Source organism: Nelumbo lutea, chromosome 1 (genome assembly GCF_056320005.1).
Source record: "Nelumbo lutea isolate HS-2025 chromosome 1, American lotus-T2T, whole genome shotgun sequence".
Lineage (NCBI taxonomy): Eukaryota > Viridiplantae > Streptophyta > Magnoliopsida > Proteales > Nelumbonaceae > Nelumbo > Nelumbo lutea.
In genome coordinates this window covers 80,286,692-80,358,780 of record NC_142684.1, presented here as the reverse complement: position 1 = coordinate 80,358,780, position 72,089 = coordinate 80,286,692, and the positions used below count along the sequence as shown (strand labels likewise).

The following is a 72,089-nucleotide window of genomic DNA, read 5'->3' as shown; positions in this document are numbered from 1 at the left end:
TTTTATTATGATTATTCAATTGTACTAGAAAGGTACACTGATGCAAGTTGGACTATCGGTAATAGAGATAACAAGTCCACATTTGGATTGATTTTTGTCCTTAGTGGGGGTGCGATCTCTTGGGCATCTAAGAGACAAATTTGTATATCTCACTTGACTATGGAATCCGAATTCATAGCCTTAGCGGCTGCCTGGAAACGAGGCTGAATGAACTAAAAATTTATTATTGGATATAAAACTTTGGCCTAATCCTATGCCTCCAATTTCCATTTACTGTGATAGTGAGACAACTCTGTCAAGAGGCTACAGTGGTACCTACAATGGTAAGTCAAGACATATAAGTCTGAGACATGAATTTGTTAGGCAACTGATTCAAGGTGCATTCTCTTACTAAGGGTTTGGCTAGAGAATTGGTAAGAATGACAACTAAAGCGATGGGATTAAAACCTTTTACTTAGTCACCTGTAATGGTAACCCAACTTGAACTAAAAAACCATCAGTACTAGGTTTAATGGGTAACAACAAGCTACAACAATGTGACTGTTAGCACTGACATTGATAAATTTTCCATCACAACATAAACAGTGTTATCCGTCATGATGAGAGGTTGAGTTAAACTCTTAATGAAGTTCTGAAATGTGTCAAATAACAGAACACATAGTGGAACTTCACCTATGTGAATATAGAAGTGGTGCCGCTTCTCATGAGAGTTTGGGTTTGCTCTCAAGATTGTTCATGAAACCAGGAAAGAAGCACATGGCCATAACAGTGTTGAGCAAAACTTGAAACTCTTGCAGAGACTAAACATTTTTGTATGTATGGTGTCTCTGGTTTGTCTTGAGAGTAATTGGTTTAATGTCTTACTATCAATAACTTTGACAAAGCTATGAGATATCTATACTAACAAAAGGTTTAAGTTGATAAACACATTTTGTATGCATAACTGTGTCATAGTAGTTTGGATTGAGAGAGAACTATGTAATTGATCAATCAATGTGGAGGATTATTGGATTTTAATCTCATAAGAGATTAAATCCAATAGGTTTGATTGACCAATTATATGAGAAATTGCACCTGCACACTTGATTGAAAAATTAGTTTTTCTCTTACAAAACCCAATTTTGAACTTGTCCCACATTGGAAAATTATAAGCTTTGCTTTCAGTATTTTAATAGGAGCTGATTTACACTCCTTATAGATAGTAGAGGAGAGTATGGGGGTTTGATACCGCACACACGCGTGCACGCGTTGTGTGGCACACATCCACGTGGCTCGCGAAGGGCGGCTTTGGTTTTGGTGCAATGCTGACCGTTGATCACCATTGATGAGATCAACGGTCATGATTCGATCGGGTGTGATCAAGAGGCACAATTCAAAGTTAACAGTCATTAACTGTTAACTACTTTTTACATTGTGACGTTCAAGGTGCCTTCTCTGAACCAACACCTACCTTTTCTTCATACATCTTCATAAACTATTTAAGGAACATGAATCAGACTTCAAAAATACACAATTTTCAAAATTCACTTTCTCTCTCTCTCTCTCTCTCTCAATCTAGTCTACGACAGTCTCAAAGAAGGTTTCTTCGAAGATTCTTCAACTTTGCTAGTTGCAGATTCCCAGCCAAGGCTCTATTGTATCTTGGGAACAGACTCAGTGAAACTGAGTGGGGGCAAATAATGTTCTAAAGACAGTGTCTTCAGACACACCTCAAAGCTTCTCCTCCAAAGTTACAGTGACCCCATTTTCCAACATATTCATGTAGAAATATTTCCTATATGGGCACAAGACTCTACTCACATCATTCACACAGTAATCTTTTACGTCGTGCATTGGGAATATCTTCATACTTAAGGCCGTGTTTGGCTGCAGTGCACTTTTATTTGTACTAGTACAAATGTATGGGAGTACAAATGAAAATAAATGCAAAATTTTGTTTAATTTTGTTTTCGATTTTACTTTATTCTGCTTTAGGTCTTATTTTACTTCATTTGTACTGCAACCAAACAAAATAAGATAAATTTTGAAACAAAAATAAATCAAAATTTATACCCCAAAACATTTAAAATACCATAATTTTGCATCAATGCAAATAAAATTGCATTGCAACCAAACACAACCTAAATGTTTTTTTTTAATAAAGAGATATTCTTAATGCAAGGCTGCAAGGGACTGTACGAACGGCATAAATACAGTATTGTGAACACTGAAGCCGATCTCCAACACGCCTATTTTCCTTAAACCGGCGCTGACAACATGTGTGTGGCCAAATCATATATATCATTGCCCATTAGCCCATTACAGAGAGAAGCAAAAATCATATATTTGATCTTTGGTGATGTGATGTAGGGCAGCCTTGTATTAGCATTTCACATTTGACAAAGACGTAACCCATTTCAAGCTTGAAGCCCTGATGCATGGCCAAGGCCAATCAATCCAATATGCCATACATATATATTACTGAGTACGTGACTCGTACTCCAAATAATTGCTTGCTGGGCTACTGGGCTTGATGAGTCATAAGTCTATCACTATGAGCACACATAAACAGATCCAGCGCCCCCTGGAGATCAGCCATGTGCTACAGTGCTCAGCAAGTGACACTACTTACGGATCCACCGCTTGGAGCCCAGGGAACAATGGAACATGGAGATAAACCAGATAGGGATACCGCATCTCTCACGCCATTAACGAACCAGTGAAGCTGGGACCTGCCTCTGCCTGATTCTGAAGTCAATTAATGCTCTCTTCTAGTTCTAGTTCATTCTCCTGGAAAGGACACTCTAATTACCACATTCATTCGTTTTCCTTCACCGAAAAGCCAAGTTCGAAGTTTGAACCGAGTGTCCGAGCCCAATACTTGAAAACTGGCCAAAAACAGGTCCCCTAACCTTTTCAAACAGAGGACACACACAAGTGGCTTCCATCACACAACTTACAAAAGTGGAAACTGTACTGCTATAATTCTCTTGTGGTTGTTGTCAGTCAGGGTTCACGAGAACCAGAATTCAAGATCAACACCAAAAATATCTCCAGGGTGGATGATCAAAATGGATAAACCACAGCCACAAACACACACACCCCTGGCCCCCTCCATTCTATTCTTAATTCTCTCAACTTCCACTTATCACGACCACATGTAATCCTTTTTTTTATGTTTCGTTGCTTCCTTTGTTAGACATATATAGCTTATTTAAATATTCCCTCTCATTTCTAAAACTAAAATATATTTGTTGAAAGCATTTAGCCGTTACCATTGATGGGAAAAAAAAAATAAAGATAAAAAAAATGCCCTTCCCACCATAGAGAGAAGGAGAGAGGAGGAGTGGGCAGTGGCCAGACTGGTTAAGTTATCAGCATTGGAGAAGAAGAAAGAGATAAAGAGGAGGAAGGAAGAAAAAGAATAGAGTTTCAGTGACCTTGGCTCTAGTGTCTCAAAATCTGCTTCGGTTAAAGCACATGGGACTATGGGAGTGCAGAATATTTGTTGACACAATGAACCATTGTCTTTGATCGCCGGTTCTTTTCCCAGGCAGCAGAAACAAAACAAAAGAATAAAGAAACAAAAGCTTTGGAAATGTGCCTGCTATGAAGATGTTTTTTTTTTCCTATTTACAACATCTCCATTTTTATACTCCAAGGCTTTTATTATCACATATTTTGAACTCTGTATTTTACGATGAGGAAGATGAACAAAGAGATAGAAAGGGGAGAAGAGAACCAGAGAATTATAAGAAAAGATACAAAGAAATAAGAGGAGGAAGAAAAAAGATAGGAGGGAATGAAGAAGGGCAACCTCCATGAGATGGGGTTTTGGTTCCATAGTTCAAAGAAGGGTATTTTCACCAGTGGAAAGGCAAACGTGGGATTATAACATGTAAGATGCCCGTAATATCATGTGTAAATAGCCCTAAACATTTCTCTAACAAGGGAGTTGGGATCACCTATCAACAAAAAACGTTCCAAAACTCTCCAATGCCCCCACAGGACATCCCCACCTTGTATTGAGAACATCTCCCGATAATAAGTATGGAGATGATGAGGCATCATCGGGAGATGTTCCCAATACAAGGTGGGGATGTGCTGTGGGGCATTGTGGGGTGCCCCCTTGTGGGACACAGATGTGAATTCGATTTGACACCACACATCACCGTAAAAATAGAACCCGCCATGTATGAGATGTGCAGTGTCAGATAATGTTGGGAGGGTATTGGAATGTTTTTTGTTGACAAGAGATCGAAGGCAAAGTAGGCCATTAAGTGTGCCTGGCCCTGAATCTATTAAAATACTGCTAAGAATTACAATCAGGGCATAAATCTATAAGGCATTGCTTGGTTCGTGGAATAAGGGTTTGGAATTGGAGCCGGTATGGGCTATTCCAATTCCAATTGTTTGGTTGGGCAGATCAGAATCCCATTCCCATTCCTGCTAGAATGCCATTCCTCTATTTGAGGGAATGGCCATTCCCTACCCCTCCCTTGGGAATGAAATCTCATTCCTGCTTATTACAATTCTCATTCCCATTCATGTCTTGAACCAAACAGACTATAAGATTAGACCATTTTGATTTCAATTCCAAAGGATTCCCATTTTGATTTCCAACTGCAAATCAAACAGACCGTAAATATACATTCTAAGAATAGTAAGAAGGCGTTTGATAAATCTAAACATTTGGATCTGAAAAGTTAAAAAGATATTAGAAGTGTCTTAAATCTGAAAAGAGGCATAGATGCTTTTCTACTTTTTAGAGGATTTGAATCTGTGTTTGTTTGTATTGGATCAACCCTTTACCATCGGAAATTTACTAATTTTACTATTTTATGCCTAAAACATACTATTTGGAAATGTTGAGTTCAATTTGCATTATCTTATACAAAATAATTTTCAACCCCAAAATAATATTGAAACAATACAAATAAAAAATAATAAATTAATAATTACTAATTAATAAATAAAACTATTAAAATTAAAAAAATAATGACTATAAAAATATTCAAATAATTAATAATTTACTAATTAATAATTTACACAAATAAAAATTAAAATAATTTTTAAAAATTAATGAAATAATTAAAAATTACTAGTTAATATAAATAATTAATAACTAATAAATAACATAAATAAATTTAATAAAAATATTTAAAATAATTAATAAAATTATTATTATTATTATTCACTGAACCAGCATTGCTGCATGTTGCAACGGTGGTGGTAGTGGTGTGAAGACAGGAGAGAGAGAGAGAGAGAGAATGAGAGAGATAGAGAGAGAGAGAGAGAACCGGGAAGACAAGGGGAGAGAGAAAGAGAGAGAGAGAGAGAACCGGGAAGACAAGGGGAGAGAGAAAGAGAGAGAGAGCTACTACTGCAACTTGCAGCGATAGTGGCAGGAAGATAGGGTGGAGAGAGAGAGAGAGAGAGAGAGAGAACTGCTGTTGCAAGTTGCAGCAGCAGTGGAAGGAAGTAGGAAGACAAAGAGATAGAGAGAGCCGCAGTTGCAGCGGTGATGAGACCAAAACAAACCCTAATTTTATCCCCTAATATTCACTCTTTTACATTTATTTAGCACTTAAATGGACTCATTACTCTTGTATTTCGATTTAGGGCAATAAAGAAGGCAATTGGAAGAAAACAGGGCAAATCGGGTGATTTTGCATAGTTTCGGTGACAGTCAGTAATCTGGGCCTAACTCTCAATTCCGGACACCGAATTAGACAATTAAAGAAGCATTAGAAAGATGAAAGGAAGGCCCACAACTTTTGTGTTTTGGGTTTTGACAGATTCGGCTCGCATCAAGTACGAAAATGAGCCCGAAGTCGGAGCAAGTTCTCAGCCAGGCCCATTTCACAACTTAAGCCAACTCGCAGAAGTACCTTGAAGCAGCCCAAGTTTTAAAGCAACCCAACTCGAACTCAAGAGTTAAGAGTCCGAATTTCGAATGTAATCTCCAAGGAGAGAGTTTTATCAGATCTAAATTCTTGAATGTAATCCTAGAAAGATAAGAAGATTGAGATTAGAGCATTAGATAAGAGATAGGATAGGATTAGTTCAAAGAAGATAAGATCAAGACTCCCTAAGGATAAGATGATCTCCTAGAAGGAGTTGGAAAACAGCCCTCTCCTTTGGATATATAAAGAGGGAGGCGAACCAGCTCTAGAAATCACTCAATCATCCAGCAATCAAGCATCAAGCAACTCAAGAAGATCAGTTCGGCCATGGAGAAGCAAAGCATGGAGATTGCGCAGATCATGAGCAGCGAAACTTCTTTTTCTGGTTCAAGGGGGGAGGTTCGATTGTTTCATTGTGAGGTTCTGTAGTTAATTTATTTTCTTGCTTTTAATTCAAGTATTCATTGATTCTTGTGCATATTTTTATTGGATGTTAATGTTAATTAGTCTGACAAACTGAATTAATGTTGATTTTCCTACTGCTATCCATGATTTCGGTGATCCGTAATTGTCACAAATAATGGTACAAGTAACAATTAGGTTGATATCCTTTTGGGTCAATTGTTCGTGACAGCCTTTGACCAATGTTTTAACATGGTTCAACCTAAAAGAATCGATGGAACAAAATTCAGTAATTGCAGCTATCTCAATTATTGTTATTTTGGTTTAACTGTTTTCACAAATCTTAATGCTATCATTGTTTAACATGGAACGCTATCGTACCCAGTTGAGTGATGATAAGTGTTGATCGAATGTTGGGTTTGGTCAACTGAATTAGGAAAACACAAGGTTTATTATGGCTATCCTAATAAATCTAAGGTTAAATGCTTGAATTGCAAGAATGCTGAATTGTACATAGGATCGATGGCCAATCGATTCAACCTGAACCCTTGAACCAAAATTCGGTAAGACTGATTTTCTCTTGTTTGTTTAGTTTGTTATTCTTTTAATTTTAGTTATTTAATTTTCCCACACAATTACTTTACCCATTCGGCTAAGAGATTATTGATTTGCTCCCTGTGGGATTCGACCTAGAACCACTTTTACTGCAAATATTTTATTGTGGGACTAGTACTAATTTTGAGGGCTTCGACAAACCCGTCAAGCGGTAGTGGTAGATAGATAGGGGAGAGAGAGAGAGAGAGAGAGAGAGAGAGAGAGAAACCAAACGAGTCTGAGAGCACGAGAAGATAGGGGTAGCACATGTCATTTTCAAAATAGTGTAAGGGTATTTTGGACAATGCATTGACTTTGAAACACCTTTGAGTGCGTTAAAGCCAACAAATGATCCCTAATAAGTGTGAGGTTTGAAAAGTAGCATTTTCAGATTCAGACATCTAAAATTGCAATCAAACAACCCTTAAGAGTCCTTCTAACCTAGATGTGTGCCGCCTTGTCAAGCAAGGCCACCCAACAAAATATATTTAAGTAGTTTTGAAAATTAGGTATATTTAAATAGTTTAATAAAAACATTAAAAATATTTAAATCATTTACCCTCATTTTAATTAATGTTAAACTAGTTGTAATTATATAATGTATAGAAAAATTAAACAAGATAGGATAAATGGATAAACCACAGCCTCACCTCCGTGTTTCTTTTCCTTCAACAATGGCAGACCCACCTACAAATTCCTTCACTTGATTTGATGTGCCATCCATCATTGAGAGGCTTAACTTTCACCATCTAACATTAGTTTAAGTTATTAGACAGTTTTGTATGCCCTTAGCTTCAATCAAAATGATGTACTTTATGAATTTATTGTAAATGAATAAAAGTGTATATTTGATTCATGTTCCCTTGGTATGTTTCTGTGCAATACCCTTAAATTGGACATTTAATGAGACTCATGTTAGTTTAGAATGTTCACAGCGAGTGGGTCGGTCTGGGGAGACCTATCCTGACAAGGCTGACACTATGGTGCCACCAAGTCGGTTGGGGTGGCTTGTCTCAGCTACCAGGGTGAGACCCTAGGCACATACAGTGTGGGATTAATTGAATTTTTGAACTGGACCAGATTTCCAGTATTGCCCTGGACCTTGGAGATTGATGGGCAAAACTGAAAAGTTACACCCGACCCGTAGACTCGATTATGATACTACACTGGGTGTCGGATTGGGCTGTCTTTGATATACCAAACAGTGAGATCCTTAGCGGGGGTCAAAACCTTGGTACGTTGGGACAGTCTGAGAATTCATCTGAGTGGGTGATCATAGTGACAGGATCAGCCACTTTGTCGAACAAAGGTAATGATCGGGAATGCACTCTCACTGATGGAAACCAAGACTGCCAGCAGCCGATTTCAATCGTTGAGATTTGTTTTGCAAAATATATTTTATATAAGATATAAAAAGTATACATATATATATATATATATATATATATATATATATATATATATATATATATTATGGTTTTGAAATGTTTGCAAAATGTTTTAATTCCCGGGATCCATATTTGAGAGAGTGCAACACTGTTCCTTGCAGTCGAGGGAGAAGTCCTCTCTTGTCGGGTAGTGTATGATCATTATGGGCTGAGAGGATAAGTGTAAGGTCATTGAGGATAATACCTGATGGGCTACTCTTGCATCTGCCCACAGTCCCTGGGTGTTACATGGTGGCTTGGCCTAGGGACCACTTAGGGTAAGTGTTGGGCCCATAGAGCCCATCTGATGGGTTTCAGGGGGTGCACTGTCCATAACAGTGTATTCGGCCAGGCCTTGTAACAAAGGCTGGGTTGAACCCATGTGGCTGATGTGTAGATCAATGTTTGGGTCCCACGCCATACAAGGAAGCCCAACTGGGTAGTAGTTTGGAAGGTTTAATGAATTCATAACCCTAAATGGGCTTTAAGCCCATTTCGAACTGGGCTAATTTGATTAGTCTTTAAGGGGCGATTTCTGATATAAGATCAGCAGATAGGATTGGGCCCACACCCTATCCAATCAGAGAGTCCAAGATCTAAATGAGACTTAGATTTGGAAACTTCCTAATGAGATTAGGAACTGGCTGATCTAATCTGCAGATAAGATAAGGTTTATCCCTTATCTTAAAGGGACTTCTAATCCAGATAGGATTTGGGTTAGCAACTCCTAATGGGATTAGGAGCTGATCCCTTTAAGTCTATAAAAGGAAGATGGGGCGGCAGCCTTTAGACACACAATCACCAGCAACAGTCTTGTCTTCAGAGCTGAGATCACAGAGGAGAGAATTCTGCACCCTGCAAATTCTCTCTAGCCGCCTCCTTCCTGCAATCGCTGCCTATAGCAGTTCGATCTCCATTGCCTGGGAGAAATCAAGATCAGATCTTGATTCCAATCTTTTGGAGAAAATATTGGTAAGAGTTGTATTCACTAGTCGTCCAGGTGATTCTTGGGAAGAATCAAGTTCTTATGAAGGACACTGCTGATTTTGCTCCACCCTGCACTGCGCCATCCTCAATTGGGCGTGAACACCTCCGTTGAGAGATATTATTTCTCTGTATTATGTATTATCTTTCTCTCCTCCTTTTGATTCAGATCTGGTTCAGTTTATGATTCAAGAATGATCATTGAAAATATGATTTTCTAAATAGGGAATTCGATTCCCAGTTGAAGGGAAAGAAAAATTTTTGAAATTCGCCCCCCTTTATTCCGCAATCTTGGGCGTCCATATGATGGATTTCCTTTCCCTTCAGTGGTATCAGAGCCATGGTTCAAATCTTGAACCATTCTGTTTCAGATCTGAACCTGCGAAAATTGGGAGAAGGCGTTCTACCCAATTTGCACAGATATGGGTTTTGGGAAATTTGTTCCCAAAACAGATGGGCAAATAATCTGAAATTAATTTTAAATAAATCTGATTATTATTTAGAATAGTTCTTTATAATTTTCTGGATTTATGGGCTGTTCGTACAAGAGGAGATCGAAATCTTGATTTGCGCAGGGATAAATGCAAGATTTGCAATTTTTTGAATTGAATTTATTACATTTGGTCCGTAAATATTTTTTTATTTTTAGACTCAATGTATAGGCATTCAATATGATGTAATAATTAATAGAAATAGGATTTCTATTTATTTTTAATTTTGGATCGAAGATGGCAACGCAGAGAAGGAGATTTCACAGATGGGAGATTCGCTATCTACGATTTGCAGTTTGAGAAACTGCAATCTGTGATCTAACCTCTGTTTTGCGGGATGGAGTGTGCGAACAGACCTGATTAACTGTTTTGTTTTTCTTTTATCAGTTATTTATTTTCAAATTATTTTCTTGAATTAAGGATTTAATTAAAAATCAAACCGTAGACCCATTCGAACCAAGATTGGTTCAAACTGTTTGGACCAATTCTAGGGTTTAATCAAGGCTGAAAGGCAGCCCTAATTTTCCCACTAATGGGCCTAAGGATTGATATTTAATTAAATGGTTAATTCGGCCCAGCCTATAAAGACCCAGTCTTAAATAGTTAAAACTGCAAAAGCCCACTTTAAAGGATAAAGCTATATGGGCTGAACTGGGTAATCCTAATTCAGCCCATATACCTAGATAATATTAATGGTTAATATTATGGAATTTTAACGGGCTTCCAACGGGCCTTATAAATAATTAATTGATTGGATCAATTTATCCCTGCATGAGATGTATGGATGTGTGATGTGCTGCGTACATGGGTCATAAGTACTTGGCCCATGCTCATTCGACAGTGGCTCTTGCGCACATCATGGTTGAATGCACATCATTTCCATGGGGTCCCTTTTGGTCATTGGATGACTTCCCTCATTGGTGGGCCCCACACCTCATCAAGAGGTCATGTGCAGAACCCTAGCCGATTTAAGGCCCACCGAAATCTGGCTTTATGAAAGTGAGTGGGAGCCACTTTGGTTTGACATAAATCAAACTAGGGCGTAATTTTGTTCCCTCCAACTAATATGAGTGCATGAGATAGGGAGATTCATATGATGAACTCTCTAAAGGCCTTCCATCATTAGCATGAGGATGGGTCATTCAGTAATGAGGAAACGCACCAGAAAATGGGCTATCCATTTGCTGTTGGGCTTGTCTGAATGTTTCATAAGATGATAGGGGCGTCATAGACCGATGTGGGAGGGGCTTCACCAGAAAATGGGAACTCTCTCACGGTACCTTGGCGTTCACGAATATGATGGGTAAGCACTCACTGGACAGAAAGGTTTACCTGAAAATGGCTCTGAACCTTGTCTGACAGAGGCCAAAGGGAAAACTCATATGATGAGTGGATATGATCCTTCACAGAAAGATGGTGGGGTTATGCAGCTGAAACAGTTGGCTCCATGCACCCTATGTGATTTCCCACATTTCTAGAGACAACTCGTAGTCTCCGTCACTGAGAAAGGAGGGAAATCTCAGAGATGAATAAATGGAAATGGATCGTAGATTAAAATCTATATCTATGAAATGAACATGAATCAAATTAGGTTGTGGACTGATGTTTGCTTTTTTATCAGAAAATGGCAAACGGATCTTTTGCAAAGCTTCTTGATGACAACAAGCTTAAGGGCCCAAACTACGCCGACTGGTACAAGAACCTTATGTTGGTCCTAGCTTCAGAAAAGCTGGACAAAGTGGTAAAGAATCATGCCCCGGTGCGTCCGGGAGACAGGGCTTCTGAGGCCCGAAGGAGAGACTATTAGGAATGGGAGGAGAAAAACTCCCTAGCCCGGTGTTACATCATCGCTTCCTTGGACAACCCAATAAAGAGGCAGTACGATCAGATCGAACTTGCCAATGACATATTGGATAGCCTAAGGACGATGTATGAAGAGCAGAATCGTTCTTCTCGGCAAAAGGTCTTGAAGCAATTCATGACCACTCAAATGTCCAAGGGCCAACAAGTTCATGACCATTGTCTATGGATGATGGGTTACATCAACGAACTGGAGGCTCTTGGATCCAGGTTAGACCTCGCAACCCAGATAGACGCTATCCTTAATTCTTTGCCTCCTTCCTTTAATCCGTTTATCATGAACTATAACATGAACAAGCTGAATGTTAGCTTGCAAGAGCTCAGCAATATGTTGCAAAGAGCTGAAGAACTGATTAAAAATGATGAGCCTGTAGCTATGCTTGTTGAAGCTAGCAAAATGGGCAAGAGAAAGAGGAAGGCAAAGAAGCCTCAGAAGAAAGCCACCAAGGGCAAAAAGCAGAAGAAAGACAAAGCATCAGATGCATGTCACTTCTGCAAGAAGACCGGCCACTGGAAACGGAATTGTCTTGCCTACCTGGAATCCAAGAAAGGTAATTTCGAAACTTGTGTTATAGAAACCAAATTATTGGTAGCTTCTACATCCTGGTGTATTGACTCTGGGGCTTCAACTCATGCGTGTAACTCACTGCAAGGGTTCAAGGTAAGCAGAAGGCTGAGTGAAGGAGAAGTCACTCTCTACTTGAGGACTACTGCAACTGTTACAACCGCGGCAATAGGAACCGTGGAGTTAATTTTTAGAGAAGGAAAAATTGTACTGAAAGATTGTCTTTATGTACAAAACTTAAGAAGAAATTTGATTTCTATTTCAAAACTGTGTGCAGATGGTTATTCTGTCTTCTTTAGTAATACGATTACTATTAAAAGAAATAACATATTCATCGCATATGAGGAACTGGAGAACGGTCTCTATGTTCTACATCCTTCTCTAGAAACTAACATAACCGAAACTACGTCGGCTGAAATCCCCAAGAAGAGAGCCCGTGATACAGTTAATCCCACGTGTCTGTGGCACTACCGACTTGGCCACATCGGTGTTGACCAAATCACAAGGTTGGTAAAGGAGGGTCCTTTGGATTTTCTAACTGTAGAAGATCTTCCCACCTGTGAGCCTTGCCTACAAGGCAAGAAGACAAAACGGCCATTTGATGGTAAGCCTAAAAGATGTACAGGCACACTTGACCTAATACATATTGATGTATGTGGTCCCCTGAGTATTAGGACACGGAATCAACGCGTGTATTTCATTACCTTCACAGATGATTTCTCACGATATGGTTACGTGTACCTAATGAGACACAAGTCTATCCTTTGAAAAGTTCAAAGAGTTTAGAGAAGAGGTCGAGAAACAGTTGAGGAGAGAAATTAAAACCCTTTGATCAGATCGAGGTGGCGAGTATCTCTCTGACGAGTTCAGGGACTACTTAAAAGACAATGGGATAGTATCACAATTAGCTCCTCCTGCTACACCACAACTTAGCGATGTTTCAGAGAGGAGGAATAGGACCTTATTGGATATGGTCCGATCACTTCTCATACACTCAGATTTATCCACATCCTTTTGGGGTTACGCATTAGAGACTGCGATCTACGTGCTGAATCGGGTTCCAACCAAATCGGTTCCGAACACTCCATATGAACTTTGGACTGAAAAGAAACCAAGTGTTAGACACTTGAAGATTTGGGGTTGTCCAGCACACGTTAAAAGAACGAGTGCGGTCAAGTTGGAATCCAAGACCAGTCGTTGCCTATTTGTAGGCTACCCAAAAGGCTTTGTAGGTTACCTTTTCTATGACCCAAGTGAGCAGAAAGTGTTCTACAGTCGAAATGCCCCGTTCTTGGAGACCGATTATATCCTGGACACCCATCGCCAAGAAATTGTTCTTGATGAGGAGAGCTCAGGAGCAGTGGGAGATGTCCCACAAGTTCCAGGTAGTGACCAACCTAGAAGATCCACTCGGGTATCCAGGCCACTAGTTCGTTATGGTTATAATCAGGATAGTTACCTGGTGGAAACCTTGACTAGTGAGGAGGATCCCGTGACTTGCGCGGAAGCTATGTTGGACATAGATTCCCAGAAGTGGGTGGAGGCCATGAGAGCAGAGATGGACTCAATGGAGACCAATGGAGTTTGGACTCTAGTAGATCCGCCCTTCGGGGTAAAAGCAATTGGTTGCAAATGGATTTACAAGAGGAAGAAGGGCCCCGATAATAGGGTTGAGACCTTCAAAGCTCGTCTGGTGGTGAAAGAGTACACTCAGAAAGAGGGCATCGATTATGAGGAAACCTTTTCGCCTGTGGCCATGCTTAAATCCATTAGGATCCTGCTAGCTGTAGCAGCATACCATGATTATGAGATTTGGCAAATGGATGTCAAAACCGCATTCCTGAATGGAGATCTTACTGAAGATATCTATATGTAGCATCCGCAAGGCTTCATAGCTGCGGGTCAGGAAAACATGGTATGTAAACTTAATAGATCAATTTATGGACTTAAGCAAGCTTCTAGAAGTTGGAACATCCGTTTTGACTCTGTCGTCAAATCGTTTGACTTCGAGCAGAATCCGAATGAACCTGTGTTTACAGGAAGTACAGTGGAGATAAGGTTACCTTCTTGGTTCTGTATGTAGATGACATTCTACTCATTGGGAATGATGTAGGAATGTTGACTACGGTAAAAGTATGACATTCACAGCAATTCTCCATGAAAGATCTTGGAGAGGCCTCTTATATACTGGGTCTTCGACTCTATAGAGATAGATCGAAGCGGATCATATGATTATCCCAATCTGCATACATTGACAAAATAGTCAAAAGATACAGCATGGAAAACTCCAAGAAAGTAAATGTTCCTTTCAGGCACGGATTCACTCTCTCCAAGAAGATGTCACCCAAGATTTCTGAGGAGATTGATGGCATGAAGGACGTTCCCTATGCCTCTGCCGTAGGGAGCATCATGTATGCCATGCTGTGCACTCGCCCTGACATTGCTCAGGCAGTGAGTGTAGTAAGCAAATTTCAGGCCAACCCAGGGCAGGAGCATTGAACTGCTCTGAAAAATATACTTAAGTACCTTCGAAGGACAAAAGAGTTTTTTTGTCTAGTATTCGATGGTAGCTCACTACAGATCCAAGGGTATACAGATGTCGATTTCCAGTCGGATCCAGATGATAGAAAGTCTACATCTGGATAAGTTTTCACGATAGGATCATGTGTTGTTTCCTGAATGTCAGCAAACAGGGGTCCTGAGTAGCAAAATAATAGTCCACAACCCAAGCCGAGCGCATTTCCGTAAGTGAGGCTGCCTTTTGAATGAAGGTGTTCATTCCTGAATTTGGAATTCAACACCACCCATTCCACTGTTGTATGACAACACTGGACCTACGGGAGGATGACAGTAAGAGGTAGCATCAGTGCAGAATGTGGTAGACCCATTGTCTAAGCCACTTTCACAGAAAGTGTTTGAGAAAAACGTGGAAAGCATGGGATTCTAGTTAGTACCTGATTGAACCTAAGTGCAAGTGGGAGCTGTTAGACAGTTTTGTATGCCCTTAGCTTCAATCAAAATGATGTACTTTATGAATTTATTGTAAATGAATAAAAGTGCATATTTGATTCATGTTCCCTTGGTATGTTTCTGTGTAATACCCTTAAACTGGACACTTAATGAGACTCGTGTTAGTTTAGAATGTTCACAGCCAGTGGGTCGGTCTGGGGAGACCTATCCTGACAAGGCTGACACTGTGGTGCCACCAAGTCGGTTGGGGTGGCTTGTCTCAGCTACCGGGGTGAGACCCTAGGCACATACAATGTGGGATTAATTGAATTTTTGAACTGGACCAGATTTCCAATATTGCCTTGGACCTTGGAGATTGATGGGCAAAACTGGAAAGTTACACCCGACCCCTAGACTCGATTATGATACTGCACTAGGTGTCGGATTAGGCTGTCTTTGATATACCAAACAATGAGATCCTTAGCGGGGGTCAAAACCTGGCTACATTGGGACAGTCTGAGAATTCATCTGAGTGGGCGATCATAGTGACAGGATCAGCCACTTTGTCAGACAAAGGTAATGATCGGGAATGCACTCTCACTGATGGAAACCAAGATTGCCGGCAGCCGATTTCAATCGTTGAGATTTGTTTTGCAAAATATATTTTATATAAGATATAAAAAGTATATATATATATATATATATATATATATATATATATATATATATATTTATGGTTTTGAAATGTTTGCAAAAGGTTTTAATTCCCGGGATCCAAATTTGAGAGAGTGCAACACCGTTCCTTGCTGCCGAGGAAGAGGTCCTCTCTTGTTGGGTAGTGTATGATCATTATGGGCTGAGAGGTTAAGTGTAAGGCCATTGAGGATAATACCTGATGGGCTAATCTTGCATCTGCCCATAGTCCCTGGGTGTTACAAGGTGGCTTGGCCCAGGGACCACTTAGGGTAAGTGTTGGGCCCATAGAGCCCATCTGATGGGTTTCAGGGGGTGCACTGTCCATAACAGCGTATTCGGCCAGGACTTGTAACAAAGGCTGGGTAAACCCATGTGGCTGATGTGTAGATCAATGTTTTGGTCCCACGCCATACAAGGAAGCCCAACTAGGCAGCAGTTTGGAAGGTTTAATGAATACATAACCCTAAATGGGCCTTAAGCCCATTTCAACTGGGCTAATTTGATTAGTATTTAAGGGGCGAATTCTGAGATAAGATCATCAGATAGGATTGGGCCCACACCCTATCCACTCAGAGAGTCCAAGATCTAAATGAGACTTAGATTTGGAAACTTTCTAATTAGATTAGGAACTGGCTGATCTAATCTGCAGATAAGATAAGGTTTATCCCTTATCTAAAAGGGACTTCTAATTTAGATATGATTTGGGTTAGCAACTCCTAATGGGATTAGGAGCTGTTCCCTTTAAGTCTATAAAAGGAAGAGGGGGCGGCAGCCTTTAGACACACAATCAACAGCAACAGTCTTGTCTTCAGAGCTGAGATCACAGAGGAGAGAATTCTGCACCCTGCAAATTCTCTCTAGTTGCCTCCTTCCTGCAGCCGCCGCTTATAGTAGTTCGATCTCCATTGCCTGGGAGAAATCAAGATCAGATCTTGATTCCAATCTTTTGGAGAAAAGATTGGTAGGAGTTGTATTCACTAGCCGTCCAGGTGATTCTTGGGAAGAATCAAGTTCTTAGGAAGGACAATGTTGATTCTGCTCCACCCTACACTACGCCATTTTCAGTGGGAGCAGATTTTGGTTTCTACTTTGGGCGTGAACACCTCCGTTGAGAGATATTATTTCTCTGTATCAGGTATTATCTCTCTCCTCTTTTTGGTTCAAATCTGGTTCAGTTTATGATCAAGAATGATCATTGAAAATATGATTTTCTAAATAGGGAATTTGATTCCCAATTGAAGGGAAAAAAAATTTTGAAATTCGCTCCCCTTTATTCCGCAATCTTGGGCGTCCATATAATGGATTTTCTATCCCTTCATAAGTATTAAGACATAAGCAGAAGATATCATCTTTGATGAGTGCTATTATACCAAGGTACCAAAACGATCAGGACAAAACAACACCATGCAGATCCCCAGTGTGTTGTATCAACGCACGAGCAGCTAATGGGTTAGGATGGGTTTGTCGTTTCCTCTCCCATTATCCTCCTCCCAAAGGCGAAACCAATATCATTCTTCCTCTTTTATTCAAAACATTTCACTTGTTATACTTGTATTGCCAACATTACCTATTAGATTATATGGTATTTTTAAAGTGGGGAAATCTATATAAGATTTGTAAAGGTTTTTCTATTTTCTTTCTTTTTCCTGTTTTTTTCCTTTAAACCAAACATAACCTTCATGTTTTTCCAAATCTTCAATACGTTTTTCTTGGTATTCACTTTATGTGAGGCCTAATCACGTTTAATAGTGCCTCGCGATCAAAAAATATAAATAAAAAACATTTTTTTAATTATTGTTCTCATTTTTTTCAAAATGAATGCCGTACATACAGAACATTTATTTCAAGACAGCTCCTTGATCAATCATAACTTCACAATCACAAAAAAAATCAGTGGTACCAGTGTTCAGATCTTCTGTCCACACAAACCCTGTTTATGTCTACTAATATAACATTGTAGTAGTCAGATATGAATAACATCTCATTCTTATTCTCTAGTTCATTCTCATTCTCTATATACTATTGCGCAAAGGAAAACATTCTCAATTCAGAGTTCTCATGGGCAGGAGATCCAGAATCGTGCCAGTGTTACACGAAGAATCTAAATTCTTGGTAGACGACTACATCAAAAGCAGTAATTATCGGCCAATACCCGACGCACCCGTAAAGTTCGGCACGTATATGAGACATACAATCGCAGTAGCATACATCAACAAGTCAGCTTCATTTTGGCAAGTTTGTTTGTGGAAAGGGCGAAAGAGGGTCTTGACTCGCAATGAGAGCGAATACCAAAAGAACCAACGGTAGCCATGCACATCCTTTCTCAGGGTCCACATGCTTTTGGCTTCAAGTGTGCTCTAAAACTAGCCACGGCATTCTTTGACACTGACGATTTGACGAATACAAAGTTAAAGATGCGTACATAATCTTTTTAAATGAGAAGATTAGGGGATGAAAAATACGATATTAAAATACGTACATAAATCTTTTGAAATAAGAAGATTTGGGGATGAAAATGAGATTTTTATGGGAGAAAAATCAGAAAACCACAATACCACATATTGTTCCTTGCACATAAATATCTGATAATACACGCTGCTGATACATCGTTAGAGAAGGACTAACAAGTAATAACTCAGATTTGTGTTAGAAAACAAGATTAGTCAATCCGTGAAAAAAATGAAAAACAACTAATTCAGATCGGAGGGCTACTGAGTGTTGGAGGAGAATACATCAGCGGTTCTAGGATCTTTGTTCAACTTGCAGAGATTCCAAGGATTGTTGCGGGGGTGTCTCTACCGACAAGTTTTTCTTGACGGAATCTCTTGAGTGAGCTGAGGTGCGGCGCCGATGTCGACTCTGTTACGGTTCCCTTCAGGTGCTTAGAATGTGTGAATAAAGAACAATAAGACGTGGCTTCGTCGTCGAGACAGTCCCGGTCGGCCGGTGACACCAACGCTCTGTTATTGTTGTCGCCGTTTGGGTGGAAGGACGAGCAGCCAAGGTCATTCTGCATCGATAAAATACTGACAGTTAGATATGGGGAAATCCTCGAGCCAGTCCGTTTTATGTTCAACGCTGGCTGAAGCTAAATAGGAACTAGGAGATAACAAGTCTTCATAGTATCCCTATAACAAAGCTCTCAAAATCAGGGGAAATAATTCAAAGTATTGATTATTCCTTGCGGGTTTAGTTGAATTAATACGAGCAGAAAAGGTTTTGAATCGGAGGAAAGCGAATACAATTCTACTGGAAACCAAAAACTTTTCATCTTCTTTTTGCTTGATCTACTGAAGTTCAGACTTACTAGCTAAAACAGAGCAAATCAGAAAGAGAAGTAAGCGAAACATACTTGGTAACAGAGATCTGCATTCTCGCGCATTCGTTTAAACGAATACGAAATCCCAGATTCCGCACCACGTCTCCCACCGCTACTTGAAGATTCATCACTACTCGAAGAACTGGCGGCTGGAGGAGGAGGGGTAGATGACCAAGGAACCACCTGGTTCTCTCCATCGTCATCATTATCGTTGTCATCACCGTCATCATCGTCATCGTCGTCCTCATCGTCTTCATTTTCATCTTCATATTCATCTTCATCATCGTCATCGTCATCGTCATCGACATCATCTTCATCATCAGCATCTCGATCAATCTCATCTTCGTTCCTTCCTTGGCTTTCGTCATATGTTCTAACCACCACTCCTCCAGCTCTGTCCTCCCTCCCGTGGGAACTATTAACACACTTCTCACAAACCGAGACCGTAGGACCAAGCTTGGCTCCCGAGGCCTTCCATGGCGTCGGAGATTGACAGACATGGCAGAGGAGACTCCTCGAATGTCTGGCTACGAGGAAATTCGCACCGTGAACCTTGGCATCGCAGTCCCAACACAAACTCGCTTGATCCGATTCGCAGAACATCCTCGCCGGATGGTTGCACAGCTCGCATTCCTTCATCGCTTCTCCTACAAAATCCTTTCCAAAATCCCCCAAATCTCGATCACTTCCCAGCTCCGTCTTTCTATTATCCTACAACTCCGCCCGGCACCAGAGAAAACGATAAAGAAATTTAAAACCGAAAATAAGGGGAAAGTCAAGTAACAGCGATTTATGGAAACCACCCTGCTCTTCCTTAAAAACACGAAAATTCTCTGAATGGGTAAGGATGACATAGAAGGGTAGCTATGTCATTCCACAGTGTTAAATAAAAAATAAAAGGATAAAAAGGAAAAGAAAAAAGAAAAGGCCCTACCTGTTCCTTCGAAGTTCGAAGGTATTAGCATATTGCTTGCATCCTTCCCTTCTACAAACGAGGACAAGGCAGTCTAGGATTTTACGCACCAAAATCCGACCCTAAAGGACAGTATGGTGCCTCCACGTGTCATTTTTCTCTCGAAGGATGGACCTAGTGGTCTCCTTGAATTGAAATGTTAACTCAGACTGGGGCGCGAATATTTTCGTGGATTTTAAATGCTGACATGTACTCTCGTTTCGTGTTAGAGAGGGAAGGTGTAGATTCCCTCATGCATGCGTGGAATGTTCTCGTCCACTGTTGTTCCCGGGGACACGTGATGATCAGCTGGGCCGGACTCTGATGTGTCGCGTGGGCCCCATCAATATATCTATCCTCCTCTCGCGATTCGGCCTCGAATATTCGGCCCGATTTTATTATTATTTCATTAACTAAAATTAATTTTTAATAGGTAAAGTAATGATAACAATAGTAAAGAAATGAATTAAAAAAAAGAGAGGAAGTGTGGGGGGGAACAGCTCGTCGTGGGCGCTCGTGGAGTGACCACCGCGTGGACTGCAGGAATTGACGAGATGATCTCTGTATTTGGGATGGGTAGCCTCCAACGTGTTAACGTGGCACACCCACGTGAATCATCCGATGTGGCGTGATATCGACCACGTGGAGCTATCAGACGAAATGAATTTACAACCAGAATCAAGATACCAAGCTAATGAATGCAGAGAATACCCAAAACAGCCCTGATCTACTTTATTGCGTGGTGGCCTGGTGCCTGGTGCCTGGTGGGGTGGTGGGGCCGTGGGAAAGGAGGTTCTCTTCCAACTTACACCTGGAGAGGTGAGTAATTGCATCTGCATCAGTGCATGTGGGTAAGGGGTAACATATGAAAAGTTCACTTTGAATGAATGGCGGGGGAAGGTGTCTGTTCAGAACGGAAGGTAACACGTACACTGACGATGTGGAGTGTTTACGGCTATAAACTGCAAACTATACAGTAGAGAAGGAATTTTGGCTACCAATTGTGGGAGAGGAGTTTTTGACCACAAAAGCAATAGGGCGAGGACAGGCGGTGGAGCAGGATACGTTGATCGTACAAAGGGAGTGATTTTGATTTCTGATGCTGTGATGCAGTACCCCCTAAACCAAAAGCAGAGAAGAGAAAAGATCACAATTGAATAAAGCAATTTCTTACTTTTATATATAAAAAATAAAGCAACACCATTTATACCATAATAATGTAGATGTAGATGTAGAATAAACCCTTATCTAGTTATCTGTAGCTTGCCACGTGGTTATTATTGGAATGGAGGTCTAAAAGTTTCTCATCAATGCTTCCCTCCTAAAGAAACTCAGAATCAATTACATAATGTGCTTGATAATTTGATATGGTCCATCAAGCCCATCAAGCTTCTAGTGTAGCCTGGCCCTTCTCTCGATTAAATTAAGCAACTAAGACATGTATTTCAGAATTTTTATCAGCCCTATTTCACATTATTTTATTAATTAAAAAAAGAAAAATTAAAGAAAGACACGCCCCACTTCACAGTCTGCGTACTATCTCGCGTGTTCGATGAAATTTCATATTTTGTCCCATTTCTGAATTTTTTTTTTACTTACTTGCTAAATTCATCTTATTCATGTCATCATATTTCCTGCATACCCGGCCCACTTTACAGATCACAGTAAGTGTTGTTCCGAAATTGACTTAAGAGGCAATGCATCTTTTGGATGTATTATCAAAACCACTTAAGGTAACATGTGAGAGTAGTACTGAGGCTCACGACACGAGGAGCTTGGGAGGCAATAAAGATGTTTTATCACTCAAGAAGGATAACAAAAGAAAATAGGCAATTGAATTGCAGTTTCATTCACCTTTTCCCTGCTTGGTCATAAACTGAGAAACGCTTGGGTTGTCCTTTTAGCGAGCAAGCAACACCCTTGCATTCCAGCCCTGAATAAACTTTTTGGAGAGGAAGGTCTAGAATCCTTTCCGGAAGAGGGAAAACACTCTCTTTTCTTCACCCACTTGGCAGTGATGATGTGGCAAGAAGACCATTTCAATATCGGTTACAGGTGTAATAATATATTAATACCTCTGTTCAATTCAAATTTCATACCCGTTTGGCTTATTGTGAAAGTTGGACGTTTGGCCTGTAGTTATAGTCAATTAACTAAGACATCGGTTCTAATTAATTAATAGGGGTGTGAGCAGGGGGGATGTATGCTAATATATGGAATCGAGGGTTTGACAGTTGTTGGGATAGCTGAAGATCATCTCTCTTTATGGTTGGATTGGTTTTGCCCATTAGTTAAAGTGAACAAGGGCGTTGCCCTTGTCGTCGTTTATGAATTTTGGTGGGATAAGGCCTGGTTTTCCATGTGTTGGACGGCAGAAACTATTGCGGCATTGCCTATTGATGAGCAGCAACATTTTATACGACAACTTTACTATATTTCAGGTTTTGCTGCCCAAATTAGCCGAGCGCAACGAAGTAAATTCGCCCTTAAGTCTGAAAGACAGGCTGAAGGATTTGAGGATTCAGGGGAGGGTGAGCCGAGGTCGAGGACTGTAGGCCGAGGCAAGATGTTCCCTTCTGAATACGATAGAAGTCAAGAATTGCAGGTCGTTGGCTCGGTGACGAGGTCCCTAGAGATTTGAGATACTGCAAAACAAGAGATGTCAGAGGCCTTGGGTGAAGACCCGAGGTGGAGACTCTGATGCTCAAGTTAGTACGAGACGTAAGGTGGGGAAAGGTGCAGACGAGGCCTCAATGGTAGTCCTCGAATGCACTAGGTCCCTAGGAGTAAATGATAATGAAGCGAGGTAGGTGCAAGGATTTAATTCAAGGCACTGGAAGTAAATGAGGGAGCTGTATCAGGATTCTGGGAACTGGATCACTTGTCAAGAGAGAGTTACCTCATATTTATACTTGAGCGAGCTAGAAGCAAGTGGAGATGAATGCATCAGATGAGAGTGGTACAAAGTCAAGAGACAGGTCCTTGCGAGTACACCTAATTGCTCCGCGGTTGGCTCCGTACAAAGGCAACAGGGCTCCCCCTGTTGTGGCTGGAGCTGTCAGGCATTAGTGAGTCGGACATCTTAGCCCATAATGGGTAGGGCCTGGCTAGCCCACATCACTTGCCCCCCAATCCCGAGGCTGAGGTGAGGTCTTGACTTCGGCTAGTAATGGAGATGATAGTCGAGGTAAGGCCTCAGCTTCGATCGTCCGGAGTAGCGACAGTTATGCCTTTGGGTTCGTCAGTCGAGGGGTATTCTGTAGTGGCATCACTTTTACCTCGTATGCGCCTTCCCTTCTCATCGGTTTGAAGATGCGTGTGGTGTGGATGCCTCAGGTTAGCGGGGATGGTCCGTGTCATGTATGGTCAAGTCGCGTTAGGGGTCCACCCAAATAAGCGTGTTTTTGCTGGGCTGAGCAGTTCGCTCAGTGGGTCGTGATGGGCGGGCCCCATGGTTCACCCAGTAGGTTGTGGCGGGTGAGCCTCATGGTTCACCCAGTGTCGTTTCATCTTTTGAGGGCAATTCCTATGACTATTGGATCCGTAGTGATCTAAGCCGTTGCTTGGGCATCGTTTCGTCTTTCGAGGGCGAGTGCCAAGTGGCGCATTATGGTTGGATAGTGGAAGCAGAGGTGCCTCAACCATCGAATATAGCAAGATTTGGGTCGTCCGTTTCCCTGTCATTTAAACTTAGGCGCCCTTGCTATCCAGTGAACATAGATCCCAGGTTCTCAATCCTTCAGGACACCCAGTCTTCACCTTCCTCACCATCTAGGTAATTCACGATGTCTTTCTCAAACTTCGGCCCTAAGTGCCATGAACTCCCAAACACCTCAGGAGGGAGCTCTCCTCAGGCCCCGTCTCCTTTCTCCTTGTTAGGTTCCTGGGCCATTGCCCCTCATCGGTAAGAGATAGCAGTATTGAGGGAAAGGGTAGCCATTGGGGGTGTCGGGGGCTGCCACTGGGGCAATGACTCTCCCCATGAAAGTGCCGCATCAGCGTCACCGAGGGAGCCCGAAGGGTCTCCTCTAATCGAGGGGGAAGATGTTGTAGAGCTCGCCGTTGGACCGGTGGAAGGGAGCATTGCCCGAAGGGTGGCTGACGCTGGTGTCCCACGCTTGGAGTTTGACAACTCCTTAGAGGTGGGCCAGGTCAAATCCCTGGCGAGGAGATTCCACATACCCTGATCCTATGATCTTAGGGTTCCCAACGTAGGTGATTAACCGTGGACCCCTGACGAGGGGGGAATCTGTATTTACTAGCATTTTTTAGAGTCTGGCCTTAGATTTCCTCTCCCTTCCTTAGTCTCTGAGTTACTAGAGTGGTATGGTATCACTATCAGTCAACTCATCCCCAACACCCTTAGGACCATAATAGTGGTGTTGGTGTGGGCTCGGCTTTGGGATGTAGATCTGACACCAAAATTGTTTCGGGCCATGTTTGTGCCGAGGAAGCACACTTCCAAGGTCAACATGTACCACTTCCATACCCGAAGAGGGAAGCCAATGCACAACCCCTCATCTATCCACGAGTGGAAGGACAAATTCTTCTATGTCTCCTGCCCCGAAGGATAGAGGTTCAAGTCTGAGTGGGGGAAGATGTCCCCCTCCACTCCAAGACGAGGAGGCTACTGCCGTGGCTCATCTGCATGTGATGGGGACAGCCCAGGCAAAGCCGCTGGTGGAGGAGGAGGTTCCCCTAGTGTTCACTAGGATTAGCCCTACGCTAAGCAGTGACTACTCAAGAAGGCCTGCACGAAGCAAGTTGGGAAGAAAGCAAGGGCACAGATGCTGAAGCGGCCTGGCGAAGAGGTTGCCCCCCTATCTCAGCAAAGGGGGGAAATCAACACGTTCCTGCCAAGGGGAAACAACTGGTGGTGGTGCCCTAGAAGCTCACTGAGGGGGCCAAGAGACCATCGGAGGGGGCCAAAAATCAGTGTTGGTGCCGAAGAGGCCCACAGAGGGGGCTGAGACGGATCGACAGAGGCCCGTCGGAGACATGCCAAGGGAGGAGCTGCTGTGGAAGGTGGCCAACGCTGAATGCCCGACCGAAGATGTGGTGAGGAGACCTGCACCTGGGGAGCGTCGATTCAGGCCTTCTTCAACTCCACCATCTATGCAGGGGCTCCCCAAGAGAGCCAAGGGTGCTGATAAGGTATTATGTCCGCAATGGTAGCTCCATGAAGGGGAGTCGAAAGGGGTCAGCCAGACCTTGGTGAGTAGGTTGATCTTGCTGAGGGATCGTTACCGCTTGCTGTAGAGCAACCCCAAAGCCATCTACGACGAGGGCTTGTACCATCTGGCCGAGGTAAGATATATATATATATATTTTTTCTTTGTATCTTATGTATTTCCTTCTCTTCCTCTTCTTTTGTTCACTAACTGATTTTGTTGCAAGCATGCCTACATTTTGTTGGGTTGGGGGACCAGACGAGGCTAGCGATGTCTCACATTAACAAGCTGGAGAAGGAGAAGTAGTGGCTCCAAAAGTCTGCCAAGGAGAAGCTCTAGAAGGAAAGGGAGAGGCTTTAGAAGACAGCTACTTCCACTGAAGAAAAATACCATAAATTTAGGAAGGCATTCTTGGACGAGTAGTCAGTTCGGGAATGCCTCGTGATACAGCTGAAAGAGGCGTGACAGGGTCTTTCCATGGAGCAGATGGAGAGGGTTCGTCTGAAGAGCATTGTCTCTGAGGCAGAGAGGCAGGTAGCCGATGCAGAAGGAAGGGCTACCGAGGCTGTGGCATCAGTGGAGCAGGCAAAGAAGGCAACATCCAAAGCAATGGAGGCATTCAAGAAGTCCTCCGAGTTTATGGATGCGCTCGCGGAGTACGCGTCAGCATCCTATCTCGGTAGGATCAAAGACACGAATAAGGCACTCCTGCAAGTGATTCCACGTGACATCAAGGGTCTGCAGGTGATTCCAGATGCTCCTGGCAAAGCCCAGGCTGATGATGACTCCACTCCTCCTACTGACGGCAAGGCCTAGGCATGGATCTCCCCCCTTTCATTTTTGTTCAGATGTTATGCTATTTTCTCTTTCTTCTTTTTTTGTGAATTTACATATGTTCGGCCCATGAGGCATCAAAAAACTTTTTGTAAAGGTAGTATAGAAATACAATGACGAATTAAGCCATTTTTTATATATGTTGTGTTTTTCTCCTCTTTCTTTCTTTTCTTCTTCTTCTTCTCTCTTTTTTATTTTTTGAGAGGTCATTGCCCCTTTGAACAATGAGACCACAACATGCAAAAACATGTATAGTTTGCTCATAGCACATATAGTTTTCTTGCACGCTCGCTTTAAGTAGTTAGGGCATTGGGAGACAAGGCAAGGCCACATGTTCGAAGTGTGGCTCACCTGGCTGCAGAATTCCTTTAAGTGTTAACTTGGGCAAGGGCGAAGAAACATGGCACCATAGTCGAGGTTGGAAGAGGTATATCGCCGAGGTACCTGGGGGGGATGAGGGACCGAGGTAGAGCGGTACTATCGGGGTGTAGCTCACCTAGCTTGTTGGTGTGTCCGGAAGCGCGTATCCACAGGGAAGCAGGGGAAAAATAATTACGTACTTAAATCCGGGAGAGAGAACACAAAGGGGAGTTACAGAAATATAAAATTAATTAATTAAAAAAATGGACTTCATTAAAACCAAATTCAAACAGTACTGAGAATAACAAGTGCATAAAAATAAATAAATAACAGAAACAAATAAATAAAAGGACCGAAATAAAAATGTTTGAGAATCCAATCAAAGGTAGTAGTCTCCGGATCTCTCCTTCGACCCTCGAACTTCTCAAGCTAGGCCTTCTGTCTTACTTGGCCGAATTTCAGATCTATAGAAAAGTAATAAAGTACAAATTAAATCTAATAAAAGTAAAATTTGTAGGAAGAAAAAATGAACTGGAAATTAAAGAACAGAAAGTAATTCTAAAACTGAAGAAAAAATGGTGGGGATTCAAATCCAGAGGTGGCAGTAGTGGTGTTAGCGAACTGTAATTAGGAACCCCTCCTCTTGCTCGGGCGTCCTCCTCTTCCTCTACCCTTGAACTTCTCAAGATCAACCTTCCTTCTTACCTGGGTGAATTGACCAACCCCTTCTATAGGGCTCTTAGTACCCTTTTTATAGAGAATGGTGGACACAACTAGAAATAGGGAGAAAGATGGGGGGCAACAGCTGGGATTTAGCAAAGTTAGGGATGCCCTAGGGTTTCTAATGGATGACTAAGATGGTTTTGGGGTGATCCTATGGCTAAGAATAAAAGGAGAGGGCACCCAATATTATGTAGGGCTGAGATTTGGGTGCCCATAAATGGAGGGTGTAGATTAAAAGATCTAGGGTTGAAAGGTTAAGATTAAAAGAATAGGTGGTGCCCTAGATTGAATGGTTGGGATATAAGATGGAGGTAGTGACTGAGATTTGGAGGTAAGGGGCTAAATGGTGAGGATTATCAGAATAGCTAGCACCCTAGGGTTTATAAGCTATAAAGGAGAGCCCTAAAATGAGTAGTTGAGATTAAAAGAGGTGGAGGGTGGAGAGTAAATACCTAGGGGCGGTTAGGGTTTGCTAAGAGTGAAAAGATTAGGTTAAAAAGACTCCATAGGGTTTTCTAAGGAGAGGAGAGCATGGTAATACAATAGAGTGAGTGCCAACTGGGTTTAGCAGATAGGAGGCACCCTCCCATTTTTAGTTCTTTACAAAAGCACTCCTATCTCAGCTGGTCTTCACACCAGCTTCCCAAAAACTACACTTCAGCCTAGAAAACTAGGTACATAATTTAGATAGAGATCCTCAGAGGTCACATAATTGATTTTAACTAGGAAAGTGGTACACTTTGACTACTCTAAGGCCAGAAATACCCCTGATTGATGCCCTTGAGGCATCAAAATGTAGGGTTATCACACCCCCTAACTTAAACATTGCTAGTCCCTTAGCAATGCAACCTTAAAACTACAATGAGTCTATAGATCTTTCCCATTACAAGGTCATCCCTAACAGAATTAATCAAGCATCCTGATTCCAGCATTCTCAAACTCTATATAGATCTCGATATTGGGCTTTAGGGGTAAAACTGTCTTATTTTGAATGTTACAAAACATGGTTTAAAAATCTTATTTACCCTTTCATTTGCAAATTGTCTTGATAAGAAGAGATTGATTTTAATATCAAACAGGTATTCTTCTTATTATTTCTGATAACGGATTTCTACCCCTGAACTTATTTTTATTGTAACCTTTCACTGTTTTACATGAATCTTGACACTTGACTTAGGTGAAGAGACCCAGTTACTAAGTGTTAGGTAAGTGTCTTTGGCATTTCATTTTCCATTTGACACGAATTTCAACACTTAAGTTAGGTGAAGAGACCCGGTTACCAAGTTTAGGGTGTCCATTGACATTTTATTCTCTCTCTCTCTCTCTCTCTCTCTCTTTCTTTTTTTTTTGCAACACAGTTCAGAGTAGTCCACTGTCTCTTATCAATTTGAAGAATTTTGTCTAATTTCTCAATCTCTCTTCCTATCTTGATAGGGGCAAACTTGGGAGTATTTTCCAATTTTTAAACAGTATAGACAATACTCAAATAGGACCATTTTGACTCCTATCACTTGCTACCAATTTCTACATAATTCAATATTTTTTTATCAGTTTCCTTAACTTTTTTTGTTTGGTAATCTCTTCAATGGAAAATTTTAAAAATTTCTGTGAAATTTTAATTCTCCATCTTTAAAGGCTTAGCTTCACTTTTTTTTTTCAAATTTTCTCTCTTTCCTTACCCCAACTTAAATGCCATTGTCCCTAATGGCATGACTAGAATGATGTAAGGAAGATTTGGGCCAAAGGGAATAACGAGTAGGGTTTTTTTAAGGGGTTCAAGGTATGCCACCTGGTCTTGAACCAAGAAAATAAAAAACTCTAATCCTAAAATTAACTAAAAAAATTACGTTGTGTTGCCTCCCAACCACTGTTAAGTTTAACATCTTCGGCTAGACGCAACTAATCATCTCTCTCATCCAAGCTCTCATACTCACTTTCATTTTCATACCAACCAGGACCGAATCAGGCTAACCAAGGGGTAGGTAGGTCATCCACGAGATTGTCCACTATGCCCCCACTGCCTTTATCTTCCCCTAGGTTTGGATGCTTAGAGGCATTCAAAACATTTAATTGGACCTTTTTCTACCCAAATGAGATGTCCATTTCCCCCAATTTACAATTGATATTTGCATTAGTCGTTGCTAAAACCGGCTATCCTAAGATTATCAAGTTGTGGTTTAGTTTTTTGGTTGGGGTCATGTCTAGGACAACAAAATCTACAGGGAAATAACAGTTTTCTATCCTGACTATGACATCCTCGATGATACCTCGAGGAGTCTTAACTGACCAATCAACAAGTTATAGAATTACTAGGGTAGATTTCAACTTGCCAACCCTGAACCTTTCATAAATAATGGATGGAAGCAGGTTCACACTAGCCCCTAGATCCAATAGGGCCCTATCAAATGTGATTCTAGAAATTGTACCACTAATAAGAGGAGCACCCGGGTCTTTCATTTTCTGGGAAAGTTGGTTCAGGAGGACCACACTCACATCTGCTAAGAGCATCACTTTTTGTGAGGCCGATCGTGGCTCCCTCTTTTGGGTGTATAGCTCTTTCAGAAACTTTGCATAAGCCGAGACATGTTGAATCACATCGAGGAGCGGGATGTTAATGTATACTTGTGTGAAAAGTTCCCTGACCTCCTCATTGCGAATCTCTTTCTTTTTTTCGTGACAACCTAGTTGTGAGTGCGGTAGGAAAGGGGACTACAAACTGGTTCACTTTAGGCTCTTTTTCTACGTCCTTACAATTGAACATATTTCCAAGAACTCATCTATATGCTTGTATGGGTCCTCACTTGAGTTCCCATAGAAGGATGGAAGCATCTGGATTGTACTTGACTTAATTTCATACTCTAAGGCCTGAGTATCAGGTAACTGAATGCAGGATGAAGGGTTGTATTGTGTTAGAGTGAAATATTCCTTCAACTTTCTAGGTTGGGCATCATTGATTTCGGTGTTGATGATGGAGGTATCTCTCTATTTCAGGTATAGGTTCTATAGTTTCTCTCCTTAGAGATCTCCTTCCCAACATACAACACAAAAGTCCCTTTTCTTCTTATTTGAATTTAAAATTTTGAGTTTAATTTCAAATGTGGATTTTGCAACTTGAATTTTGAAATTTACACTTAACTTTTGAAACTTTCTCTTTTTTTTTGAAATTTGAAAATTTAATTTCAAATTTAGATCTTGAATTTTAAACTCAAATTTGATTTTTTTACTTTTTTTAATTCAAAATTTAAAATTTTGAAATATAAATTCAAATTTGAATTTGATTTTTTTTATTTTCTCTTTTTTTTTTTATTTTTTTTAAAGGAAAGCAAATCAACCACACAACCTAGGGGCTGACCTAGGGTTTCCTAAACTAGTGGTTCAACCAATGTGAATCCTTTTAGGTTCACTTGGAATTACACCACTTCCTTTGGTTAGCCAGGTAAGAGGTGGGGATGTGGGAGGCTCCCCTTGCTCTCGCAATGACCTAATTAAGTAACCACAAAACCCGCTTAGACTTAGTCGTTTAACCTCATTCCTTAGACACCAACTGCCGGTTATGGAAAATAATTTCAAGCTCTCCTAAAATTCAACACACCTTTGAATCAAATGTGAGGCTTCCTTAAAGGATTTTTCCATCCAAATTTTAAATTAGGGTTAGGGTGAACCGCACATGAAGGGTGGTGATTTTTGGTCCAAGGAAGGGTGATGAAATCCCCACTTTATCTTATTTAGGTTGGATACCCTTAAATGAATTAATGGAAAGACAAAATAAATACAACAAAATGCAACTAACTACAATGCATGGACAATTATTTCTAAAATGCAATTCAACAATATCATAAAAGAATAAAATAAATTAAGCAGGAGAAGCAATTAAAATAATAAAAAGAAAGAAAACCTAACACATTCACAACTAACAAGATAATTTCAGCAACTAAATAAACATATATGATGCATGTTCTACAATATCAAACCCTAAATAATGGAATCAAAATGCAACAGAAATATTCAATTTTTTTTCAATATTTTTAATTCAAAATTTAAATTTTTGGGAGTTTAAATTCAAATTCAGATTTTGAAATTTAAATTCCTAAAATTCAAATTTGAATATATATATATATATATATATATATATATATATATTTTAAATTTTTTATTTTTTAAATTTTTTTCATTCGAAAATTTAAAATTTAAATTTTGAAAATTGAAATTCAAATTCAAGTTCAAATTTAGGTTTGAATTAAAATTAAAATTTAAAATTTAAACTCAAATTTGAAAATTTCAGCAATTTCCTATTTAGCAATTAATTATTCACTTAAATAACTAAAAATAAATAATTAAATAAGGTAACAAATAATAATTACAAACAGAAACGAATACAACAATTAATTGTGCTAAATAGAATTAACAACTACCAAAAATAAATTCTAAAAATTGATTGATAATCTTAAAATAAAATGATAAAAAAGAAAATTATGCAAGAAATAGATAAAATAAACAAAAGAAAATCGAAAATAAAATAAACAAAAGAAAAAATGCTGAATTCTTTTATTTATATTTTTTTCGTTTTTTTAATAAAAAACACAAATCTAAAAATTAATACATAAAGAAAAGTACACTGCAAAAAATAAATAAAATAAAATAAACTATTTCTTTTGTTTTTATTGTTTTTTGTCTGAAATAAAAGAGAAAAAATGAATCTAAAAAAATTAAACCGAAAATAAAATAAAACAAAAGAAAATTATGCTGCAAGAAATAAAATGAAATAAAATAAAATAAACAATTTTTTTTGTTTTCTTTTTTTTTTAATCTGAAATAAAATAAAAACAAAAACCTAATAAAGCAAAAAAAAAATCGAACAAGAAATTAAAATAAAGAAAGAAGAATAGATTTAGAAACAAAATGAAAGCAAAACAATACTAGAAAAAAAATCAGATCTAAAAAATCTAATTAAAAATTCAAAAATCACTATTCAACTAAAAAAAAAGAGTTCAAAAATAAAAAATAAGAAAATTAAAAGTAAAATGGAACGACTACACCTGAAACACAATCCAATTTCTCTTATCTTCTCTTCTCTTCCGTCCTGTAGTCCCACAACGCTTCGGTACCCCACCTTTCGCTATTATGTCCTATATAATCAAAGAGAAACAAGAATTAAAATGAGATAACGAATCAAGTAATAAAATAAAAAAGAAAAAACTATGAAACAAATCCAAAAAAAGTAAATAAAAAATTTTCTCCATGCTTCCCAGCCAACGACACCAAAAACTTGATGTGTCCGGAAGCGCGTCGTTAAACAATTTGGAACACCAGTTTAAACATTTATAATTTTATTATGATTCTCAAACAAGTACTAACGTAGTAAAGTGATTGGAGTGGTTCGTATCCACAGGGATGCAGGGGAAAAATAATTACGTACTTAGATCCGAGAGAGAGAACACAAAGGGGAGTTGTAGAAATATGAAATTAATTAATTAAAAAAATGGAATTCATTAAAACCAAATTCTAACAATACTGAGAATAACAAATGCATAAAAATAAATAAATAATAGAAATAAAGAAATAAAAGGAACGAAATAAAAATGTTTGAGAATCCGATCAGAGGTAGCAGTCTCCGAATCTCTCCTTCGACCCTCAAACTTTTTGAGCTAGGCTTTCCGTCTTTCCCACCAAGCGTTTCCTCAAGGGAGGTTGAGGCGTCACACCGACAAAGTTAGGGGCTCGAGCCGAGGCAATCGGGGTTGTTATTTTTATTGTGCTAAGTATAGGTAGCTGAGGGAGTCACCGTAAACTAAGGAGGTGATGAGGCGTGTAGTGCCTCGTCCACCCTAGCGTGCCAAGGGGATCACCATCCACCAAGGAGGTGATGAGGCATGAAAGGCCTCGTTTGCCCTGGCACGCATGCTTTTGGTGAGGTGCTCATTCGAGGGTCGTCATAGTCTTCTGCATCGGTCTATACCGAGTGCTCATCCCTTGAAGGAAGGTTTCATGCATCGGTAGGCCACGAAGCCAAGGGTTTTTGAGGACTTAGGACACACATTCATTCAACACTTGAGTCGAAGAAGAACTTTTTCTTCATTCATTCATCACTTAGCCATAGGCAGTTACATTTCTTGAAAGTACATTAGGAGGTTCTCCGTGTTCCATGTCCGAGGGATGGGTCTTCCATCAAAGTGTTCCAAGTGAAAGATTTTAGGGCCGAGGACACGTTTGACTCTATAAGGGTCTTCCCAGTTGGGGCCTAGCTTTCCTACTCTGGGTTCAGGGACCATTACCTTTTTGAGAACAAGGTCTCCTTCTCGGAAGTGTCTTTCTTTTATTTTCGAGTTGTAGTAACAGGCCATGCGTTGCTGGTAGGCAGCTACTTTGATCTGTGCCTGCTCCCGAGCTTCTTTCAGTAGATCCAGGTTGGTTCAGAGGGCTTCGCTGCTCTCCGCTTCATTGTAGGCTTCAAATCAGAGCGTTGGATGGCCGATCTCTACTAGGATTGTTGCTTCCGTATTGTAGGTTAGGCCGAAGGGAGTTTTTCCTGTGGCCGTCTGAGGTGTGGTTCGGTGTGCCCAGAGAACACTGTTCAACTCATTGGCCCATAAGCCTTTAGCTTGATCTAACCTCATCTTCAGTCTATCTAGGATGGTTTTGTTGGTGACCTTGGCTAGGCCATTTGTATGGGGGTAGTCCACCGAGGTGTACTGTTGTTTGATGCCAAGGGAGGCACACTACTCGCAAAATTTGGCATCATCAAACTACTTCTATTAGTCGGTGACTAGCGTGTGAGGTAGGCCGAAGCGACATATGATGTTTTTTCAGAAGAAGCTCTGGACCGCCCAATTTGTGATAGTGGCTAAGGGCTCGGCCTCGACCCACTTGGTGAAGTAGTCCATGGCGGCGACAAGGTACTTCCTGCCCCCCGTTGCTTATGGGAAAGGGCCGAGGAGGTCCATTCCCCATTTAGTGAAGGGCTAGGGGCTACTGAGGGCTGAGAGGTTTGTCATGGGTTGATGACATATGTTGGCATGCCTCTGGCACTGATCACATCTTCGCACGAGTTCAGCTGCATCTTTGTGAAGTGTTGGCCAGAAATATCCCTATCTCAATGTCTTCTAGGTGAGGGCCCTACCGCCAAGGTGGTTTCTGCAGATGCTTTCATGGATTTCTCTAAGCATGTACTCCTCTTCCTTGGGGTGAAGGCATCAGAGGTAAGTCAAGGTGAAAGATCTTCTATACAATTTTCCTTCAAGCAAGGTGTAGTGGGCCGTCTGACATCGGAGTCATCTGGCATTGTTCCTATCGTTGGGCAGTTGTTCCGTCAGAAGGAAATTGATGATGGGGTCCATCCATGATGGCTCGACCTCTATTGGTAGTACTTGAGCCTCTTCAATGGATGACTGAGGTAGCTTCTCCATGCAAACTGCGCTACCAAAAACTGTGCTTGAGGTGCTTGCAGCTTTTATAGGGCATCGACCCTTGCATTGTTAGCACGTGAGACTTGCTGTAGGGTAAAGCCCTGTAAATGGTGGGCTAGCTCTTGGACTTTGGTGAGATACTTGGACATGCTTTGCTCTCTAGCTTCGTACTCGTCATTCACCTGGTTTACCACCAACTAAGAGTCGCTGAAAGCTTCAACATGTGAGGAGTTGAGGTCCTTGGCCAGTTGCAGTCCGAAGAGGAGGGCCTCATACTTGCTTCATTGTTGGATGCTGCGATGTCGAACCTCAGCGCATATCCAAGGGTTGAGTTGTCCGAGGTGAGGAGGATAGGGCCAATGCCGCTTCCTTTGGCATTGGACAACCCATCCACAAATAGCTTCTAACTAGGGGGAGCATCTCTAGCGGGGCACCCTTCTCCTGGTTCATCTTCTAGGGCTCGAGGGAGATCTCGGTTGAAGATGCACTCCATCACAAAATCTATGAGGGCTTGTACTTTAATGGCGGGGCTCAGCTGGTACTGTATGTCGAATTCAGAAAACTTGATGGCCCATTTGATCAAATGCGTCGAGGTCTTGGGCTTGGTGAGGACCATTTTGAGGGGCTGATTTGTCAACATTGTGATGGTAGCTCCACTTCGGGGGATCTGGTTTCGGCGTTGCACAGTACCTTGCTGATGTAGGATTTCGACTTTTGTGCTCTATCTTCTTTGATCAGGACTGCTGACTACTTCGTCCCCGGCTGACAGGTACAAGTATAGAGTTTCTCCTAGGACCAGGTGGGCCAGGAGGGGAGGTGAGGTGAGGTACTCCTTGAGTTCGTTGAAAGATCGCTAACATTCCTCCCTCCACTAGAAGTCTTTTAATTTCTTGATGGCTTGGAAGAAGGGAAGAGGTCAGCTAACTTCGACATGAATATATTGAGTGCCACCACTTGGCTAGTAAGCTTCTAAGTTTCCTTCACTGACCGAGGATGTGCCATGTCCAGTATGGCTTGTAATGCCGCTTCCTTTCGCATTGGACAACCCATCCACAAATAGCTTCTAACTAGGGGGAGCATCTCTAGCGGGGCACCCTTCTCCTAGTTCATCTTCTAGGGCTCGAGGGAGATCTCGGTTGAAGATGCACTCCATCACAAAATCTATGAGGGCTTGTACTTTAATGGCGGGGCTCAGCTGGTACTGTATGTCAAATTCAGAAAACTTGATGGCCCATTTGATCAAATGCGTCGAGGTCTTGGGCTTGGTGAGGACCATTTTGAGGGGCTGATTTGTCAACATTGTGATGGTAGCTCCACTTCGGGGGATCTAGTTTCGACGTTGCACAGTACCTTGCTGATGTAGTATTTCGACTTTTGTGCTCTATCTTCTTTGATCAGGACTGCTGACTGCTTCGTCCCCGGCTGACAGGTACAAGTATAGAGTTTCTCCTAGGACCAGGTGGGCCAGGAGGGGAGGTGAGGTGAGGTACTCCTTGAGTTCGTTGAAAGATCGCTAACATTCCTCCCTCCACTAGAAGTCTTTTAATTTCTTGATGGCTTGGAAGAAGGGAAGAGGTCAGCTAACTTCGACATGAATATATTGAGTGCCACCACTTGGCCAGTAAGCTTCTAAGTTTCCTTCACTGACCGAGGATGTGCCATGTCCAGTATGGCCTGTAATGCCGCTTCCTTTGGCATTGGACAACCCATCCACAAATAGCTTCTAACTAGGGGGAGCATCTCTAGCGGGGCACCCTTCTCCTGGTTCATCTTCTAGGGCTCGAGGGAGATCTTGGTTGAAGATGCACTCCATCACAAAATCTATGAGGGCTTGTACTTTAATGGCGGGGCTCAGCTGGTACTGTATGTCGAATTCAGAAAACTTGATGGCCCATTTGATCAAATGCGTCGAGGTCTTGGGCTTGGTGAGGACCATTTTGAGGGGCTGATTTGTCAACATTGTGATGGTAGCTCCACTTCGGGGGATCTGGTTTCGGCGTTGCACAGTACCTTGCTGATGTAGTATTTCGACTTTTGTGCTCTATCTTCTTTGATCAGGACTGCTGACTGCTTCGTCCCCGGCTGACAGGTACAAGTATAGAGTTTCTCCTAGGACCAGGTGGGCCAGGAGTGGAGGTGAGGTGAGGTACTCCTTGAGTTCGTTGAAAGATCGCTAACATTCCTCCCTCTACTAGAAGTCTTTTAATTTCTTGATGGCTTGGAAGAAGGGAAGAGGTCAGCTAACTTCGACATGAATATATTGAGTGCCACCACTTGGCCAGTAATCTTCTAAGTTTCCTTCACTGACCGAGGATGTGCCATGTCCAGTATGGCCTGTAATGCCGCTTCCTTTGGCATTGGACAACCCATCCACAAATAGCTTCTAACTAGGGGGAGCATCTCTAGTGGGGCACCCTTCTCCTGGTTCATCTTCTAGGGCTCGAGGGAGATCTCGGTTGAAGATGCACTCCATCACAAAATCTGTGAGGGCTTGTACTTTAATGGCGGGGCTCAGCTGGTACTGTATGTCGAATTCGGAAAGCTTGATGGCCCATTTGATCAAATGCGTCGAGGTCTTGGGCTTGGTGAGGACCATTTTGAGGGGCTGATTTGTCAACATTGTGATGGTAGCTCCACTTCGGGGGATCTGGTTTCGACGTTGCACAGTACCTTGCTGATGTAGTATTTCGACTTTTGTACTCTATCTTCTTTGATCAGGACTGCTGACTGCTTCGTCCCTAGCTGACAGGTACAAGTATAGAGTTTCTCCTAGGACCACGTGGGCCAGGAGGGGAGGTGAGGTGAGGTACTCCTTGAGTTCGTTGAAAGATCGCTAACATTCCTCCCTCCACTAGAAGTCTTTTAATTTCTTGATGGCTTGGAAGAAGGGAAGAGGTCAGCTAACTTCGACATGAATATATTGAGTGCCACCACTTGGCCAGTAAGCTTCTAAGTTTCCTTCACTGACCGAGGATGTGCCATGTCCAGTATGAACTGTATCTTCTCAGGGTTGGCTTCAATGCCTCATTGAGTGATGGTGAAGCCTAGAAACTTGCTCGAAGTGATGCTGAAGGCACACTTGTTGGGATTTAACTTCATATTAAACTTTCACAAAGTGTCGAAGGTCTCGATCAGGTCCGAGGTGTGTGCTTCGGCTTTTAGGCACTTCACCACCATATCATCTACATAGGCTTCAATGTTCCTTCCCATATGGTCCTTGAACACTTTATTAACGAGACATTGGTAGGTAGCTCCTGTGTTTTTAAGCCCGAAGGGCATCACCTTGTAGTAGTATGTAATATGCTCGGTGATGAATGAGGTATTCTCTTCGTCTTCGGGGTGCATCTTTATTTGATTGTATCCAGAGAAGGCATCCATGAAGCTGAGCAATTCATATCCTGTAGTGGTGTCGATAAGGTGGTCTATTCTTGGCAAAGGAAAACTGTCCTTGGGGCAGATTCGGTTATGGTCTGTGAAGTCAATACAAATTTGCCATTTTCCATTAGCTTTCTTAACCAAAACCACATTTGATAGCCATTTAGGATAATATACCTCTCAGATGAATCCGACATCAAGTATCTTGTCAACTTCCTCTTCGATGGCCTTCCATCGCTCTGGTGCAAAGTTCCTCTTCTTCTACCGAACTGGCCTAGAGCTCAAGTCCACACTCAGCCTGTAAGTAATGACCGAAGGGTAAATTCTGGGCATGTGAGCGGTGGACCAAGTGAAGACGTTGATGTTAATTTTGAAGAAACTTACCAATTCGGATAGGCTCTCCAGGGGAAGGTTGGACCCGACGTGGACCGTCTTCTTGGGATCGTCCTCATCCACAGGAACCGAGATGATGTCCTTAGCTTGCTGGCTCCTCCTTAAGGTCAAGGCCCTCAAGTGACAATGCTTCTTTGTTCTTGCCCTTTAGCGCCGCCACATAGCACTGACGGGTGATATGCTGACCCCCCCGAACAATCCGATGCCATGCTCGATTGGGAATTTGAGGGCGAGGTGGTAGGAGGACATGGCAGCTCGCAATGCATGAAGGGTTGATTTCCCCATGATTGCGTTGTAAAGGGAGACAATCTTCATGACAAGGAACTCCCTCATCCTCGTCACCTACCGAGGCTCGGTTCCTACTGTGATTGGTAGGGTGACCTTTCCTTCTGGCCTAACAACATTGCTGGAGAAGCCGACCAGTGGGACGCCCACAGGCTAGAGGCGCTTTGGTGCTATCTTCATCTTTTCAAAAGCTTCATAGAAGAGGATGTCTACCGAGGAGCCACTATCGACGAGAATCCTCTTGACTAGGAAGTTTGCTACTACGGTTGAAATCACCAGCGCATTGTCATGGGGGACTGTGATCCCATTGAGGTTCTCATTTGTAAAGGAGAGGTCCTCATGATGCTTTAGCCTCTTGGGGGGTGGCCCTTGAATGTTCACTTGCCTGGCGTAGGCCTTAAGGGCCGAGGCCGAGCCCCCGACATTGACGTCGATGACTTTGACAACCTGCTGATGTTGTTGCTGCTGCTAAAAGGATGAAGTGTTGGTTTCGCCCCTAGCGAATTGCTTCAAATGCCCGTGGTGGATGAGGGACTCTATTTCATTCTTCAACTCATAGCAGTCCTTGGTGTCGTGGCCGATGCCATGGTGAAACTTGCAATACTTTTTGGGGTTCCTCTTCATCTTCTCTGGACACTTTACGAACTTTTCCTTGCCTATCTGCATCAGGATTTGGGTCCAGGAGGAGTTGAGTGGCGTATATTGGCTATAAGCCGTGGTCGAGGCTGATGGCATCCTGTTATCTTTGTCGCTATCACCTCGGTGGTCTTCATTCTTCCTTTTCTTCCCTAAGGGACAGCTGCTGCGTTCAGTCTCCTTCTCCTGGTGGTTCCCGGTCGAAGCCTCTTCGGTCACAATGTACTTTTGAGCCTTTTTGAGGAATTCTAACTTTGTCTTTGGCGGAGTTTTGGCAACCAAGCACTTGAGGGCGGAGCCATCTCGAAGTCCATTGATGGCAGCGTGCATTGAGATCATGGGGTCAAGGTTCCTGACCTCGAGCTCTTATTTTTTGAAGCAGTCGATGTAAGAATCAAGCTTTCCGCCCGACTTCTGCTTGATGGACAAGAGCGAGACGATGCTCTTTTGGCACTGTCTGTTCCTAATGAAGCAGGCAAGGTACATGTTGGCGAACTACTCCAATGAAATGATTGACCTCGGGCGAAGGTTGGAGAACCAGTGGCGTGCTGCCCCCTTGAAGGTGGCCTAGAAAGTTCGGCACATCAAGGTGTCGGAATACCCGTAGACTATCATGAGCATTCTGAAACTTTCTAGGTGGTCATCAGGATCCGAGGAGCCGTTGTACATCTCAAAAGTAGGAGCCTTGAAGTGTGGGGGGAGAGGCTCCAAAATGATTTCCGGGGTGAATGCGTCATACGGTTGGCAGAATTTCCGTGACTAGTAGAGGTGTCAGCTCGACTCTCCTTGACTTGGTGGAGCTCGTCTCTGATGGCCTTGAGCTCGGCTCACAACTCGGTAATTCTTGGATTGGTAGGGTTGTGGCCCCGCTTCTATCTTCACGGACTCGATGGGTATCAACTCGGATTCCTGAGTACTCCGAGGTTGGGTCATGCGTGCTCCCCTACGGGTGCGATGATCATTCAGAATGTCCTGGAGATCCAAGATAGGAGCGGGAGTGGCGTGACGTTGGCTCTCACATCGGGAGAGAACTCCGGGATGGCCGAGGTGTCCGCCATCGTCCCTCAGGATCTCCCTTCGGCAGTGGTGATGCTGCTTCGAAGGCTGGTGACTATCTTTGGATTGTGCAGGCGCTTCTTCTCTTTGCTTGACTCCAATTGCTCGGCCAGTTGATTGTTGCCCTAGCAAGGGCTGGGGGCTCAACGTGCTCGCATTGGCCCTAATCCTCTGACACCATAATGGGGCGATTGCCTCGAGAGGGATCTGCTACTCGGGGACAGACTTCTTCTATGCACTGAGTGAGGCAGTCCAAACGATCAATGACTGCTTGAAACTGCTCATAGGTGACCAGGTTCTGGTTATTCCTGGTTCTTTGTACCATGACTTTTGAACTTAGGAGGGCTTAGAGATTTTTCTTCTTGTGAGTTTTAAGGAATTGTCTCAGCAACGCTTTCCGCAGATGGCGCCAATTGTTGTTGCTCGGATTAGCCAAGGGCAATGAGGTAAATTTGCCCTTAAGTCCCGAAGATAGGCCGAAGGCTTTGAGGATTCGGGGGAGGGTAGGGTGAGGCTGAGGACTGTAGACCGAGGCGAGATACTCCCTTTTTAGTATGATAGAAGTTGAGGATTGCGGGTTGTTGGCTCAGTGACGAGGTCCCTGGAGATCCGAGATACTACAAAACAAGAGATGTCAGAGGCCTTAGGTGAAGACCTAAGGCGAAGACTCCGACACACAGTTTAGTATGAGGTGTAAGGTGCAGACGAGGGTCTCGATGGTAGTCATCGGATGCACCGGATCCCTAGGAGTAAATGCTAATGAAGCGGGGTAGGTGCAAAAATTTAATTAAAGTCATTAGAAGTAAATGCATGAACTGTATTAGGATTCTGGGACCTAGATCTCTTATCAAGAGAGGATTACCTCATATTTATATTTGAATGAGCTGGAGAATGAGAGCCGTGAGATAGATCCTTGCGAGTACACCTAACTACTCCGTGGTTGACTCAGTACGAAGGCAAGAGGGATCCTCTGCTATGGCTGGCGCTGTGAAGCATTAGTGAGCAGGACCTCTCAGTCCGTAATGGGCGGGGCCTGGCTAGCCCACATCATTAGGTAATTGAAAATTTGTGAATAATAAATAAGGTCCTTGTGAGGCTGATGCGTGAGGGGTGAGGTTGTGATTGCGAGGGCCAGCCTGGGCTGGGGCTGATGCAACACCTCAGTTACCTAGCTAAGTCCGTCCTTTCTGCGACTTTGTTCAGATTCAGACGAACGTGTCCCCAAAGCTCATGAAAGGGTCATTATTAGTTACAAGTTACAAAGAATCTTACAAACTGTGGGTCCCAGCAGCGCCGGGAATACAAACGCGTATGTACGTCTACCATTCAGATTCAGTTACTTTTTAAGCATTAACTTACTTGTATGTATGATGTATCGAGTACGGACCGGAAGAATGCATGGAAGAGATTAAAAGGTCCAAGAATATAGAAAAATAAAAAAAGGGAGTTGGCCTTGGAGAGATGGGGAGAGGTCAGACGTGGATGGCAGGGGTTGGTTTGTGTGGAGGATGGTGAAGATGGATTCGGATGATGGTTCTATGAATTGGGACAACATGGTAACGGGTTCATTGTTCCGAGGAGGGACGTCCAAGTGCCCAAGGCAAGTTGGGTTTCAAGTGAAATGAGAGTCCTACAGGGTTTGGCGGTTTCTTCGTGGCTCCAATAATTGACTGTTCCGTGATAATGGGGCTTGTAGTAGTGGTCCCGGGTCAACACCCGTCAAGTTGTAGATCCATGGTCTGCAATCCAATACTTGGCGTTGTTGGTCCATTCACATATCCTCTCATGGATCTGCACATCCTGGAGTATATATTCGCTTAAACAATTGCAGGTTTTACTAGGGCCCACAGTCCTAGTTACTTACACGGAATACTTAATTTATGTATTTGCTTCGTAGGATTCTGAATCAGTGGCTGAAAATTACAGATTAAAGATTAAGGATTGATCTTAAAACAAATCATGTATGTATGTATATATGTGGAATTATGCATAAACAGCAATCCCACGTCTGTCTTTACGTTTATATTTGATCTTTCGTGCATTATGCAATAATCAGTTCGGTGGAAGTGGGATGGAAATCACAGCATCACCAACCATCTATTGAAATATAAATCTTTCATCATATTCCTCAACTCAAGTGGGCCGGCCAGATTACGAGGTGGCAGTCTCGCAAGAAGTTGGAGGGAAGGCAATTAATCAACTGGGATTCAGGAGAAAGCGAAATGAAATATAAAGCATTATATTCATGTGGATGGGCTTCAACTTCTTCTCACGCCACTAGTTTGTATACGGACTCTTTCCCGACGTCAGATGTGTGTTTTGACTTGACTTCTTCTGCCTCTCCAATCTCCATTTTGACACTTGACACCCTCCATTCCGCCATACCGCCGCTCACCGGTAAAAGAATCCTGCCAAACCGCCCATTGTTTTATATACCATTGCTTGGTCCAAATTTGGACCAGAATTTCCAACCTGATCAGGGCTGCATACACACGCCCCTCTTGTGTGGCTCGTGTTTCTTCTCTTCCTCTCTTCTTTCCAGATGGTTGGTTCGGGTGTTTAGGGTTCAGTTAACTGAACCAAAATCGAATTGAATTTGATCGTTATAATTTTGACTATTCAGTTTTTTGGTTTTTTTATATATATAATATAATAAATAATATATATATAGTGCATATATATATTTACATATAATTAATATAAAATGATAATATGTATATAATATGTATCGATTGGTTTGATTAACTATTAATTTGTTAGGTTAACCAAAAAGCAAATCAGTCCTTCGATTTGTAAAAAATATTAAATTGTAACCGATTTTTTTTCGGTTTGATTCAATTTTTTAATTTTCCGGTTTTTATGAACACCCCCAATAGTTGCTTGCATTCATGTCATAATCCGGCTCAAGCTGTCTGCCTGGGAAAATTGGATCAGTAATTGATCCACGGCAACGCATTTGTGGATTGGGGTTTTTAATGAATATAAAATAGGCAGGATTAAATCGAAAAGTGTTGGATAATAGGTTGTTGCCGACCTAAAGAGTCCGAGTAATTATCGAATAAGATATGAAGTAGTGTTGTTTTGTTTGAAGCCGTTGGTTGGTACTGTGGGCGTGACGTGGTAAGAAGTTAATGGACAGGCAAGCAGACAACATGTCAACAAATGGAGAAGTAGGCGTGGATTGGATTCTCATCGTGCGGTCAATTCTCATTAGCATACTGGTAAGTCCATGAATGGAGTCAGAATACTCGTATCAATCATGAGAAAAGGGAAATACATGGTCGGACAAGTTCCAAACTTCCAATTGCTTCCGCACAACTATTGGCGTGATTGTAAGTGACAGATTGTGACTGAGGTGAGAGGCATGTAGAGTGTTTGTTTGTGTAGGGCTGGAAGCCGGAACTGGACATCACAATCTGAAACCGGTTGTGAACTTGTGATTGATTCAGAGGATCCTATTTATCTGAAATTTCAAGGGATTTAAAAAAAACAAAAAAGAATGAAAATGTGGGAATTGACATAGGATATGTAATGTAGGTGGCCGGGGGTTTTGGGCAAAGATCGAATCGGCTTCCATCAGCAAAAACCTGTGTCCACACCGTTTTAATAATCTTTTACAAATTTGTATTAGGAATATCTCTCCATGAAATAAGATATACAACAATGAAAATGTTCTTATCCATTTGGATGTGTTTTAATAGTTGGATGTTTGTCACGCTTTTTTTATTGTAATGCTACGTCTGCATAATCTAACGTCATTGTTCCTTATTTTTTGAGATAAATAGACTCCACTCCCCCTCAGAAATGTGACATTATAGTTCCACCGCATCCTATCCATGATTTGGCATCAATCTATGATCAAAATTCATTGCACCTGTACGATAAAGCTATGATCTTTTAGGGTGAACTGAACAGTAAAAACCCTTGTTTATCGTCATTTTTGAAAAAGATCCTTCTTTCTACTTTTGGGATTGTGTGAGCCCAACAGATTTCAAGTCTGCGCGGACGGAGCCCAACAGATTTCAACACCCTTTCTATAAAAAAATACTGACTAGTAAATGGATAGATTCATGGGCTATTGCAGGTTGAAAAGAAAAAAAGGTTCTCCATTTGTTTTCTCAATTCATTGGTTGCATAATGGGCCGTAAGAACTTAGGTGGCAATGGGATTTGATTTCCAAACGACTTCCACATGGGCTGGTCTCGGCTTATCTTTTGCAAAAATTTTGAAAGGGCGCAGCCCCAAAGCCCAGCCTGTGAATATAACCAATCGGAGATCTCATCAATTTATCTGCCATTAGTTGGTTGAAGGTACTCTATTATAGCATTACGCTAAATAGGTGTATATAGGGACTGGATCTGCCACCAGTATTCCTCCCCATGAATGACAAGGGGGATGTTCTCAATTTGCGGCTAAAGTGGTTTGTTAGGAGCAAATTCAAACTCATGGAGATGTCTGTCTGAATTTCTTTTGTTTGGTAAATGGAGTACATAAGGGAGCAATTCACCATGGATTCTGCTTCTCACACCAACTTCACATGACATCTCAGCTGCATATGGAAAATATCTCCCCTACTTGTGTGTTGTTTACATGGGAAGATGTTCCCAATACACGGTAAATATGTGCTGTGAGGTAGATGAGAGGTGTGATTTGTGAGGAATAAATTCCAATTCTCCACCATGACTGAAAATAGCTTAGATGGTCTCTTCTCTTGGCGTCCTAGTATAAGTGCATAAGAGCACAAATGAAAAAAAATGCAAATTCTTGTTTAATTTTGTTTTGAGTTTTATTTTATTATGTTTTATGTCTTAATTTACTTTATTTGTATTTCAGTCAAACAAAATAAGCTAAAATTAAAAGCAGAAATAGATCAGAATTTACACTCAGATCATTTGCATTGTCATGGTTTTTCATCAGTGCAAATTTATTTGTATTGGGTTTTTAAAAACGAACCGTTTCATGGTCCGCTTCTCGGGTTAAATGGTCCAACCATTTGGTTTGGCCCATTCTAACAAAAATAAAAAAAAAGGCAGCTAAAAACTGTTGGACAGTTCGAACAGTTTGAACGCCCGAATCAGTAGTATGTTAATCAAATCAATGGTTTTAGCCAAAATGACGGTTTTGGAGTAAAACGGAACCAGTCAAATGATCGATTCACAAATTTTCCAGTCTGACCATCTGGTCCAAAATCATGTTGCACACACGTGGTTATCTATGTTATAGGAAAGACATGATACTGGAGCGGATTTTACCAATCAAAACCCCTTACCCCCATGTGAATTTTGATAAATATACAATTTGATTGGTTATCACTAAGTAATACTGGTTCAATCTTATATCGTGCCGTTTTGTTATCTCTCATTGTCAACGTTTTTTGCATCTCCCCATTCCCAAGGATTGAGCTGTTGGGGGGGCTAAAAAAAACAAAAACGAAACTTGACTTGGCCCCATACTTTCCTCTTAAATCTCTCTAACCTCTTTTTTTTTTTACTGCAATGTCTGGACCATTTTTTATTCTCTTTGATAAATTAGATGGATTTGTCTAGGTTATAGGAGCCGATTAAAGATAAGCACAAAATAGGAATTGGCTTAGATCCAAATAATTAATGTCAAAATCCAAATTTGTCAACTTAATACTAACCAAATTTATATTCAACCCCACACATTGCATGCATGGATTTACTTGCCAGTATTATATAGATGGAGAGGCTATTCTTTCTTTTATATAGTTCATAGGAAGCTTTGAATCACCCTCAAATAATGCTACTATTATACTCCAAGTTGGGAGTAAAATATAAGGCTTCATTTGACACCCAAGCCCCTAGTGTTGATTGGCTGATAATGTGTTTCTCCAGTTAGTTCCTAGCAATGTGGCAAATTGAAGTCCACCAGTTTTAAATTTGACAGAGGCATCAAGATTGATTTTGACCTGATCAAGTTGTGGTGCTCTCTATCCAATATATAGCACTCCCCTGTTCACTCTTCTCTATGATGGATGATTAATGGGTTGGGTTAGGTGTTGAGATTGCGTCATTGGCTCATTGCTTCCATATGTTCTAAGTATAATATAGGCTAATCTTTTTAAACTCCCATTTGTGACCATTCGTTCTCTTGATCCTATTAACCCAAGATATTGATGCTTGTTACTGTTTTACTTTTTAGGTCCCTGACTCAGGTCTACTCAAAGTTACTTTTTGGATACATGGCAGCCTACGTCGTTCTCTAATGAGGATCTGAGTTCCTCCCAAATTCACAACTTGCACAAAATAAGAGTTAAGTAATCAACAAGGTAAAGAATATCCCCCTATGAAACAAAATAAAGCAGTTGCAGATTTGATTTGTAGATGGCATTTTCTAGATTTTTCTCAAACATTTCTAGAAACATATACTGGAAAGTAAAGCCGTAAAGGAATAAGAAAAAGAATTTTTACACCACAAAAAATTCTCCTCTCACCTAGTGCCCAGAGGTGGTGGGATTACAACTTTACACATCCCAAATCCAAAAAATCCTAGGGCATGGAATCTGCCAATTCCTCTGTTAGAGCTTCTTCAAAACACCTCATAGACTCATCCATCAATTCAGGACTCAATCTGAACATGAGGACACAGAACTCCATCTGGTTAAGTGCCCCATCACCATCCATGTCTCCCTCTCTCAACATACTCAGTAGCTCTTCATCCTTCATGCCCTGTAAACCCAGAAGAGCAGAATTTCTCTTCAAGCTCTCGAATGTGATCAGACCCTTTTCGTTATCCATGAGCAATCGAAACCCATTACAGAGTTCCGCGATCAGCCCATCACCTCCCAACTTGGCAGCCATTGTTGGCAGGAAATCTTCGAACACCACGGCATTACCGGCCATTGCTATATGAAATTGTGTAATGAGGATGGGTGTTTGTCTATGTATATTGACAGAGATTGTAGAGTAACGAGCCACAGATGCAATACTCCCCAGAGGACTGGATCTATAAATAAGAGAGCGATATGGAGAGGCAAAACTAACAAAGACAAGTTCGAGGAAGGACGATTGCCTCGCATGGCTGCCAACCAAGAGACAGGTAATGAAGGGTTGTGTTGGGATCGATTGGGGGATGTTGCTATACGTCACTTTCCTTGAAGTTGCACCGGTTATTCTCTTTGTAGTTTGGACTGTAGACAACACTTCTGTGGTAGCAGAGGGTCAGAGGCTCGTGCTCTTAAAATATAGGGGGAAATCTAGAGTCATGTTTGCCGGGAAGGTGACAATCCGCCAGGCATTCAGGGGATCAGGATACAACAATCTAGTAGGTCCCAGCTTAAGAGATCCACAGCGTCCAAGATCATTGCATTCAGATGATCTCAACCATTATTTTCGTGTTACGTGAGGAAACTGCATATCTGATCCATGGCTATGGCTATGCTTTCATTTTTAATTTTTTTTTATCGTCTAAATTACCTAAATAATGGCCCATTAGGTTTAGCCATAAGGCTTCAAAATAAAACAAAAGAGGCCCATTAGGTTGGGTTATAACCCGCTCTTCCCGACATGTTAGATGTGACGCACGTGTATTTTTTAATATGCTTTGTCTCTGGAAAAACCGATGAGGTTAGAATATTTTAGTTTGAATTTTAAACCTCAAAAGTTTCGGCCATTTCGTATAGTTGGATTAAGAGCAGACTCTGGATTTCTTGATCACAAGAATTCTACCCACGCCTACCCATAATATACTACCTCCGTGAATTGGGAACATCTTTCCCTGCATAATACCATACACAGAAGATGAAATGTTCTTCATGTGTGTCTATTCTGCACTCTTAAGAGCACAATCAAAAGTTTTAGAAATTTTGGATATTTTAGATAATTCTGTCTTTTAGTTATTAGTGGATACCCGTGAGATAAGTTATTTTGTGGGAGAAATTCAAGTAAACGTTGTCATATCTTGGGTGTGGAGAGGAATTCTTAATAGGGATTTCTTAGTGAAGGAATAAGGATGGGGGAAATGGTAGGGGTGCATGATCCGATCTTATTTGATCAAATTTGGATCACCCCTGTTTGGATTTTCGAATCAGATAAGAGGATTCGACCAGAAATTGGGCCAAATTCAAATCACCCCCTATCCAATCCGATATATATTATATACTTATAAATATATATAATACATATATATATGTTATTTATTTTTATATTATATTTTTATAAATTTGTTATATTATTTATTTTTTAAAAAACATGTATATATATGACGAAAATAATTAAAAAATACTTGTATTTTTGTTTTTACTTTATTTTAATTAGTATGTTTTATTTTCTTTTAATAATTTTTAATTTTTAAAGAAAACAAGTCGGATTGGATTGGATTTAAAGATTTGACTTACCAATAAGATTCGAATTCAAATCGAGTCCTATAAGATCCAATCGGATCAGATTCAACATGCACAATATCGGGTCGGATTTAAATACCCTGAATTCGATCCGATCCATTTACATCCCTAAAAAATGATAAATCAATAAGATTTTGGAAAGATAGATGGGCTGAAGATGTGATGAGACTATTCCTCAAGAAATGATTAACAATAATGATGTTTTAGTAAGTGAGGTTATGGACAGAGAGATGAATGTTTGGATGGAGTGTAAAATCCGAAGCTTGGTCCCATCAATATATGGGAGAAAATCAAATCTATTTTTATTCCCTTGGGCTCAAGGGAAAACAATCTAATATTGGAGATTAAATACTGATGATAAATTTTCTGTCAGCTCGGCCTATAGAATAAAGTGAACATCGATAAATAATGGAAGTAGTAACCTGAATTGGAATTCAATTATTTGGGATTTAAGTTGTCTCCCGAAATTGAAAACCTTTATGTACCTTCTCCTGAAAAGGAAGCTCCCTACAAAAGTTTTCCTTACAAATAAAGGATTTAATGTCAATGGAACTTGCAGCTTTTGGGGTGAAGATGAAGATGTTGATCATATTTTTGAAAACTGTGAAATTTCCAATGGAGAATGTTGCCCTCTTCCTTTGTTAATTCTAACGGTGTTGATTCTTCCTTGTTGGAATGGTGGGATAAAGTGAGGGCTAATGATTTAATTGAGAATCCAAATTGCAAAGAGTAGTATGTTTTTTATATTATGGAATATATGGAAGAATGGAAACAAAAAACCTTTAATAATAATAGAGCCCCTCCTCATTTGATTATGGAGAAAGCGTTAAATGATCAAAAGGAATATGAAAATGCTAGAAAGGTAAACTATCATGTACATCAAAATTCGTGGAAAGTTGTTGCTGGGAAAGGTCCAAAGTCCAACACTATTAAGATAAATTTTAACGCCTCTCAATCTAGTAATGGGAAATGTTCTATTGTTGCTATTGCAAGGAATCACTATGGTGAGATTGTGGATTTTAAAGCGTACAGTTTAGGGATTACTACTATCAATTTGACAGAGGCTTGGGTGGCGTGGGAGGCTCATAACCTGGTGGCAAACCTCACCAATAACCTTGTCATCACCGAGGGCGATTCTAAGCTAGTTATCTCGTGCCTAAAGCTCCTCTCCAATACTCCGTGGTGCTTAAGGAACATCATCCAGGAATGCTTAGAGCTGAAGAAGTGGTTAAATGAGGATGTTTGTTACAAGCATGTTTACAAGGAGGCTAATCGTGCTACGGATTGGTTAGCAAACTCTACGCTCTCAACAAGTAATGGATAGGTTGATTTTGGTCTGGACAATATTCCTCCTCATTTAGTTTGCATTTGTTTAAGTGACTTTTGGGGGAATGCTCCCCTTGGCTTGTGTAGCACATCAAGTTTTTATCGGAAAAGAGTAGTCATATTATATTTTTAATTGCGTCGAGCCGGTACAAATAAATTTATGGTTAATTAACATAATTTTTTTGTTCATGATTAATTAAAATTTACTGTTAAGGCTCAGTTTGGAAGGAGTATAAATATAAATATGCAAGTATAAAACCTTGTATTTTATATTTCTAAATTTATACTATACATATTTGTATTTGTACTACTCTTTGAGCCTAATTACTAATGAATTAATTCAAATTTAGGCCTTTTTAGAGTTCAATCCCCCTCAGATTTGTTTTATTGGTTTCCCCAATGTACACCCCCCATACACGAGTCCAGATCTGCTCCTCACACCAATCTCACATCATGTACAGCCACACATTGGGAACAGATTGGAGATGTTCCCAATACACAGTGGGATGTGGCTGTGAGGTTAGAGTTAAGAGGTCTCTATGAAGAGCAAATCTCAATTCAGCATTCCCTATACACACACCATCTCCCCATGAATTGGGAATCTTTCTCCCTCCCCCCTTGACACTGACTTGATCAGTTATCCAGGACCTGTTCCAAAGCTACCTCTTCTTAATCTGTTTGGATGCTACAGTTTGTGCAAACATAGTAGCATTATGTTCTTTTTCTTCTTCTTCTTCTCTCTCCCTCTCTCTGTTTCTGTGATCACACGGTTCACACAGCCTTTTATAGTTGTTCAATGGGAATGTCTCCATACTTGTATGCTTTTTTTTTTCATGGGGAGATATTCCCAATTCAAGGCTGCAAGGGTTTGTACGAACGGTGTAAGCATGGTCTTGTGGGGACCAAATCTGATTTCCTCTCTATCTTTGCTTCAGTGCTCACACAGTTCACACAACCTTTTACAATTATTGATTAGGAATAACTCCATACTTATATGCATTTTTTCATGGGGAGATATTCCCAATGCAAGGCTGTATGGAATTGTACGAATGGTGTGAGCACAGTCTTGTGAGGACTAAATCCAATTTCCTCTCTCTCTCTCCTTCCCTACTGGTCCCTCCCACTTCAAATGCCCTATATAGTTACCAATACCTCCTTTCTCTGTCCCTTCCTCCCCTCTCTGTTTTTCTGTTTTCTGTGTTCTTGTTTTCTTCTTTGCCGGCCCCTCCCACTGCAAATGCCCTTTATGGTTGCTGGTACCTCTCTTCTTTCTCTTTCTCTCTCTTTCTCTTCCTCCTCCTCTTTCTTCCTGCAAGTCCCAGCAAGTCCCTCTGCAAACACCAAATAGTCGTGTTTTTAATTGTTCTGCCCCTTGTAAAAATTCATAAATTCCTATAAGTTTTTAGCATTCTTAGGTGTGCCCCTATTAAAATTTAATCAAAAGTGTTTTTGAATAAAAAAAATCAAAAGTGATTTATCACTATAATTTATATAAAACAAAACTCAATTTATTTTTATAAAACAAATATAGGAGTGTACTTGAAAGTTTTGGAACCACAGAATTCTAGCAAATTGATTTTGTTCCATTAGCCCGCCCTGCCCCGACCTTGAACCCAGAATTCTGGGGATCGGGGAAGGGGTGGGGATGATATTTATCCATTCTACCCCGATATATATATATATATATATAATTCTTATAGTTCTTAATATATGTTATATTATATTATATTACATAATATAAAATACTTTTAGATAAATTTTAAAAAATAAATTTAAAAGTATAAAAATAGGAATGATCAGGGCGGGGCATGACATTTGAATTCGGGGTCAGGGGCGGGGCTGGCAAAACCCAGCCCCACCCCGCCCTGTTGCCATACCAAGCAGTTCCTCAGTTTGACAATGGTGATTTATGCAAAACAACAACTAGTGGTGTTTAATCTGTTTGTCTTCCTAAATATCAATAGAGCTACTTGGGAAAGTGGGAATGAATATTGGACAAAGACATTTTACTCAACTCTTCCGTGTGTTAAATATGATGCTTCTAGGTGGCGGAAGCTTTTGTTTTGTAGAAAAACAAGGGAAGAAGAGGAAGGAGAGGGAAATTGATACAGACCAAAGAGTTTTGATGTTATAAAGTTTTCCATTGTGGCCACTTTTTGTTGGAAATGTATACGCATTTCAAACAGGATTTTCTACTCACTTTTTCTGCACACTTTCTACTGTAATTCACGACGAGTAGAGAGTGAATAGGAAAAGTGAGTAGTGGGTTCTAGGCATTTAGAACCTTTCAAATAAGTCCCGATCTGCTGCCCACATTTTGGCAACGGCATTGTTGACCACATTCTAATAGGATGTCATCTATACCTAACATGAATGGTCCCCCCACATGTGCCAAATTAATTGATGGAAGCTAAAGCTTAGTTTGCATTTCTATATAAAATAATACAAAATGTAAGGTTTTGTATTCTACATATTTGTATTTGTACTTCTTCCAAACTGAGCCTAAAGTCCAACCATTGGTTTAGATAAATTTCCCATTTTACCCTTTCATTTCTAATTTTATTCTTAATACCCTCAATTGCTCATCTTAATCCCCACCACACCTGAACCTTCCAACCCTTCAATCGTTTATATGCACCTCCTTTCCATCTCCAACCACACCTTGAATAGACATTGATTTTAGAGCAACTGCTATGAGTAGCGACAGGTTGTGAAATCTTGACATGATGGTCTATGTTGGTGCTCGGGTTGGTCCAGGACAACAATGTAATTTCACCCTTGGGTTCTAGAAGTGGGCCGAAGGCTTTGAGGATTCAGGGACAAAATGCTGAGACTGAGGCTAGGGGCGAGGGCTGGTAATTGAGGTGCTACAAGATAGAGGATGTCAGAGGTCTCGGATGAGAACCCGAGGTGGAGACTCTGACGGTCAAGTTTGTATGAGGGTACAAAGAGGGGAATTAAGTACAAACGAGGGCTCTGAGGAGGTTACTCATAGATACTAAATTCCCAAATTGAGGACACTTAAAAATTCTGTGGTAGGATCAAATTTTAGGATCAGGATCCCTCACCTGGAGGGGGGGGGGGTACCCCCTATTTATATTTGAGGTGCTTAGAGGTTGGTGGAGATGATCACCCAAGATGGGAGCTGTACGAGGATAGTCAGCGAGCTCTGCACAGATGCGTGGGCGTTTCGCGATTGGCTTCGTACGAGGGGTGCAGGGTAGCCCCTGCTGTGGTTAGTCGTGTCTCTGGTTTTTCTGTTCGTGGACTGGGCCACCCAGCCCAAAATGGGCTGGGCTAGGCCACCCTACATCACTTGCCCCCAAGTCCCGAGGTCGAGGTGATGAATTCGGCTTTGGCTAATGGGAGTAGTAATAGTGAGTGCTAGTGGGTCCAACAACCAAGGTGTACCCTGTAGTGGCGTTCTCTTTCACTATTTCTGCCTGGTTTGTCTTGATAAGTTGGGCCAAAGCTGCGAGCGATCTGTGGCACTACTGCTTCGAATAGGGGATCGGGGGCCATATTCAGAATATGTTTATGCGTTGGGAGAACACCCCGTGTGCGGAATGGCTTTCCGGTCAAATTGGTGTGCACGTTCACGCAACCAGGTCACATAAACCAGTGGGCGGACGCACTGGTCCACCTCGAGCGTCGTTTTCCCTTCCAAGGATGAGTACTCAGGGGTGCAACGTGGTTGGATCACAAGTGCGGAGGTGTTTTGCATCCATTAGATATGAGACGATCCGAGCTATTTCTAGCGTATCATTTTTCCTTCCAAGGCTGAGCATTATGTAGCATGCTACAGTTGGGTTGCGGAGGCAATGGCTCCTCAGTTGTTCTCAGTTGTTGGATCTCGAGATATCTGGGTCGTTCGTTCTCCTTTAAATAGGGGCCTTGGCAGCAGCGTTCTTGTCATTTGCCTCTAAGTGCCTTTGCTTTCGAGTGAACTTAGCTCCCAGACTCTCCAACCTTCAACACTTCTTCTTCCTCCACATCCCTTTAAGTAATTTTGAACGATGTCTTTCTCAGATTCTGGACCTGAGTGCTATGATCTTCTGAATGAGTCGGAGAGGAGCCCCACCCGAACCCCTTCTCCCCTTTCTCCATTAAGTCCTTCTGCCCTTGCTCCCCTTCAGCAAGAGGTTGAGGTGCTTCGGGAGAGGGCAGTCTCCAAGGGTGCCAAAGGTAGCCGTCGAGGTGATGACCCTCCCTCTGGGAGCGCTGGATTTGTGACATTGAGGGCTCCTCCCAAGTCGAGGGGGAAGAGACCCCAAGCCCTGTCTCTAGGATGAGGGCTGCCCAGGTAGTAGCCGAGACTGCTCTCCTATGTCTAGGATTTGAAAATTCTTTGGATGGGGATCAGGTCAAGGCTCTGGCGAGGTAGTACTTCATCCCCTCATTCTATGGTATGAGGGTACCCGAGGTGGGCGACTGGTCATGGACTTCTAAGGAGGGGGAGATCTGCATTTACCAACACTTTCTTCAGTTCGGTCTTCGGTTCCCCCTTCGTCCGCTGATCTCTAAACTGTTGAGGGCGTAGGGGATCACCCTTAAACAGCTGGTGCCAACACCGTTAGAACCATAGTGGCGATGCTGGTGGTGGCTTAGTTCCAGGGGGTACAACTGACGCCGAAGCTCTTCTGAACACTATTTGTGTTGAGGAAGCACTCTTCCAAAGTCAGCATGTACTACCTTCAACCCCGTAGGACCAAGCTAGTAGACAACCCCTCTTCTGTGCATAACTGCAAGGGTAAATTTTTCTTTTTGTCCTGTCCCGAGGGTTGGTCCTTTAAGTCAGGGTGGGGAGAGGTTAGCTAGGCTGTGGAGAAGAGTGTCCACCTGCTCACGAGTGAGGAGAATGATGATCTCGCTCGGTTTCTCGACTTGGGGAGAGTCCGAGCCCAGCCTTTGGTGGAGGAAGAGGTCCCACTAGTCTTTGCGGGGCTCAGCCTTGCTCCCTTGGTAGGAGAGGCCTTGTAGTCCCTTAACACGTTCCCTCATCCTCTTCTTTACACTGCGTTACTAGCAGCTTTATTTGGTTTGCAGAGGTGCCGATAGATGCCCAGAAGGTCGTGGCCGTGATAGAAGGTGCTCGCACAATGTAGGAGCTGGCGTAAATGCCTAAAAAACCTTCTGATGGGGCACCAACACCAAAGGAGAAGGCCCTTGCCCCTACGAAGGGGGTGTCCTCTCACCAGGTCCCCAGTAAGGGGGCCGTTTCACAAGTCCCTACCAAAGGGACTATTCCAGCAGCTCCCACGAAGGGAGAAACTTCACACCCCACTAAGGGGAAAAGGCCCATCGAGGAGGGCCCGCCGAGGCGGGAGAAGCAGGTGCCACCGAAGCCAACCAGTGGGTCGAGGAAGCCTGCCTAGGAGACTGAGGCAGGGGAAAAGTGGCCAGTCAAGGATGCCATTGGGAGATCAGTCGCCGGAGAAAGGGGGTCTCATAATGAACGGATGGGGCCGTTTTCTACCCCTACACCCTTGGAAGAGCTTGCCCAGTGGTCCAACCTGATCTTCCATCCCCAGTGGAATGTCCGCGAAGGGGACTCCATCCGCGAGGAGGGGGTTGGTCAGGTGCTAGTGAGCGGGGCCCTTCTCTCGAGGGATCATTTGCAGATGCTAGGGAGTGCTTCTGAGAAGGTCTACACCAAGGGTTTGGGAAGCTTGGCCGAGGTAACGTTTGTCCCTTTTTCTTCACGGTTACTTAATTTTCTATAGAATACTGTCTATTCCTTCGTTGCAGGTCTGCCTCCACTTTGTTGGTCTTAGGGATTGACTGAAGCTAACCTTGGCCCAAATGGACAAGCTGGAGGAGGAGAAGGGGAAGAAGCTCCATCAAGCTGTTGCCACCACCGAAGAGAAGTACCACAAGTTCCGGTAGAACCTCATCGACGAGTAGAAACTCTGGATGGAGGCTCAGACGCAGCTGAAGGAGGAGCAGGAGAGCCTTTCTAAGGAGCAGATGGAGAGGGCCTACATCGGAAGCCTTCTCTCTGAGTTTGGATGGCGCCTTAACTAGGCCAAGGGCGATGCTACTGAGACGAAGAAGCGAGTTGCCAAAACGGAGAGGAAGGCCGAGGAGGCAGTGAAGTGTGCTGTGGAGGCCAAGAAAAAGGCTATCGACGCAGGGAAGAGGGCTTAGGAGGCCAAGAAGCAGGCTGAAGAGCTGGCCAATCTCGCCTCCAGGGCTTTCTTGGGCAGGATTGAGGGTACGAAGAAGGCGCTCACGGTGTCTCTGCCTAACTTCGATGCCGAATCTTTGAAGGTAATCCCCGACTCTCCTGAGGATCCTGCTAACTCCGCTCTTCCCCCTCTGACAAGTGGCGAGGCTTAGGGTTGGTTTTTGTTTTGCTTTATTTTCTTTTTTGATATTGTACATGAGTTCAGCCTTGAAGGCCATGAATGAGTTTTTGTAAAGCCCATTTTTTGAATATAATGGAAATCGGTGGCACTTTTTTGAATATCCTCTTTTGTACTTGTTTTTTGCTTTCTGTTGTGTTTTTTTCTCTTTTGTTTGCTTTGTTGTCTTATTTTTTGCTGAGGGGCCCTTACCCCCCCTAAGTAAAAAGATCACAACGTAACATAGTTCACTTTGGATTGTTATACACGTGCTTAGGTGTGTGCCAAAGGGCAGCCGAGGCAGTGCCATACAATCAAATTGTCGTTCGCCTTGCTTAACTTCCCTATAAGTATTCACTTAAGCGAGGCCAAGGTGACCAGCGACAGGGGAGGAGGCCGAGGTTGTTAGACAGTTTTGTATGCCCTTAGCTTCAATCAAAATGATGTACTTTATGAGTTTATTGTAAATGAATAAAAGTGCATATTTGATTCATGATCCCTTGGTATGTTTCTGTATAATACCCTTAAACTAGACACTTAATGAGACTCGTGTTAGTTTAGAATGTTCACAGCCAGTGGGTCGGTCTGGGGAGACCTATCCTGACAAGGCTGACACTGTGGTGCCACAAAGTCAGTTGGGGTGGCCTGTCTCAGCTGCCAGGGTGAGACCCTAGGCATATACAGTGTAGGATTAATTGAATCTTTGAACCGGACCAGATTTCCAGTATTGCTTTGGACTTTAGAGATTAATGGGAAAAATTGGAAAGTTACACCCGACCCCTAGACTCGATTATGATACTGCATTAGGTTTCGAATTGGGCTGTCTTTGATGTACCAATCAGTGAGATCCTTAGCGGGGGTCAAAACCTGGGTATGTTGGGACAGTCTAAGAATTCATCTGAGTGGGTGATCATAGTGACAGGATCAGCCCCTTTGTCAGACAAAGGTAATGATCGGGGATGCACTCTCACTGATGGAAACCAAGACTGCCAGCAGCCGATTTCAAACGTTGAGATTTGTTTTGAAAAATATATTTTATATGAGATATGAAAGTATATATATTATGGTTTCTAAAATGTTTGCAAAATATTTTAATTCTCGGGATCCATGTAAGTAGAGAGCGCAACACTGTTCCTTGCAACTGAGGGAGAGGTCCTCTCTTGTCGGGCAGTGTGTGATCATTATGGGCTGAGAGGTTAAGTGTAAGACCATTGAGGATAATTCTTGATGGGCTAATCTTGCATCTGCCCACAGTCCCTGGGTGTTACAAGGTGGCTTGGCCCAGGGACCACTTAGGGTAAATGCTGGGCCCATAGAGCCCATTTGATGGGTTTCAGGGGGTGCATTGTCCATAATAGTGTGTTCGGCCAGGTCTTGTAATAAAGGATGGGCCGAACCCATGTGGCTGATGTGTAGATCAATGTTTGGGTCCCACACCATACAAGGAAGCCCAACTGGGCAGCAGTTTGGAAGGCTAAGTGAATACATAACCTTAAATGGGCCTTAAGCCCATTTTGAACAGGGCTGGTTTGACCAATCAATTAAAAAGGTGTGAATTCTGAGATGGATCAGCTGATAGGATTGGGCCCTGACCCTATCCACTTAGAGTGTCCATGATCTAAATAAGATTTAGATATGGAAGCCTCCTAATTAGATTAGGAGATGGCTGATCTGATCTGCAGATAAGATAAGGGTTATCCCTTATCACTTAATGGGACTTCTAATCCAAATATGATTTGGATCAGTAACTCCTAATGGGATTAGATGTTGATCCCTTTTAAGTCTATAAAAGGAGGAGGGGGCGGCAGCCTTTTGACATGCAACCAACATACTCTTGTCTTCAGAGCTGAAATCACCAGAAGAGAGAATTCTGCACCCTGCAAATACTCTCTTGCCGCCTCCTTCCTGCAGCCGCCGCCTCTTGCAGTTCGATCTCCTACTCTCTATAGAAGTAATCAAGATTTGATCTTGATACCAATCTTTTGGGGAAAAGATTGATTGGAGTTGTATTCACAAGCCACCCTATTGATTCTTGCGAAGGGTCAAGTTCTTTTGGAAGAACACTATTGATTCTGCTCCATCATGCACTGCGCCATCTTTAGTGGGAGCAGATTTTGGATCCTTCATTGGGCGTGAACACCTCCATTGGGATACTGTTTCTCTGTATCAGGTACATCCTCCCTCTTACTCCTTTTGGTTAAGATCTGGTTTGGTTAATGGTCAAGATTGATCATTGAAAAATATGTTTTCGTAAAATAGGGAATTTAATTCCCTGCAAAGATGGGAGAAATTTTTGAAATTCGCCCCCTTATTCCGCATTCTTTGGGCGTCCATGTGATGGATATCCTATCCCTTCAATGTAATGAACATGAATCAAATTGGGTTGTGGACTCATGTTTGCTCTTTTGTTAGAAAATGGCAAACAGAAAATTTGCAAAACTGCTTGATGATAACAAGCTGAAGGGCCCAAACAATGCCGACTGGTTCAAGAACCTTATGTTGGTCTTTACCTCTAAGAAATTGGACAAGGTAGCCAAGAATCCTGCCCTGGATCGTCCAGGAGATAGGGCTTCTGAGGCCCAAAGAAGAGAATACCAAGAATGGGAGGAGAAAAACTCCCTTGCTCGCTGCTATATCATTGCCTCCTTGGACAACCCAATTCAGAGGCAGTTCGATCAGATCGAACTTGCTAAGGACGTATTGGACAGTCTCAAGACAATGTATAAAGAGCAGAATCGTTCTACTTGGCAGAAGGTCTTGAAACAATTCATGATTGCACAGATGTCCAAGGGCCAACAAGTTCACGACCATTGTCTCCGGATGATGGGTTATATCAACCAACTGGAGGCTCTTGGATCCGGACTAGATCTAGTAACATAAATCGATGCTATTCTCAACTCTCTGCTTCCATCCTTTAATCCATTCATCATGAACTACAACATGAACAAGTTGAACGTCAGCTTGCAGGAACTCAACAATATGTTGCAGAGGGCCGAAGAATTGATTAAAAAGGATAAGCCCATTTCCATGCTTGTTGAAACTGGAAAATTGGGCAAAAAAAGGAAGGCAAAGAGAAAGCCCCAGAAGAAGGCTGCCAAACCCAAGAAGCAGAGGAAGGACAAGGCATCAGATGCCTGTCATTTTTGCAAGAAGACCGGCCACTGGAAAAGGAACTGTCCTGCCTACCTGGAACCCAACAAAGGTAATTTCAAAACTTGTGTTATAGAAACCAATCTATTGGTAGCTTCTGTGTCCTGGTGTATTGACTCTGGGGCATCAACTCATGTGTGTAACTCACTGCAGGAGTTCAAGGTAAGCAGAAGGCTGAGTGAAGGAAAAGTCACACTCTACTTGGGGACTATTGCAACTGTTGCAGCCACGGCCATAGGAACCGTGGAGTTACTTTTTAGAGAATGAACAATTGTACTGAAAGATTGTCTTTATGTACAAAATTTAAGGAGAATTTTGATTTTTGTCTCAAAACTGTGTGCAGATGGTTATTCTGTCTTCTTTAGTAATACAATTACTATTAAAAGAAATAACAGATTCATCGCATATGGGGAACTGGAGAACGGTCTCTATGTTCTACATCATTCTCTAGAACATAACATAACCGAAACTACGTTGGCTGAAATCCCCAAGAGGAGAGCCCATGATACAGTTAATCCCACGTGTCTGTGGCATTACCGACTTGGCCACATCGGTGTTGACCGAATCACAAGGTTGGTAAAGGATGGTCCTTTGGATTTTCTAACTGTAGAAGATCTTCCCACCTGTGAGCCTTGCCTACAAGGCAAGATGATGAAACGACCATTTAACGGTAACCTGAAAGATGTACAGGCATGCTTGACCTTATACATACTGATGTATGTGGTCCTCTGAGTGTTAGGACACGGAATCAACACATGTATTTTATCACCTTCATAGATGATTTTTCACGATATGGTTACGTGTACCTAATGAGACACAAGTTTGAATCCTTTGAAATGTTCAAAGAGTTCAGACAAGAGGTCGAGAAACAATTAGGGAGAGAAATTAAATCCCTTCGATCAGATCGAGGTGGCGAGTATCTCTCTGACGAATTCAGAGACTACTTAAAGGACAATGGGATAGTATCACAATTAGCTCATCCTGCTACACCACAACTTAATGGTGTTTCAGAGAGGAGGAATAGGACCTTATTGGATATGGTCCGGTCACTTCTCATACACTCAGAGTTACCCACATCCTTTTGGGGTTATGCATTAGAGATTGCGATTTACATACTGAATCGGGTTCCAACCAAATCGGTTCTGAACACTCCATATGAACTTTGGACCGGAAAGAAACCAAGTGTTAGACACTTGAAGATTTGGGGTTGTCCAACACATGTTAAGAGAACGAGTGCAGACAAGTTGGAATCCAAGACCAGCCGTTGCCTATTTGTAGGCTACCCAAAAGGCACTGTGGGTTACCTATTCTATGACCCAAGTGAGCAGAAGGTGTTCTGCAGTTGAAATGCACAATTCTTGGAAACCGATTACATCTTGGACACCCATCATCAGGAAGTTGTTCTTGATGAGGAGAGCTCAAGAGCAGTGGGAGATGTCCCACAAGTTCCAGGTAGTGACCAACCTAGAAGATCTACTCGGGTATCCAGGCCACCAGTCTGTTATGGTTATGACCAGGATAGTTACCTGGTGGAAACCTTGACTAGTGAGGAGGATCCCGTGACTTACGCGGAAGCTATGTTGGACATAGATTCCCAGAAGTGGGTGGAGAACATGAGAGCAGAGATGGACTCAATGGAGACCAATGAAGTCTGGACTCTAGTAGATCCGCCCTCCGGTAAAAGCAATCGGTTACAAATGGATTTAAAAGAGGAAGAAAGGCCCCGATGGTAGGGTTGAGACCTTCAAAGCTCGTCTGGTGGCGAAAGGGTACACTCAGAAAGAGGGCATCGATTATGAGGAAACCTTTTCACCTGTGGCCATGCTTAAATCCATTAGGATCCTGCTAGCTGTAGCGGCATACCATGATTATGAGATTTGGTTGATGGATGTCGAAACTGCATTCCTGAATGGAGATCTTTCTGAAGATATCTATATGCAGCAGCCGCAAGGATTCATTGTTGTAGGTCAGGAAAACATGGTATGTGAACTTAATAGATCCATTTATGGACTTAAGCAAGTTTCTAGGAGTTGGAACATCCATTTTGACTCTGCTGTCAAATCGTTTGTCTTCAAGCAGAAACCAGATGAACCCTGTGTTTACAGGAAGTATAGTGGAGATAAAGTTGCCTTCTTGGTTCTGTATGTAGATGACATTCTACTCATTAAGAATGATGTAGGAATGTTAACTACGGTGAAAGTATGGCTTTCACAACAATTCTCAATGAAGATCTTGGAAAAGCCTCCTAAATACCGGGTCTTCAACTCTATAGAGATAGATCGAAGCGGATAATAGGATTATCCCAATCTGCTTACATTGACAAAATAGTCAAAAGATACAACATGGAAAACTCCAAAAAAGGAAATGTTTCTTTCAGGCACGGAGTCACTCTCTCCAAGAAGATGTCTCCTAAGACTTCTGAGGAGATTGATGGCATGAAAGACGTTCCCTATGCCTCTGCCGTAGGGAGCATCATGCATGCCATGCTATGCACTCATCCTGACATTGCTTAGGCAGTAAGTGTAGTAAGCATATTTTAGGCCGACCCAGGGCAGGAGCACCGGACTGCTGTGAAAAACATACTTAAGTACCTTCAAAGGACAAAAGAGTTTTGTCTAGTATTCGACGGTAACTCACTATAGATCCAAGGGTATACAGATGCTGATTCAAAGTCGAATCTAGATGATAGAAAGTCTACATCTAGATATGTTTTCATGATTGGATCGTGTGTTGTTTGCTGTAAAAGCAACAAATAGGGGTCCACTGCAGACTCCACGACCGAGGCCGAGTACATTGCCACAAGTGTGGCTGCCAAAGAAGCCGTGTGGATGAAGAAGTTCATTCACAAGTTGGGAGTAGTTCCATCCAGCACATCACCCATCCCGTTGTTGTGTGACAACAATGGAGCCATTGCTCAGGCTAAGGAGCCACGAGCCCACTCGAAGTCGAAGCACATCGAGAGAAAGTACCACATACTATGGGAGATTGTTGGTAGAGGGGACATCCTAATTCAGAAGGTAGCGTCAGCGAAAAATGTAGCAGACCCATTGACAAAGCCACTATCACAGAAAATGTTTGAGAAACATGTGGAAAGCATGGGACTCTGGCTTGTACCTGATTGAACCTAAGTGTAAGTGGGAGTTGTTAGACAGTTTTGTATGCCCTTAGCTTCAATCATAATGATGTACTTTATGAGTTTATTGTAAATGAATAAAATTGATATTTGATTCATGTTCCCTTGGTATGTTTCTGTGTAATACCCTTAAATTGGACACTTAATGAGACTCGTGTTAGTTTAGAATGTTCATAGCCAGTGGGTCATTCTGGGGAGACCTATCCTGATAAGGCTGACACTGTGGTGCCACCAAGTTGGTTGGGGTGGCCTGTCTCAGTTGCCAAGGTGAGACCCTAGGCACAGACGGTGTAGGATTAATTGAATCTTTGAACTGGACCAGATTTCCAATATTGCCCTGGACCTTAGAAATTAATGGGCAAAACTGGAAAATTACACCCAGCCCCTAGACTCGATTATGATACTGCACTAGGTGTCGGATTGGGTTGTCTTTGATGTACCAATCAGTGAGATCCTTAGTGGGGGTCAAAATTTGGGTATGTTGGGATAGCCTGAGAATTCATCTGAGTGGGTGATCATAGTGACAGGATCAGCCCCTTTGTCGAACAAAGGTAATGATCAGGGATGCACTCTCACTGATGGAAACCAAGACTGCCGGCAGCCGATTTCAAATTTGAGATTTTTTTGCAAAATATATTTTATATGAGATATGAAAGTATATATTATGGTTTCTAAAATGTTTGCAAAAGGTTTTAATTCCCGGGATACATATAAGTAGAGAGTGCAACACTGTTCTTTGCAGTCGAGGGAGAGGTCCTCTCTTGTCGGGCAGTATATGATCATTATGGGCTGAGAGGTTAAGTGTAAGACCATTGAGGGTAACACCTAATGGGCTAATCTTGCATCTGCCCATAGTCCCTGGGTGTTACGAGGTGGCTTGGCCCAGGGACCATTTCGGGTAAGTGTTGGGCCCATAGAGACCATTTGATGGGTTTCAGGGGGTGCACTGTCTATAGTAGTGTATTCGGCTATGCATTTTAAGAAAGGTTGGGCCGAACCCATGTGGCTGATGTGTAGATCAATGCTTGGGTCCCACGCCATACAAGGAAACCCTACTGGGCAACCGTTAGGAAGGTTATGTGAGCACATAAGCTTAATGTGCCTAAAGCCCATTTCGAACTAGACTTATTTAATAAGTTAAATATGGGCGAATTCTGAGATAAATCAGCAGATAGGATAGGGTCTTAACCCTATCCACTCAGAGAGTCCAGATCTGAATATGATTCTAATCTAGAAACCTCCGAGTGAGATTAGGAGAAGGCTGATCTAATCTGCAAATAAGATAAGGGTTTATCCTTATCACCTAAGGGGATGTCTGATCCAAATATGATTTGGGTTAGCAACTCCTGATTGGATTAGGAGCTGATCCTTTGGGTTTACAAAAAGAAGGAGGGGGCAGGAGCCTTTAGAAGAATCACATAACCAGATCCTCTTCAGAGCTGAAATTACAGAAGAAAGATTTCTGCAATCCCTGCAAAGATCTTTCTTGCTGCCTCCTTCCTGCAGCTGCCAGACATCCAGTTCGATCTCTAGTTGTGGGAAAAGTCAAGATTCGATCTTGACATCAGTTCTTTGAGAAAGAATTGATAGGAAGCTGTGCTCACGTGCCATCCTGTTGTTTCTTGTGAAGGACAGAGTTCTTGGAGAAGAATACTACTGATTTTGCTCCATCCTACACTACGCCATCTTCAGTGGGAGCAGTCTTTGGATCCCTCCTTGGGCCGAGGTGGCCTACCACATAGAGGAGTGGCCGAGGCAGAGCTAAGGTTCACTTGGCTCCTTTCTCCCCATGTGTTCCTTTCAATGGCGTCTCATTTATCATTCAGAGGGCACTGTTGTCCTTTGCTAATAGTGCTAAGTGAAAAGGTCCAAGAGGCTAGCCGCCGCCAAGGTGCTGAGGGACGTAAGGCCTCAGCCATCTTGGTATATTTTGATGCATTGCTCAGCTAGGGTATTCACTACTTAGTTGTTTAAGTCTTAGCGTTGGCTCAAGGAGAGGGCACGATCCTCTGGGGAGGCCATTCACCCTTGCTAGTCACGAAGCTGAAGAGTTGTAAGAACTTAGTAGGTATATGCACTGAGCATTAAGCCGAAGGGGAACTTTTCTTCATTCATTCAATCATTCCAAAAAGATATTACAACTATTTGTGGTACACCCGGAGATTCTTCAAGTTCCATGTCCAAGGGATGGGTCTTTCACCCAAATGCTCCAAGTGAAAGGTGTTGGGGCCGATGACTTGCTTAATTTTGTAGGGACCTTCCTAGTTAGGACCCAACTTTCTCAGTCCAGGTTCAGGGACCATAACCTTCCTAAGCACGAGGTCTCCCTTTTGATAATGTCTTTCCTTTACCTTGGATTTGTAGTAGCGGGCAACTAGTTATTGGTAGGTAGCCACTCTTATTTGTGCTTGCTCTCGGGCTTTTTCTAGTAGATCCAAGTTTGTTCCGAGGGATTCGCTATTTTCAGATTCATGGTATGCCTCAACTTGGGGTGTTGGCTGGCCGATCTTTGCTGGGACCACCGCTTCGTTGCTGTAGGTTAAGCCGAAGGGTGTTTCTCCGGTGGCTGTCCGACGTGTGGCTCGGTAAGCCCAGAGTACACTATTTAGTTCATTAGCCAATAGGCTTTTTGCCCGATCTAATCTAGTCTTCAGCCCGTCTAGTATCATCCTATTGGTGACCTTGGCTAGGCCGTTGGTTTGGGGGTAGCCTACTGAGGTGTATTGTTGCCTGATGTCAAGGGAGGCGCACCACTGCCCAAACTTGGCGTCATCAAATTGCTTCCCATTGTCGGTGACCAGCATGTGGGGTAGGCTGATATGAAAAATAATGTTTTTCCAAAAGTAGTCTACAACGACGATGAGGTATTTTCTGCCCCCCATGGCCTATGGGAAAGGGCAAAGGTGGTTCATCCCCACTTGGCAAAGGGCCAGGGGCTGCTGAGGGCCGAGAGAGTGGTGGCCGGTTGGTGGCACAATTTGGTGTGCCTTTGGCATGGATCACATTTTTGCACTAGCTCGGCGGTGTCATTGTGGAGGGTCGGCCAGAAGTAGCTGTGCCTTAGAGTTTTTTGGGCTAGGTTCCTTCCGCCAAGATGATTGTCATAGATGCCTTCGTTTATCTCCCGCAGTACATATTCACCCTCCTCTAGATAGAGGCATCGAAGGTAGGGCAGGGTGAATGATCTTCAGTACAATTTTCCCTCCAACAAGGTATAGCGGGCTGCCTGATGTCTAAGTCGCTTTGCCTCATTCCTATCTTCGGGCAGTTGTCTTGTTGATAGGAAATTGATGATGGGATCCATCCATGATGGCTTAGCCTCTATTAGGAGCACTTGGACTTCTTCAATGGGGGGCTGAAGTAGCTTCTGTACGCACACAGTCTGGCCAAGGACTCCACTCGAGGTGCTTTCTAGTTTGGAGAGGGCGTCGGCTATTGCGTTCTCGGCTTGCAGAACCTGTTGCAAGGAGCGCTAGAAGCAGTGGGCTAAATCTTGGACTTTGGTGAGGTACTTGGTCATGCTTTGTTCCCTGGCCTCATACTCATCATTTACTTGATTCACCACCAGTTGAGAGTTGCTAAAGGCTTCAACGTGTGAGGAGCCAAGGCCCCTAGCAAGTTGTAGGCCAGCAAGGAGGGCCTCGTACTCGACTTCGTTTTTTACGCAGGGAAGTCAAACCTTAGTGCATACTCTATAGAAACATCATCGGGGGTGAGAAGGATGAGACCCGCTCCACTTCCTTTAGCATTGGAGGAGCCGTCAACAAAGATTTTCCATCGAGGGTGAGCCTCATCATCCACATGATCTCTTTTAACATTTTCTGGGGTTTGGTGGAGGGCTCGGCTGAAGGTGCATTCCACTATGAAGTCTGCGAAGGCTTGTGCCTTGATTGTGGGCCTTGGTTGGTACCGAACATCAAACTCGAAAAGTTCAATGACCCACTTCATCTGGCGTCCCGTGGTCTCGGGCTTGGAAAGGACAACCTTGAGGGGCTGGTTCATCAGGACCACTATTGAATGAGCTTGGAAGTATGGTCTGAACTTTCTAGTCGAAACCACAAGGGTGAAAGCCAATTTTTCTATCTCGGGATACTTGGTTTCAGTGTTGCAGAGTACCTTGCTGGTATAATAACCTGGATTCTACATGTCATCTTCTTTAATTAGGACTGAACTAACTGCTTCGTTTCTAGCCAAGAGGTATAGGTACAAGGTTTCTCCCTCGGTTGGCCAAGTGAGGATGGGGAAGGTAAGGTACACCTTGAGCTCGTCGAAGGTGTGCTGGCATTCCTCTGTCCACTGGAAATCTTTCTACTTCTTGATGGCACGAAAGAAGGGCAGGCAGCGGTCGACTGATTTCGACATGAAGCGATTGAGGGCTACGATTCGGCCTGTGAGACTCTAGGTTTCCTTCACCATATTCAGTATGGCTTATATTTTCTCAGGGTTAGACTCAATGCCTCTCTGAGTGACGATGAAACCCAAAAATTTTCCATAATTTTTCGTGAAATCAATACCGATCCGCCATTTTCCATTAGCTTTCTTTACCATAACCACATTTGACAACTAGTTTGGGTAGTGTACCTCTCGGATGAAACCGGCATCGAGTAGTTTCTCAACTTCCTCTTCTATGGCCTTCCATGTCCAGGTGCAAAGTTCCTCTTCTTCTGCTAGACTGGCCAAGAGCTCGGTTCCATGCTCAGCCTGTGAGTAATGAGCAAAGGGTCAATTGCAGGCATGTCCATGGTGAACCAAGCAAAAACATTGACATTAAGTCTGAGGAAAATTACCAGTTCGGATAGGCTCTCCGAGGGAATGTTGGACCCGATGCAGACTATTTTTTTGGGCTCATCCTCATCTAGGAAGACTGAGATGAGGTCCTCGGCTGGCTGGCCTCAGCTTGCTGGTTCCTCCTTGAGGTCAAGGCCCTCTTGTGGCAAGGTTTCTTTATTCTTTCCCTTCAACGTTGCTACACTGGCAGGCAGGATGTCGGTCCCCTCGTACAACTACGACGTTGTGTTCTATGGGGAACTTGAGAGTGAGGTGATAGGAGGAGATGGTTGCCCGGAGTGTGTGAAGGGTTGGTCTTCCCATGATTGCATTGTAGGGTGAGTCAATCCTTACGACCAGGAACTCTATCATCCTCGTCACTTGCTGGGGCTCCGTGCCTACTATGACTGGTAGGGTGATCTTGCCCTCTGGTTTGACAACATTGCTGGAGAAGCCAACTAGTGTGACATCTGCTAGCTGATGGCGCTCTAGCGCTATCTTCATCTTCTTGAATGCTTCGTAGAAGAGGATGCCAGCCGAAGAGTCATTGTCAATGAGAATCCTCTTGACTATGAAGTTTGCTATGATGGCCGAAACCACTAAAGCGTCATCATGGGGGATTTTACCCCCTTCAAGTCCTCATCCATAAAAGAAGAGGGACTCTTCCTGCTTCTACTTCTTGGGGGCCAGCCCCTAGACATTTAACTGCCTGACGTAGGCCTTACGAGCTGAGGCCAAGGCTCCGCCCAAGGTCGTGCCTCCGGTTATGACGTCAATGGCATCGGCTACTTGTTGATGCTGCTGCTGCTACTGCTACTGCTGAGAGGATGAGGCGCTAGCCTCGCCTACAACATACTGCTTGAGGTGGCCTCAACAGGGATTCTTCTTCAACTTCTCAGGCCATTTCATGAATTTCTCCTCTCTGATCTGCATCAGAATCCACATGCGGGTGGAGTTGAGTGGCGTGTACTGGTTATAAGCCAAGGCCAAGGCTGGTGGCTTCATGCTATTGTTGTTGTTGCCGTTGTTGCGACCATGGTTTCCATTATTTCTCTTCTTTTCTAGGGCTTCATTCCAGTGCTCGGTGCCCCTTTCTTGAACATTACTAGCGGAAGCCTCTTCGACTGTAATGTACTTCTAGGCCCTCTTGAGGAACTCCAGTTTCGTCTTCGGCTAGCTTTTGGCGATTGAGCACTTGAGGGCCGAGCTAGGGAGGAGTTTGCTGATGGTGGTGTGCATGGAGACCCTGGGGTCAAGGTCGCGGACCTTGAGCTCTTCCTTCTTGAAGCGGTCAATGTACAGTCCCAAACTTTCTCCTCGCTTCTGCTTAACTTTCATTAGCGAGACAACACTCTTTTGGGGTTGCCAACTGCTGATGAAGCGGGCAAGGAACAAGCTAGAGAAATGCTCCCACAAATTAATGAACCCAAGTGGGAGGCTTGAGAACCACCATTGAGCAACCCCCTTGAAGGTTGCTTGGAAAGTTTGTCATGTCAAGGCATCGGAATATCCATATAGGATCATGAGTGCCTTGAAGCTCTATAAGTGATCATTGAAGTCTGTGTTCATGTTGTACATCTCCAAGGTGGAAGCTTTGAAGTTTGGGGGCAATGGCTTGGCGGTGATGTCAAGGGAGAAGGCATCCATTCTCCCCATAGAGTTACTCTGTCCAGCCGAGGTGTCAATTCAGCCTTCCTTGACTTGTCGAAGCTCAGCTTTGATAGCACCGAGCTCTACTCATAGTTTAACGAACTGAGGGTCGGGCATGGCCTACGTGCCATCCTGGTCTTCATGGATGCGGTGGGGGTCAACGCAGACTCCGGAGTGTTCTGAGGCTAAAGCGCGCACCTCGTGCTTGGCGCATGACAGGTTGTCGAAGCCCTCAAAATTAATTCTAGTCCCACCTTACTATAAACTTGTAGTAACAGTGGTACCAGGTTGAATCCCATAGGGAGCCAGTAATTAATTTCTTAGCTGAATGCGCAATATAAAGAGTGGGAAATTTGAATAATTAAAATTCTAAAATAACAAAAGCGCAAATAACAACTACCAAGAAATATTTAGTCTTACCAACTAACAAGGAATTAAAAGAAAGAATTTAAATTAAACACAAAACCTCACAATGACACAATTGAATAAAAAATCCCCCTTGAATCAGAAAAGAAAAGCTTAGCCGCTCATGGTTGTCGACTCCTTCTTGCTCTACTTCCCAGATGGATGGACTGATCTTCTGAATTGACTGAGTTCTTGATTGATGCCTAAAGCTAGTCCCCCCCCCCCCCCCCTTCCTTCCTTTATATAGCTTTAGGAGGAGAGGTTGTTTCCAACTTAGTTTTGATCTAATCCTATCCTATCTCTTATCTAGTAATCTCAATCTTCCTTATCTTTGTAGGATTATATTTGAAATTTAAATCTGATAGGACTTTTTATTCTTAAATTCGAACTGGGCTTCTTTAACAAATTGGGCCGCTGCAAGGCTTCTCTGCGAACTGGTTTTCAGTTGCCAAATGGGCTTCAGCTGCGAACTGGGCTTTTCTATGAATTTTCTTAGACTTCTGGCTCGATTTTGACCTCGATTCAGTCTGAATCTATCAAAACTCAATGTAGAGCTTTTCCTTATCTTTCCAATACATCTTGAATCTTCTCAAGCGGAGTCTAGATGAGAGAGTTATGCCCAAATTATCTCGCGGTGCCAAAATTGTGTAAAATTACCCGATTAGCCTTGTTTTTCCAATAACGCCTTCTTTCGTGCCCTAAATCGAAATACAAGAATAATGAGTCCAATTAATTGCTAATTTAATGTAAATTAATGAATATTTGGATAAAAAATATGATACCTTTTTATTCCCATCAAATCCCCCCACACTAAAACGTTGCCCGTCCTCGGGCAAGACAAAATTCAAGCAAAAGCAAACTAACTATCTACTGATTTTTAAACTCAACTCTCCTTCATCTTTCTCCACAATTATTCTAGGTTAACTATTGCAAACCTTTAAGTCAACACAACCAAGTCATACACGACTCATTCATCATCCAATCCAATTTTTGCTACTGCAAACTAGGTAATAAATCAGGGAAAACCTCTCTTTTTACGTATTTTTTTTCGGGAGTGAGTGCATTTTATGCTCCGTCTCAATTTTAGATCACTCGACCAGTAGGTGCATTTTATGCTCCGTCCTACTGTTGAATTTGTTGGCTAGTAGATGCATTTTTTGCTCCATCCTACTATTGCATTACTTGGTTGGTAGGTGCATTTTATGCTCCATCCTACCAATTGTAGCAATGGTAAAACACTACCCCATTTACTTAAACCTGAATTTAGGACTAGCTTAATTGGAAATGGCTTCAGATAAGTCATGTACTCCTTGATCGTACCTCAAAAGAGTTGAGGTTTTTTTTTTGAAGAGCAAATGCAGAAAAACACGACCTAAATCAAATTTTAAAATGCAACCTAAACTCTAACCTAAATCCCCTCCGCCACACTTAAAACTTACATTATTCCCAATGTGAGGTTAAATGCAAAGAAAGGGTAGAAAAACTAAACTAAAAATGTAAAAACAAAAAGAAAAAGGGAAAAACAACTTCCCTATCACGGATCCTATATCTCTCGTGGTCACAGCTTTCGGTGTGCTCCTCTTTCATCCATCATGGGTGGGTTCAAATTTGGAATAGGGGCCTGCAAAATAGATGCAAGGAGTTTTGTGTGAGCTGGAGGTAAACTAAGAGTTATAGATTTAAAAGATTCCGACTCAAAAGTCAAATTTTGCAATTCAGGATTCAACACAAACTCCTTTTCTACTTGTTGTAATTGATCAGACCCATTGTTAAGTGCAACTTTCAGTGTGTCTTCATCATCTAGTTCAAAAGTTTGCTGCACTAAAGAGTCAGTAGTATCTATAGAAAAAATGGAATGCGCATAGGACGAATCTAACTCTTCCTTCATATCCAATTGTGCACTCAATTCGAGCTCCTCATTCATATCTTCTTCTTAAAAAATTTCCTTATTGGAACTCTTAGGTGGATTTTGTTCTTCCTCTTCTTTCTACTCTTCATCCACTTTCCTTGGTGAAGCAGGTTGTGACTGCAATTCCTTCCCACTTCTTAGCACCATTGCACTAGCACTCTCCTTGGGATTGACCACCGTCTGTGATGGTAGTTTTCTAGAAGTTTGTGCCTCCAACTTGCTAATAGAAGTAGCAAGTTGACTGATTTGGTTCCCTAAGTTCTAGATGCTGGCCCTTGTTTCTTGTTGGAATTGTTGAGTGTTAGTCGCTAGAGCCTTAACTATCTCATCTAAAGACATACCTGAACTTGAGGGTTGATTTTGGGCTTGGGTAAGTGCTGGAATTGGAGGTTGTTTGTTGAAAGCTTGAGGCTGGAATCTCTGTGGCCCTCTTTGATTTCCACAGCTCAGATTGGGATGACCCCTCCACCCAAGATTGTAACAGTTAGAATAGGGATCATATTTGTGTTGAGATTGGCCAGGAAATCCTCCTACGACATTGACTTGTTGCATTGAATCATCTCGCAATGATGGGCACATGTTCGTTGGATGCCCAGGAATTGAGCATATGCCACAAACCATAGTCATTTTTAATTGCCCTGCAACCAATTGATGAACCAAAGCAGTTAGATTAGAAATTTGAC

The 72,089-nt window shown here is 42.4% G+C and overlaps 2 protein-coding genes and 1 pseudogene across 4 annotated transcripts; 1 reads left to right on the top strand and 2 right to left on the bottom strand.

The window, feature by feature from the left end:
• Positions 1 to 18,374: 18,374 nt before the first annotated feature.
• On the bottom strand, positions 18,375 to 20,291 carry LOC148875646 (uncharacterized). Of its 2 annotated transcripts, none has more exons than XM_088964969.1 (3): positions 20,107 to 20,291; positions 19,206 to 19,883; positions 18,375 to 18,863 (listed from the first exon to the last, which is right to left on the bottom strand). In XM_088964969.1, the coding sequence occupies exons 2-3, from the start codon at positions 19,809 to 19,811 to the stop codon at positions 18,609 to 18,611; spliced, it is 861 nt and encodes a 286-aa protein (XP_088821095.1). In that variant the 5' UTR covers positions 19,812 to 19,883; positions 20,107 to 20,291; the 3' UTR covers positions 18,375 to 18,608. The 2 variants fall into 2 exon arrangements, with proteins under 2 accessions (XP_088821095.1, XP_088821094.1); XM_088964968.1 differs by having other exon boundaries at positions 19,206 to 20,005; positions 20,107 to 20,156.
• A 26,376-nt stretch (positions 20,292 to 46,667) lies between these two features.
• On the bottom strand, positions 46,668 to 47,298 carry LOC148875645 (calcium-binding protein KRP1 pseudogene; annotated as a pseudogene). The gene has a single exon (XR_016105090.1). The product of XR_016105090.1 is annotated as a calcium-binding protein KRP1 pseudogene (transcript).
• A 2,238-nt stretch (positions 47,299 to 49,536) lies between these two features.
• On the top strand, positions 49,537 to 50,046 carry LOC148875644 (uncharacterized). The gene has a single exon (XM_088965209.1). It carries the CDS (start codon positions 49,537 to 49,539, stop codon positions 50,044 to 50,046), a length of 510 nt encoding a protein of 169 aa, XP_088821335.1.
• Positions 50,047 to 72,089: the final 22,043 nt, after the last annotated feature.

Coding starts and splice junctions, on each gene's coding strand:
- LOC148875644 (XM_088965209.1), top strand. CDS start 49,537: ATGGAGAAAGCGTTAAATGATCAAAAGGAATATGAAAATGCTAGAAAG.
- LOC148875646 (XM_088964969.1), bottom strand. CDS start 19,811: ATGAAGGAATGCGAGCTGTGCAACCATCCGGCGAGGATGTTCTGCGAA. Junction 18,864..19,205: donor ATGCAGATCTCTGTTACCAA/GTATGTTTCGCT, acceptor TTATCGATGCAG/AATGACCTTGGCTGCTCGTC.